The 60,948-nt window shown below is 56.5% G+C and overlaps 2 protein-coding genes across 7 annotated transcripts; one reads left to right on the forward strand and one right to left on the reverse strand.

The window, feature by feature from the left end:
* Positions 1 to 20,637: 20,637 nt before the first annotated feature.
* YTHDF1 (YTH N6-methyladenosine RNA binding protein F1) lies at positions 20,638 to 35,922 on the reverse strand. The gene is made up of 5 exons (XM_079128008.1): positions 35,671 to 35,922; positions 35,065 to 35,089; positions 33,983 to 34,062; positions 25,851 to 27,371; positions 20,638 to 21,649 (listed from the first exon to the last, which is right to left on the reverse strand). Exons 1-5 carry the CDS (start codon positions 35,695 to 35,697, stop codon positions 21,623 to 21,625), a joined length of 1,680 nt encoding a protein of 559 aa, XP_078984134.1. The 5' UTR covers positions 35,698 to 35,922; the 3' UTR covers positions 20,638 to 21,622.
* A 180-nt stretch (positions 35,923 to 36,102) lies between these two features.
* On the forward strand, positions 36,103 to 51,202 carry BIRC7 (baculoviral IAP repeat containing 7). 6 transcript variants are annotated; one of them, XM_079128028.1, is made up of 10 exons: positions 36,103 to 36,214; positions 36,644 to 36,823; positions 38,603 to 38,715; positions 47,885 to 47,984; positions 48,389 to 48,470; positions 48,548 to 48,593; positions 49,163 to 49,291; positions 49,606 to 49,677; positions 49,856 to 50,060; positions 50,584 to 51,194. In XM_079128028.1, the coding sequence occupies exons 3-10, from the start codon at positions 38,625 to 38,627 to the stop codon at positions 50,762 to 50,764; spliced, it is 906 nt and encodes a 301-aa protein (XP_078984154.1). In that variant the 5' UTR covers positions 36,103 to 36,214; positions 36,644 to 36,823; positions 38,603 to 38,624; the 3' UTR covers positions 50,765 to 51,194. The 6 variants fall into 6 exon arrangements, with proteins under 6 accessions (XP_078984154.1, XP_078984149.1, XP_078984150.1 ...); XM_079128025.1 differs by lacking the exons at positions 36,103 to 36,214; positions 36,644 to 36,823; positions 38,603 to 38,715 and adding exons at positions 46,362 to 46,562; positions 46,865 to 46,994 and having other exon boundaries at positions 50,584 to 51,202; XM_079128023.1 differs by lacking the exons at positions 36,103 to 36,214; positions 36,644 to 36,823; positions 38,603 to 38,715 and adding an exon at positions 45,820 to 46,562 and having other exon boundaries at positions 50,584 to 51,190.
* Positions 51,203 to 60,948: the final 9,746 nt, after the last annotated feature.

Consider the following 60,948-nt stretch of genomic DNA (forward strand, 5'->3'; position numbering starts at 1 on the left):
AGTGGAGGTCGGACGGAGCAGGCAGGAGGCCCCGCACACCACCTTGAACACTGTTGCCATCAGGAGTCTGCAGTCTGGTGGTTAATCAGAAAGTTACACTGGGTGTAGACCCACGAGAACTGAGTGCCCGTGCCCAAAAGCCCAGGCAGCACCACTCACGGGGACAGAGCAGAAGCAGCCAAGTGTGGACAGACCATGGGTCGCACCCAGGCTATGGAGGAGCACAAGGAGGGGACTCAGCACCTACTCCAACATGGGCCCCTAGGACACGGTGCTGAGGATGGTGAGCCAGGCACAAAGGCAGATCCTGCAGAGTCCCTCACCTGGTCCCCAGCTGTCCAGGTCCATGAGACAGGATGTGGGTGCCAGGGCTGGGGAGGGGTTACTTAGTGGGCACAGGGCGCTGTTCTGGGTTATGAAGAGGTTGTGGAGCGAGGTAGTGGTGACGATGGTCACATGGCATGTGAACGCACCACATGTTACTGAATCATGCAACTCGAAAGGTCAACTATTGTGACGTGACCTCATGTCAATCAAAAGGTTGACTATTGTGACGTGATTTCATGTCAATAAAAGGGAGGGAGGGAGGCTGCGCCTCCACTGGCATTCCACACTCTTTCACCGGCCGTCAGAAACCAGCCTTGCCCAGACGGGCTCCTGGGGCATGGCCCAGTGGGTGCTGGGTAAGACCCGCTCTGCCCAAGAGCCAGTGGCAGGCTCTGGGGTCAACTTGGCCCAGGCCCTGAGCTGCAGGTCCTTTTCTAGTGTGAGGCACAGGAAGCAGCAGGCCACTTGCACCAGCAGAACCTCGCCTCTGCCACCAGGACGGAGACAGCACCCTAACCCTCCCAGGAGGCGGGAGGAGAGCCGTGTGGGGACCCGTCCCAGACTGGGTGGTGCTGGAAGGCAAGGCGAGGAACAGGGCCCAGCAGGCACCTCCTCCTTGGCTGGGTCATGGCTCGACCCAGCACCCTCCGAAGGGACCCGGGCAGGGTAGAAGGCACAGGGACAGGAAGGAGAAGGGGGCTCTCCCTGCTCCTCCCCCAGAGGGGCAGGAAGGCAGCTGCTTCAGCCCAACACTGGGCACACAGTGAGGCGGCACTGGCCACAGGCAGGCCCTCAGGGCTCTGCTAATGGACAAGACATGGTCCACACTGGCGGCTTCTGTAGCCTCAGTTTCTCCATCTGTAAACAGGGCTCCATCCTTGACGGAGGGCACCTCGTTGCTTTCCTTTCCACTGAGAAGTGGCATCCACGCTCCAGACTGGCATCACCAACCAGGCCGCCTGAGGCCCGGGCACACGTGTGCTGGCACCCCGGCTACTCTCACTCACGTGAAGATTCTCCCCAGCTTTCTGAACTCAGCCCCCTAGCCAGCAGCATGGCCCAGACCCCCGGGAGAGCAGCACACTGTCCCACAAGGCCTGCCCCTCCCCAGCACCCGGGGTGGCCACGTTGGAAAAGGACAGCTCGAGGGCAAAGAAGGGCCATGAGGCAGCACACAGGGCAGGCGGAGGGAAGACCAGGGCTTTGCCGCACCTGGCCTCCCTGGGGAGAGGATGCCCTGGTCACTCTGAGCTCTGGCCAGACACAGGCCAGGAATAGTCACAGACACCTCTGGGTCAGTTTCCCAAGCAAGGACTATACTAGAATCTTCCCACAGTCTGCCCAGCACAGGTAAGAGAGAACCAAGTGTGACCTTCACAATGCCTTAGTCATACCTGAGCCCACCTCAGCCCCACCTCAGCCCCACCTCAGCCTCTACCTCAGCCCCACCTCAGCCCCACCTCAGCCTCTACCTCAGCCCCACCTCAGCCCATACCTGAGCCCCAACTGAGCCCCACCTGAACCCCTACCTGAGCCCATACATGAACCCCACCTAAACCTCACCTGATCCCTACCCAAGCCCTTACCTAAGCCCCGCCTGAGCCCCACCTAAGCCCTTACCTGAGCCCCTAAGTGAGCCCCACTTGAGTGCTGGATGAGCAACCTGTCCATCTCCCATCCACTGTTCTGCTCTAGCCATGGAGGCTGACCCTGCAGGCCACTTCTCTGGCTCTGTAGCTCTCAGACCTCCAGCCAAATCTGGGTAGAGAAGAGAGGCAGGGCTGTGGTCTCCCACATGGCTCCTGCTTTCCTGCTGCCTCCCCTGGCCCCCACAGCTCTAGAGGCCTGGACACACCCCCAGGTGCTGCTGCAAACACCTTGGCCCTAGGTCAGGGCTTGGCCTCCACGTCCCCCAGGAAATCAGCCCTTCATGTCTGGCTACACATGGGCATTGGTGAAGCTGCTAAGGGTGGCACCTGGGACCTGCAGGGCCAAGAGGCCAGCAGGGGCTCTGGAACTCGTCCCAAGTCTGTGGAGAGCTGCTGGGGTCTGGTGGGTGGTATGGCAAGCCCAGAGTCTGTATGGAGCAAGGCTGTGGCAGGTCGGGCCTCCATGTCCAGACAGCAGTAAGGCCTCCAGAGAGCTGCTCTGTGCAGAGGCTCAGGGTGGGCAGGCGAGAGTACAGGCAGGAGGTGGCCTGAGGGGAGCCAGGCCTTGGGGCAGGATGTGGGCTCCTATGGACAGAGTCTGGGCCAGCCCACCTCTTACTCTGCTGTGGACACCCTGCTGCCCAGGGCCGCGGGGGACCTGCCCAGGTAGGGATCCAGGGCTCTGCGGGCACACGTACAGAAAGGAAGAGGTCCACAGTCCTGGGGGCTCCTTCCTGTCTGGGAGGGACCGTGCCTGAGGGACCACCACCAGAGTGTAGGGCTGGGGTCACTTGTGACTGACTGTGGGTGTGTCCCTTCAGAGAAGGGTGACCAATGACCTCCCCGCCTGGGAGTCCTGGACATCCTGTGCAGGGAGAGGAGCTCTGGAGCCTGGGCAGCACCTTGGATAGCTCCCGGCCAGCCAAGCTTCTGTCCTGGCCAATGGCGCAGCCTCCTGGGGGTCCCCGCTCACTCCCGTCCCAGGACCATCAGTGTCTCTGCCTCAGGAGGAGCCGAGGCAGCCAGGGTCCCAGGGCCACCTGCACCCCAGCAGCTGCTCCCACTGGCCCAGCCTGTGCCTCCTCCTCACCCACAGGTCCACTGGCAGAGGCCCTTTAGGTAGTCCAGGCCAGCAGCACAGGAGTAGGGGTCTGGGCAGGCCCAGTCTTCCCGGACTACCGGCTCAGAGTGTGTGCTTACATTAGGGTGACAGCTGCCTCGCCGCCTCGTCCTTCCGGGGGTGGGTTCTGGCCACATCCCCCCTAAATCCCCTGACAAACACCCAGGAGGCAGGAGCTGACATTGTCCCCATTTCTCAGATGTGGACATCTGAGGCTTAGGGCCAACGGCAAGGGGGTAACAGACATGCCCAGAGCTGTCTGATTCTGAGAGTTCAGGACTGCCTAGGGGAACCTTGGCAGCATGCTGACCCACTCAAGGGGACATACTCTTCCCAGGGACTAATGTCCAGTGGGGATGAGGGACATCCTGGGGGACGAAGGCCTCTTGCTGGCAGGGTTTATGCAGGTCTCCTGAAATGGGAGGAGTGTACTCCTCACTGGCCATTCACACGTGGGAGGCCATCCTCTGTCCCTTTTAAGGCTAAACTGCTGGAGGAAGACCACCTCCCTGCAGACCCTTTGCTGGTAGGGAAGACCGAGACTGAGTCCTGCAGCACACAAGAGCCATAGTCTCCCACCTGCCAAACCTGGATATGCCAGAGTGGTGGACATCTGCCCTGCGGGGGCCTGGAGTCCAGCAGGGAGGGCAGGAAGCAGTCGGGGGGACAGTGACTACTTCCCCTACTGTAGCACAGAGGCTTCAGCACCCTGCCCCCACCTCAAGTGCAGCCCAACACACGGCTCTCACCTGCTGCCCAGGCCGTGAGTCCCTGTCCCTCACACAGTGCCTTGGAACCGCGTTGAGGTCTCCTTCACGGCGAACCCTTTGTGAGGCCCCACAGCAAGGCTCTGGGCCTACAGGGCAGCCAGCAAGACCCCTGTCCTCCCTCTGACCACTGCAACCTGAGGAGGCGCTGCCATTGCCAGAGGGGGCAGAAGGAGCACAGGCAGGGGCTAGGTCTATCTGGAATCCAGCCATGCTAAACAGGAGGTCCCAGGGAGGCGGCCCACGTCGAGGCTGCCAGTCAGAGCCTAGGGACGGGCCTCGGCAGCCCGGCCGGCGACCCAGAGACGTCAGGCGCCAGCACTGGGGCAGTGGCTTGGCACAGACTTCAGCTACTCCCACTCACCCAGAGCTCTGTACCCTGCAGGTGGGGTTTCCTGTCCCTCTGCAGAGCTGACACAAAGACATTCCTGGGTGGGGGGCTAGGCCACTAGCTGCCTGTCTTCTGCCACCTGCAAGGTAAGGTCCGGGCACACCCAGACCTCCAGGCAGCCCTGGCTGTGGAGCCCAGCTCCAGGGCCAGCCAGGCAGACGGGATGTCTCCAAGGGGGGAGGGGGAGGGAGGCAATGAGGGAGGGAGGGGGCCCTCTCCGGGGCTGGGCAGTGCTACAGCCAGGGGCTGACTGTCCACTCCCACGTGGTCACACCTGTCCCTGCAGCAGAGCCAGTGGACCCCAGGAAGAGAATGGGCAGGAGCTGGGCTCCCTTCCAGGGCTCTGGGAGCTGAGGCAGAACCAGGGTGGGCTGTTGGGACTGTTCCATCCCCTCTGGCTGCAGGGGGCCCTTGGGAGTTGGGAACCTGGGCAGCCCTCATCCATTCTCTTGCTGCTGCTTCTGAAGGCCTCAGGGGATAGGCCATTCCCCACTCTTCGGGGCTCACCTCTGAGAACACTCTCCCCCACCTCCCTGAGCTAAGGTGCACCCCAGATTCTGTCCCTCAGCCCCTTGGGGTCCGTCCATCTCCCCTACCCTCCCTCAGGTGAGCCACATGAAACCTGTGCACACCAGGATCCAGCTCTTCCCAGAGTCGCACAGCTCCTCTCCACCGCCCCCTGCAGGGACAAAGACTGCCTCTCATGCTCTGAGTCACTCTGGGGTCCATCATCTGGGCAGCATCCCACCTGTCCCGCTCTCCATCCAGACCAGGAGAACTTCCCTGGCCCAGGGCCTCCCACCCTGGTCTGGGGTGGGAGAGCCTGCCACTGCCTCTTGCTCCCAGGCAAGGCCAGCTGGCCAGGACAGATGGAGGCTTTGGGTTGAGTAGCCTAGGAAGGGTAAAGAAGGCGCACTTCAGGAAGGCGTGGCAGGAGGAGGGGAACCCAGGAATAGAACAGCATCTTGGGGCTGCAGACAGGGAGGCCATCAGCACCTCAGGCTGGAGGAAAGGTGAGTGGGTGTAAATAAACATTTACTCCCTCTCCCTCTCCTCCGCCCCGGAGCTGCTGGTGCTTCCCACAGCCAAAGCCCCAGAAACCAGAGGCTGGGAGACCAGAGCAGAGTGGAGAGGAGATAGCCACACTAGAGGGGGCCTGGCAAGTCTCAGCAGTCCTTTACACTTTAGTGAGAATACCTGCCTACAATACTCTCCAAAGGAAGGTAGAGAAAGGCTTAGAGAGACGGTAGAAGACAGAACTGCACAAAGGGTCCCAGTGGTGGCCAAGGGATGGTGACCATGCTGTCACCCAAATAGCCATGTCTATTCTTGACCTGTCCTCCTGCCTAACAGATACATGCAGGTGTGGCCCCCTCTGTAGGCCCCTGGGGCTCTCAATGAGAAAGGTGAGCACACCTCTCCCACGCAGCCTGAAAAACTCTGCCCACAGGGATGGTGCCCAGGGAACCCAGCATCAGTCCACACCCATCACTGCCTGGAGCACCACCATCCCTTGGTGGGGCCAACCTCAGACCCTTCCCCACAACATACCCTCTGGGGCCCCGGACTGGGCCTGCAATCATTGGGAAGCCGCTCCCAAAGACAGGGCTGGAGAAGGGACTGCCAGTGGGGGCTGGCCCGGGTTCTGCCGCCCCAGCTACTCCCTGCTCTGGAGCTGGGGAGTCACCTGGAAATGCAGGGAGGCCTTGCAGGTCGCCCAGGCCTAACTGGAGACGTTCCTCTGGCTGAAAAATTAGCCCCTGAGGAACAAAAGGCCTGTTCCCGCCTCGGGCCAGGCGTCCAGCCAGCTGGGAGCCCTGCACTCTTTGCCCCGCCCTGGCTGCCCCTGAGAGAGTGCCGGACCCCAGTGCTCCCTGCCCACCCCGGCCCACGCGAGTGGCTCACCTGCCTCCCTCCATGGCACTTTGTGTCCTCACCCGGCAGCTGGGGCCACCCTGGTGCCCTAGGACCCAGCATCCAAGACTAGCTCTGCCTCTAGGACGACAGGAGGTCTGTCTGTCTTGCTCGCTCAATGGGGCTAGAGAGGAGGGAGTGAGGCCTGGAAGAGGGGCTGTGGGCTCATTTCCATGCAAAGGGCCCCAGGCCCCCGCGAGGCCCCTGCCCCATTGTGCACCAGGCCAGGCTCACAATCGCTCTTTGTGGTGACCGCTTTGGCCCTCAGCACTCAGGCATGGCAGGGGTCCCGCCCCCCACTGCCACAAAGGGCTAGGAGGAGCAAGGCGAGGAGGGAAAATCTCTGCCTCCCCACCAGTTGCTGTCCCCCCCCACACAGCAGGCCCAAGAGACCCAGCACAAGCTGCAGGTGGGCCGAGGGCATCTCCAGCTGGAGACTCCAGGCTTGACCATGTGGGTGCAGGAGCTTACGCTGATTCTCCTACCCCTAATCACAGGGAGGAAGTAGTCTGTAAAGTGTCCTGAGGGGACAGCGTTGCTGAATGGCCTATGGGAGCCCCTCCTCTGTGGATCAGGTATCTGCCCTGCCTGTTTCAGTTCTGGCCCCCTCCCCACAGGAGGAATGCAGAGGCCCCACTGCAGGGCCAATTGCCCAGGGAGAGAGATTTGGGATCGCTGGTGCTGGGTGGGAACGGAGGGTCTGAGGTCTGTACCCTCCCTGCCTGAGGCCAGCCGGGGCCTCCAAGCTCCTAGAATGCCCAAGCTGCAACTGAGAAGCTATGGCTCACTTAGAGGCTGCAGGGGTTGGGCTGGAGCCCCCCTGCACCCAGTCCAGCAAAAATGTCCCCTCTTCCCTCAAGCTAGAGCCCTCTGCCGGCCTGTGCGCCACATCTGCACTATACGCCGCTGCATCTGGCCTTCAAACTCTCTACCCGCTTGCATGCTGGAGGGGTCAGCAGCAGCTCAAGACCTTCCCCCTCCACTCCTGCCCTCCGAAGGGCGGGGTCAAGGGCCAAGGGGTTGTGAGCCAGTTGTTCCCAGATGTGGGCCACGCCCCTCCCCTTTCTAGAGGAATGACAGGCCTGGCGCGGAGGCGGGGGCGCGGCGAAGTGACGAGGGAGAAGGGAGGAGAGGGAGGGAGGGAAGGGGCTCTCCACGGGTCTCGGTTGATCTGTTTAATCCCACGCTATTCGCAGGCTCTCGCTGATGGCGGCGGCGGGAAGCGGGGCCTCCTCGCATCCGTCCCTCACTCCTCTCGCCTCCGCCCCCGCCGGAGCCACCTGACCCGACTGGAAGTTGCCGGGCCGGCGCGCAGGGCCTTTGTGCGCACTGAGGCGGGCTCCTGGAACCCAGAGCCGAGCCCGCCTGCCGCCCCGCCTCGCGTCGCTGCCCTCCCCCACCCGCCCCGGGCGCTGGCAAATAAATAAACCCACAGACACACGCTCGCGCTGTGCTCCGGAGAGGCGGCGGCGCGGCGGCGGCGCAGGGGCGCGTGGAGAGGCGAGGCTGGGAGCGCACGGGCGGCACACACCCCGCCGAGGCCCAGCATCAGTAAGTTGACTTTTTTTGAACCTTCCGAGGTTCCAAGGCCACCAAGAAGGTCTTCGCCGGGAGGGCGGCGGACTGCCAAAGGTGGGCTGCCTTCCCCCGCCGCCCGCACCCGCGGCTCCACCCCCGTGCCCAGGACCGCCCTTCCCCCGCTGGCGGGATGGAAGGGTCGAGCCAGGGACCCCGACCAGCCCTCAGGACTCCGAGAGGTCGAGAGGTCGGAGTAGCAGGAGGAAACCGCTGGCGTGTTGTGCTGGGGAGGCAAAAAGCTGGTCTGACTCATGGGAAGGGATCCACCCCCAGCGCCCTCCCCACCCCGTCCTGGCCTGTCGGAGAGACCGCCCGCCAACAGGAAGGGGCGGCAGAGGGGGGTTCTCGCCAGGGAAAGGGACGGGTCTGTTAGGGGCCCGGATGGAACTGCCCGGTACAATCTGAAGACCTGAAGTCGGTAAGCCCAACGCTCCCGACGGAGGAGGATGCTGAGGAGACCGCCCCACTTAGAATGGAGACAAGCTCCGGGAGCTGGAAAGACATCCCAGACCGGTCCAGGAAGCCAAGGTGGGAGAGGAGTGTGGGGTGGGGCTGCTACCGTCGTGGCCTCGCCTGCGCCGCAACCCTTGGTGGGAAGAGGATGAAAAGTCCGGGAGGAGACTGGGGGTTCAGGCTTCGGTTTCAACACCATGGACAGCGGAACCCGCGTCTGCGGAGCCAGGATAGCACTGGAGACCAGCCCCAGCGCTCTAGGGTGAAGGTGGGCAGCGCCACCGGCCCCGACAGAGGGAAATCATCTCCAACAAAACTGAAGCGGCAGCTCCTCGGCGTTCCCTGTCCTCCACCCCCCGAGGGTCGGGCCTGGCCCAGGTGGTTGCCTGCGCCTGCGGGGTGGGGGCGGCTTCCGAGCTTTGGGTTGGAGGAAGAACGGGCTGCTCTGCTGGCTGCAGAGGAGTGGGGCCTTGCGCCTCCGACGTGAGTGGAGGGCTGTCCCTGACACCTGCAAAGAGCGAGGAATTGCTTCTGGGAAGGGGAGGGGCATCCTGAAGGAACGAGGACCCGTTTTGGAGTCGGACAGAACCTCACAAAGTAGGGGCCGCCTTCCCAGCAGGCTCTCCACGGATCCCGTAGGGCTGGAGAGGGTCAGAAGGGAAGGAAGCAGAACCTATGCCCAGGGTGGGAGGGTCAGGCAGGCTTTGCTACTGGGCAGATGGTGCAAGGGCTGGGTTGGCCCTGGGAGGAAGGAGAGGGGGACAGAGGCCTGCCGGCCTCCCTGGGCCTACTGCTTCTGTTTCTGTATCTGCTTTGCTGGGAACAAAGGCTGCGGGGGAGGCCCCAGTCGTGGGGAAGCCGTTGATCTCAGCCCTAGAAGGTCATATAAGGGTCGCACTCCCCCCCCGCCCCCCCCCAAAGGACCTCAGGGTGCAGGCCTGACTGCAGTCGACTGTGAAGTTCCGCCTGCTTCGCTGTCCCTGCGGCAACAGCTCCCTCCCAGTCAGGAACAGCGAGAACGGAGCAGTCTTTAATGGGAATGTGCGGGGCTGCGATTCTATCTCCCTCCATATAAAGAGAACAGCAGGGTGGTCAGCGGGAAGCCCGGGGGGACCCTTTGCTTCTGGGATAGAGGGGTGCTGGAGCCTGCGTGTGAGTGGCCAAGTGCGTGATGGGGGAGAACCGGAGAGCAAACCCGTGGTGCGGCGTAGGTCCCAGTGCAGAGCGTGTCTGCGGGTGCCGCGAGTGTGTGCAGGCATGGCGTGCGCGGCGCAGCGATGTCGTGGCGGGGTGTGGCTGGTGGGTGTCAACGTGCGGCCAGGGGTCTACAACCGGTGGGCTGCCGTCGGTGGGGGGGCGGCTTTCACGAGGGTGCGGAAGAGCGGCAGTGTGTGCGGTTCGACTGTGAGTGCCGAAAGAGGCGTTTCCTGGGCAAACGTGCAGCGGCGGGGCTCCGGGCACGGTCGAGGTTGCTCCTGGGCCGCGTCCGAAGGAGCTGGAGGAGCGCGCGGGGCGGGACGCGTCGCGTGTGCGCGGGAGGCACCGGGGGCGCGGTGCGTGTGTGCGCGGCGCGCGTGCCCCATAGTTCTCAAGGACACCTCCGGGAGGCGGCTGCGGAGCCGGTGTCCGGGTGACGTCATCGCGCGCCCCAGTGATAATCGCCCGGTGCCGGAGCCGAGCGCGGATACGCGCGGAGGCGGCGGCGGCGAGCGCGGGGACGGTCGCACCCCGGCGGGGCCAGGCGAGCAGGAGCCGGGAGCCCGCAGCGCGGACTTTGCGGACACTGGGCTGCCGGCCGGTCCACGGCTCTCGGGGACTTTCCTGGCTCCCCTGGCGGCGTCCCTGGACCCTCCTCCCGGGGTAGCGGCGTGCGGGGCCTGCGGGCGCCGAGGAGGCGGCGGGAGCGGGCGGCCTGGGAGTCGAGGCGGCGGTAGCCGAGGAACAGCTGGCGGCGGCGGCTCCCGCCTGGACGGGTAACTGTGCTCGGGGCCCGACCGGGGCGAGCGGGCAAGCGGCCTCTCCGGGTCACCCGTCTTTCTCTGCAGGAGCAGCTGAAGCGCCTCCTCGCCCGCCCCCGGCGCACTGGGAGGGCGACCTCCCGGGGTTGTAAAAAGAGACGACTGGTTTTCATCTGCGGACAGCGAGGCTCTTTATTTTAACAGCATTCAGTGCGCGCTCCGGGTCGGGCCGGGGAGAGGCCAGCCAGGGGAAAGGCAGCATCAGACGGACCGCGTTGCCGGGTCGGAGCCGGCTTTGCACCCCTTGGAGGACGGCGGGAGGCTCCGGGGCGCGCGCGCGCTCGCTCACCCCCTCGCCTCTGCGTCTCCCTCGCCGCGGTTCGGCGGGGCCGGGCTCCAGGAACGCCCGCAAGGGACTTGCTCCGGGCACTTCTTTACCGCGGGGTGGGGGGAGAGTGGGCTCCTCTGAGTCGGGGGCGGAAAGGGGCTGCACTGCCTGCTTAGCGCCCCGCCCCACCCGCCCCGCAGCGAAGACGCCGGAGCGTTCACGCCCCTCGGGCTAGGACCCCACGCAGGCTGGAGCCGCGGCCCCGACCTGGCCGGGCAGCTCGCGCCCGCCGCAGCCTTGAGGGCCCCTCTGCGTGTTCACAGCGGACCTTGATTTAATGTCTATACAATTAAGGCACGCGGTGAATGCCAAGAGAGGCGCCTCCGCCGCTCCTTTCTCATGGAAATGGCCCGCGAGCCCGGCCGGCGCGGCGCCCCTCCCGCGGGAAGAAGGGGAGACCGGCCCCCGGTGGCCCCTCGCGCCGCGGACAAATCCGGCGAACAATGCGCCCGCCCAGAGGGCGGCCCAGCTGCCGGGCCGGGGATCTGGCCGCGGGACACAAAGGGGCCCGCCTGCCTCAGGCGTCTTGGGGCAGGCGGGGCGACCGCGGGGGGAGAATGCGGCCACCCGGACCCGGGCCACGTGTGTTCGCAGCCCTGAGCGCCCAAGAGCCGCAGAGGGTGGCGGGGGCCGGGAGACAAAGGGAGGGTCCGAGGGGAGCGGCGAGCTGGGGGACTGCGCTGGAGAATGGGCGGTATAGCGGGCTGGGTTGGGGCTGCCCGCCACCCCAAGTCGGCCCGGGCGCTGTCCACGGTGCTGGCGGTGGGGCGGCCCCCGCGGGACGAGGCGCCGCGGCGCGCGGAGCCAAGTGTGTCCGGAGTGCCACTCACCCCCCACACCCAAGGGCGCCCTGGACAGTTGCCACGACAACGAGGGAGGGGGTGGGGTAGGGTCTGAGGTCGCTGCAAAGTCTGTCCTCCGGCCGTTCGCGGGAGACGCGGGGTGGGGGCGGCGCGGTGAGAGCTCCTGGACCAGCCCCCGCACCTCTGGGACGCGGCTCACACTGGGGGAGGGGGTCCACATCCGCACCCAGGGTCCAAACCGGCGGGCGGATGCGCTGGACGCATCCCGCCCCCAAACCCGGCTCTGGGCTATGCGGGACGCGAGGCACGTGAGGTTCCGCAGCCCAGGGAGAAAATGACAAATCCCTCCCCCACCACCATCTGCAGCCGCAGTGACACCCACTCAGGTCTGCTGCAAGCATTCTTTTCTTCCTGTCCTCGGAAGCAGCGCCACCTGCTGGCGCCCTGGCACGCATCTCGCGCTGGCACCCGGCCTCCTCCCACCGGCTGTTCCTGTCCCCAAGGCTGCAGGGCTGAGATGCCCGGGGTGATGGTCAGTGGAGGAGGACCCCCCCCTCTGCGCCCCCATCTCTTCGGTAAAGTCCGAGCTTTGGCTTTGCAATTTCCCAGTGTTTCCACTGGAGGAGGATGAGCCCCACTTGCTGGCTCCCAGCATAAGCGGGGTCCTTGATCTCCCGGAGTTCTCCCAGCTACAGGGCCTAGGCAGGTGGCAGAAACCAGGCCAAAAGGACATACTTGGTTTCTGGTGATGGCATCTCAATGCAGCAGGGAGCCTGCCCTAGCCCTCCACCCTGAGATGCATCTGCAGGCAGAGGCTTACAGTGCCTCCATCTTCCCACCCCCACACCAAATGAAGTCACTGCAGGGCCGTGAACACAGTTCTCCAGTCTTCTGTCCTCTGCAGAATGGGGAAGTGGCCAAGGCAGCTCCAGCAAATTGTCCACACCACAGCACTGACTTGGGGCTTGGTCTCCCTTTTCCTGTCCTCACCGACTAGCAGACAGGGACAGCAGCCCCCAGGATCATCTCTGGTCCTGGGGGAGGGGTGGGGCCCCAAGGTCACCTCAAGACAGTACTGAAGGGATTGGTGGGGCAGCAGTCCCTGGGTCTGGGGGTCACTGGGGCACAGGAGGATGGTCCTCATGCAGCCTGAGCTTCATCCTGGAGAGGCCCAGAACTCCTCTGGCTGTGTAGCCCAGACCTGCCTTCACAGGGAAAGCAGCCCTGCCCCTCACCCAGGATGGGGGCTCCATTCCTGCACCCTCCCTCTTCCTGGGGATTCAACTCCCGAACAGAATGACCTTCCGGGCTGTGCGCCGGGAGGCAGGAGAGATGAGGCCCCAGGCACGCTGCCCTTGGCGCTGCCCTGGGCCAGGGTGGTTTCTGGTGGGACCTCCTGGGAAAAGGCCCCAGCCTCTGTCAAGATGAGCTGCCCCAGCTTCCTAGCATGTCCCCAGGCTGGTGTGAGCTATGCTGCACCCGGGCCAGATCCCCACCCAACCAAGTCTGGGGTACCTGGAGCTCCAGTCCAGGGGAAGAGCTGGATCCTGAACTGCCCAGTGAATGTGGGGAACTCAGGCACCATGATTCTCTAGGGTGCTGCCTCCACAGAGTAGGACTTGCCGTGGCTGGGCTGCAGCGCCATCTGCCAGTGTGGGGAGGCCCAGCATGCCACAGGATCCAGCTCAGACCTGTGGGGGCTGAACCACTAGCCTCTTTGAGAAACCCTGGTCTCACTGGGACCACCACTGTGCCCTGCATCTGACAGGGATGGCCTGCCTGTCCAAGCTCAGATGCCTAGCTGCTCACACTTGCACTCCCCTACACCCACACTCAGAGACCACCTGCTCACTCAGAAAGCCAGGACCTGACACAGGGCATGCTGCTGGGTGAGGTGCTGGGCAGCAAGCACAGGCAGAGGGCTCCAAACATCTCCCCTGAAGGGGCAGGGTCCCTCCCCAGTGTGGGGCCAAGTGAGGCGGCATCTGGCCTAAAGATCCAGCCCTCTCTGAGGACTTCCCTGCCCTGAACCATTGAGCTAATGCCACCCCCCACACAGCCACCTCTACCAGTCCCCAGGGGTGCCTGCTCTGACCCACCGAGTAACAGGCAGCAGGGGAGGGAGGCCTGTAGGGTCCGGGTTGCTCCCCCACAACACTCCAGCCCCTGGGTCTTGCCCTGCTCTGCTCTGGTCTCCCAGGCAGGCTCCTTGTAGGGCTAGTATCTGATGCCCTGTCCTCCTCCCCTTAAGTCCAGATCCCTGGGCAGGTCTCTGGCTGGTGGGGAAAGTGGGAGCCAAGATCTCTGGCCTCTCTGCCCTGGCTATGCCTATAAGCCTCACCCCAGAGAGCTCAGACCCTCGGCAGCCTGGCCTTTGCCCCTGGTGCCCAGGCTGTGCTGCTGTTTGAGTGCCATGTGTCAGGAGCACTCCATAAGCTGGGTGGAGTGCAGAAGATAAGGATGCTTGGAAGGAAAATGAAAACGGTCAAGTGTGCCCCCAACTTGTTAGAGGGACAACAGAAAAGATAGAAAGGACCCGTATCCAACAGTGAGGAGGGAGGTGGATCTGCCTCAGCTTGATGACCGCACCCCACAGGGAGCAAACGGTGGTGGGGTCTTCTCATACATGTACATGAACACACTGGAACCCCTCTCCTGCTGGCCCCAGGATGCCACAAGGGGCCACAGGAACCGGAATGCAGAAGCCTTACCTGTGGCCCACCCCAGACTCTGGCCTGGCTCAACAGAGGCTCCTGAATGCTTGCATCAGATTGAGGCCCAGACTCCCCTCTGTCCAGCCACCACCTGCTCAGCATCAAGTTCCTGGGGGACAGTGTTTCTTCTTCAGCACGATGGGAGGAATAAAACCAGTGTGTCCTCAGGGTTGCCTGGGGGTTACTGGTGGGCAATGGAGTGGATGAGACACTGGGCCAAATGAGGGAGGCAAGGGAGCAGGCAGAGGCTGTCCTGGAAGCAGAGGTCAGGGAAGGCTGCCCAGGGCTGGGACTTGCTTTAGAGGGAACGTGAAAGGGCCCCATTTACCCAGCCAGGCATCTCCCCCGCCATCGACATCTCAGCTGCCCTCACCATGCAGCACTGAAGTGCAGACTGCCCTGGCTCCTTTCTGGAGACTCAGAACAGCCAAAACAGTAATAGCCCCAGGTGGTCATGCTCCTGCCCTTCCTGGCTCTACCCCTGCCTCCACTGGCACTGCCTGATCCCAAAAGGCAGCCCTCGGCTGAACAGGAAGATGGGCAGAAAGAGTCCCCTGTGCTGGGGTGGGGAGTCAGGCACAGACCATTTCCATATAGGCACCAACAGAGGTGGGTGCCTCGAGGAGCTGCGGGCAGCAGAGTCCTTCCCCCGGGCATGGCAGGGAAGTCGAGCAGATGGGAATGCACAGCTCTGACAGGTGTCAAGGTCTCCTCAGAGAAGCTTGGCCCTTCTTGGATCCTTGGTCACTTTCAGCAGGTCTTTTCAGGCCCCTGCAATCTGTCCCTTCCCTATCTCACCAAGTCATCACTGGCCACAGGCAAGGGCCAGATGCAGTCCGAGTCCAACAGACCGTGCATTCCAGCCTGGTCCCAGGGCCTCACCTTCACACGAGTTTATGGATGCACAACAGGCCGAGTTCCCATAGTCTCCAAGTACAGCCAGGCAGTGCCTGGCTCACTTGTGCAGGAGCCCAGTAGAATGTCCCACACCTATGGCTACCTGGGTGTGTGACAAGGCCCTCCAGGTGTCCGTGTATGCCACACAAGGGTGCCTCCAAGATACTGCAGAATTCTGTGCTTGGACAGGGATAGAGAAGGACCCTGTGGAAGAATCTGCCCTCGGGGATTTTGAGCCTTGCCTGGAAGCAGAGGTCAGCCCTTGCCACCACTACAGGAACAATAGGTGGAGACTGCCCCCCGCCCCGACACATCTCAGACCAGGAGAGGAGGAACACAGGCGAGTGAAGCCCTGTATGCGCTTGTGTTCATTCATTCACTCCAAAGTATTTCTGAGTCCCTAAGGCCAGGGGAGCCTGCAGGGAACAAGACCATGGGCACAGGACATGGGCTCCTCCACCTAAGACCAGCTAGAACCAAGTCTGGAGCAGCAGGGTCCCTCTCAGCGACAGTCACGGGATGTGAGGATGGGGTCTCGGACTCCCAGAGTCAGGACTCACCCATTCCTGTGCCCTGTTGGGGCTGAAGGGTGAGCTTGGACACATCCGCTCAGCAAATGTGAGCATCGTCTTCTACCTAGGAAGGTGGACCCTGCACTTTCTAGCTGGTCCTATTTCCATTTCTTCAATCTGTGGGGATGGAGTTGCAGAATGAAGATGTGGACCCACAGGAACAGTGGCCCCATCACGGCCATTCAGGAGACTCCAAGAAAGGTGCTACAGTTTGGATGAGTGTTCCCCAAGGTCCAAGTGCTAAAGCCTCAGCCCCCACGGGGTGCCTCTGGGAGGTGGCGGGCCTTTAGGAGGTAGAATCTACGAAGGTACTCAAGTCACTGGGATCCTGCCGTCTTCCTCTGCTGCTTCTTGGCCATGAGTGAGCCGTGTGGCTTCACCATGGACTCCCCACAGGAACTTCCAAAACTCTGAGTCAAAATAAATTTTTTCTCTTTATAAATTAATTATCTTGGGTGTTTTTTTGTAGTGACAGAAAGCTCACACCAGGTGAGCACATACTGAGAACACAGAAAAGGTAAGTGACCAGTTGGAGCTGAGAACAGCTAAGTGGTGAAGGGGTTCAGTGACAGATCAGCTGGGTGTTGCTCATTTCAGGACAGTTCTCCTATGTCATGGAGACCCCTGGCCATCACTGCCCAAGCTGCTCCTGCCCCAGCTGACCTTGGACAATCTTCCAAATGTCCAGTGAGGATCTCCAAAAGTCATTTCCCAACCACTCCATGGTCAGAGAAGATAGAGCCTCCTGGAACAGTCAGTTCCTGAATAGCATGGTGGCTATACAGAACAGGGTGACAATCCCCTTAGAGCCCACTGCGCAGGCTGGACACAGCCAGGAGCCCGTTTCCCACAATCCCACCCCTCGTGCAGATCCCCAGCGATTTCAGACCTGGAGAGGTGCTGACTGGTCCAGCTATAGGAGAGGGCAGCCCCTCCCTGAGGGCTCCTGTTTGGGTTTGACTCTCATCTTTACAATGGACCCACCCACTTAATGAAAACCCACGTCCATGTGCCCGTGTGCATCAGTGCATGTGTGTGTGCGCATGCACGGGCATGCCTGCTTGTTGCCTTGTGCAAGGCTGGCACCTGTTTATCATGTGACTGCATGTTTATGGCCACGTGTACACACAAACGTGCTCACATGTATACCTGTGTATTTGTATGTGTGTAAATATGGACATCCCTGGACAGGGTGATGACCCCGAGGGCCCACCTGTCCAAAGATTAGAAACACCCTAAGATTCCAACAAAAGGCGTGTCTCCAAGTCTGTCTAAGCTCTCTTCCAGTGTGTGGTACACAGATAGCTCCAGGGCAGGAGAAGACCTCTCCCCTAGTCCTCTGGACTCTCAGGACACCTGGTGCCCCTCCTGCCTAAAAGCCTTTGTCCACACTGATATTCTCACCAGAAGGTTCTTCTCAGTCTTCACTGCCCCTTTCCCAGCCTGCCTCCCTTCTCTGGGAGGCTTCCCTGATCACACCAAGGGCAGGCATACAAACTAGCATTACTGGGTTATGATCTCTCACTAGCCCTACTCCCCAAGGCTGCCCACCCAGCCTCCAAGGGTGGTGCTAGCCAGAAGAGGTCATGCCAGGATTGGCCCTAGACTGGTGCTGATGGTGATATACCTCACTCTCCACTCTACCCGTCCAGGCTGAGCAAAGTCTCCTCCACTCCACAGCAGCACCCATACCCAGTGGGAAAACAGCTGCTCCAATAGCCTGCTGTAAATGGAGCAGACTGGAGTGGCCCACTCCCGACTTCAGCTGCTCCCCACACTGTCCTGGAGTCAAAGCATCCCTAAGAGGACCAGCCAGGAAGGGCACTTGATCTGCAGGGCTGCCTTCAGGTTTATTGCCTGCCCCCCACTTCGAGTGTCCCCAGCACTGTGCAGCACAGGCCCCAAGCATCAGGAACCCCACCCAAAGGTTTGGGTGGCCCACCCTTGGCTCTGAGATGGGGGACAGATATAGGGTCTGTCTGGAAAAGAGCTGAGGCAGGACTCATCAGTCCAGGGTCAAACTGAGCTCTCTAGGGATGGTCTGCAGGACCCCCACCTCCGCCCTGCCTTAGGCCTCCTGACATGCTGCAGTCTTGCCTGGACCCCAATTCTGGCCCACTCGTGACTCTGGCCACAGATGCACATTGCATTCCTGGTCGTTTGCACCCCAAAGCCCTCTTCACATCCTGCCGCATCACTGAGCCCAAATGGCTTACCTCCCCAACCTCAGGGCTGGAGAGGATGTGAATAAAACACGTCTGTTAGAGTGTGCAGGACACTGCCCATGCACCTGGGCTCCATCAGTTTGGCTGCCATTGGATAGTCTTTGACTTAGGGTGGCCTGGACACTTGGGAGGGTGCTGACCACAAACACCCCTCAGGCTCACATAAACTCCCCAAAGGTAAAGGGGCATGATGCACGCTTGCTCTGAGGTGACCTTCATCCCAAGCCACCCGGAAAGTCAGCAGGTCCAGCAGGTACCTGCTCATTCCAGAGCTGTTTTCAGAACAGACACTAGGCAGAGGTGAACTTCGACCTGGCGTGTGTACCACAGCCACGTGGAGCCTGACTACTCTGGTGGATCTGACTCCCTATCTGAACCTGCAGGAGACAAAGTCTGCTGTCAGCTCAGAACTCAGGCACCAGCAGGCACCTGGGTGGAAAACCACTCTTCTCTTCCACACTTCTCAGGGTCCTGCTCTTGGTGCTCCTCTCCAGTAGGTGAAGGTGAACCTAAGGAGAGATCCCCAGGGTGAAGGGATGCCAGTGGCTTCAAGGAGACTTTGAACTAGGTAGTCTTTTAGCTCAAAAAGATTTGCACCATGTGACTGTCATCCACGGAATCATGGTGGTAAAAACAGGGAGGATCACTGCTCCAAAACCTTTTCCAACAATTAGTTCCCCACCAAAACTGAATATGTTAATCATACAAGCAACAACAGGCTGGAGAAAAACATGAGTGCCAATCATGTGGGGATGCACAGGAAGGCCATCGCTTACTTGCACACTGCTGTGGAGGTCTAAGGAGCACCCCTGTGTTCAATCAGTGAGATGTCAGGATGCCCGACTTCCAGGGAGCCAGGAGGCAAGGGCAGGTGACCTGTGAAGTCACTGGTAAATCGACAGCTCTTCCTTCCTCATGGGCCTTGGCTCATAGCTGGCCTCTGGCCAGAGGTCATTTCTGTCCTGTCCAAGCAAAGGAAGAGGTCATCAATCCTGGACATCAGAAGCCTGTAAGGGACAGGATCCACCAATTCAGGGACAGCACATGGTTCCAACAAGCACAGCCATGTTTCCTCCACCACACATCCCTCACTCAACACCTCAGCAGCCTGCACGCCCAGCCGCCACCCAGCTGTCAGACAGGGCAGATGCCAACCCCAGACCCTCCAAGGACACTTCTAGAGCCAGAGTGACAGCAAACCACACATCTGGTGAAAGGTATTTCCATAACTAAGACTCCATTATGAAATTAATAATCTAAGTGTGGTGAGCTTTGGGGTAAGAAGGGAAGAGGAAATAAGGGCTCACTTGGCTGGCTCATGGGAGCAGCACCATATGAAGCACACTGTGACCACATTTACATGATGGACGTTCCCTCTTGCACAGCACATGCCCCTCAGGTGAATACTTCCTTGACTCCAGGAACGGACAGGAACCAGGACACCAGCTCTCCAGGGGCAGGGGTGTGGGGTAAGGTCACTGGACTGCCCTGTTTGCTCATGAGGCAAGAGCCTGTGTCTACCACCTCTAACCAGACTCCCTAACCCCACCTCCAGTTCCTCAGTGTCCAGTGATGCAGCCCTCCTGGTGCTGACTCTAAGAGAACAGTGGGTGCCTGTTCAGCACACACCACCCCGGCCCGTCTCTCAGGTGACACCTTCACACAGAATGGTGGGCGCCTGTTCAGCACACACCACCCCGGCCCATCTCTCAGGTGACACCTTCAATGCCAGGATCACTTTATTTCTAGAGAAGCCCAATGATGCGCGCGCACACACACACACACACACACACACACACAGCAGAAAAATGAGGAAATTATCCATTGATGGTTCAAAACTATTCCTAAAGTAAAATTTCAAAGCCAAGTTGGAGCTGCAGTGAAGGATAACATCCTGACTCTGACCCTGTGCCAGAGGATGGAACTAATTTTCCTATGCTTGTTTTGTGTGTTTCCTAATCAACTATTAAGTTCTAGCAGAGAGGACATGACGGGAGAGTGTAAGGATCCTGGGGTGATACTCAGTTATGTGTCAAAAGTAGGTAGATGTACACTTGGGTGTGTCAATTACCTCACAAAGAAAGCATGCTATGCGTAAACCTCAGATCTACTAGCATGCCCGTGGAATTATCAGAGTACCCTGAGGCCTGCAACCTGAATGCACATATAGGAGGGACCAAGGGTGACAGAAGAATGGAACAAGCAGACAGGGAACTGCAGCCAGGGACTTCTCATACAATGCTTCCACCTGTGCTGTGCATCTGCCAGTCCTTACAAGGTGCTGGGTCACTGAAGTTCTACCTAGCTGGAGCTTTACAAGGTCTTCTCGCCTTTCAACAGAAAACAAGGACAAGTGCAGTTTCTTCTCAGGAGACCCTTGGTTCCCTCCACCAGCCCCAAAGGAGTTGCAGGCCTTGGGAAACACTCGCGCTGCATGGAAAGCAAGGCCTCTGCTAGCTCCACAGCTGCCGCCCCAAGGCAGGGGTGAAGGACCAGCACGCAGACTTGCTAAACAGGTGTTTATTAAGGCTTGTATTCTCCTAGAGGACAGCAATCCGACGCCGTCCATGACTCCATACAGGCAGTAACAACTCAGAGCAAGTGACACGTTCTAGATACAAGTCTAAATAATACAGCTTACACTTTAACTCAGAGGGTCTTTTGGAGTAAATAGCTTCAGAAGGTATCTGCTCTCTAAGACAGGAAGGATCCTCTACAGCGGGCGCGTGCAGATTTGGTGACGAGGGCGGCGGGCATGAGCACCACTTCCATGCTGAACTCCCAACTCCAGGCAGCGAACTCCAACAGGCCCTCACTCCACAAAACATGACAGCAAATCCGTTTTCTAAAAGGGTTTTTTTGTGTGCGGTGTGTTTTGGGATTTTTTTTTTTTTGTTTTTTTATTTTTTATTTTTTTATTTTTTGCTTTTTTTCACCCATTCAACAGAAAAAAAAAAATTAGACAGTGAGATTCACAGTCAGTGGCATCACCCATCACACTGTCTGTACCGTCAAATCCTACTTTTAAAGCTCAGTATTACTGGTACAAAAACTTAAAATGACATTGGGATTCTCAAATGAAAAAAAGGGGAAAATTAAAAATGACCTGCCAACAACTAAGAGCACCTGAACACTGACCCAGACCTAATGCCTTTCTAATCCTCAGCAGCAGAGTAGCCAGCAGCAGTAGGGGGAAGTGGCTTGCTCTGTGTGGGCAAGGCATCAGGAAGGACGGCTCTTCCCAGGACACAAACATGGTCACTATGTTAGAAAAACCGAGATTTATCTCTCCGTCCAGCAGAAAATCCAAGTGGACAGATCAGCATTTTAGACAGATAACACAGAGAGCAAAAATGGCAACTCAACCGCAAGAGGGTGATCACTAACCTTTAATGTTGTGCTAGGAGAAGATTCTAACAGCAACCCCCACATGACAAAACCACCCCTGTGTTCTTACGTTTGTGATGAAGCAGTAGAGGGGCAAAATAAATTCTCCTATGGAAAAGGTAAAAGACTGGATAAAATAATAATAACATAATTTCAGCCAAAATTAAAAAAAAAATCTTTGGGATGTATTAGGTTTTTTGTTGTTTTTAAAGATGTTATTTTGCATTAGGTCAGTCTGACTGATAAGCTGACAAAAAAATACTTCTTTATTAGTGAGTTCTACAATATTATAATACATAGAAAAAATACAAATGAATGCAGACCCATCTGGCAAAAATGAACTACAAAGAAGGTAAAGATGCCACAACTCAACCCACACAGGACGACACACTGGAGCTGACGCCGAAGACAGCACCAAGCATACAGTTTTAACTCTGCTTTCAAAGTAAATGCTAACCACATAAGAAACGGGCTTGTCCTTATTGTTTGTTTCGATTCTGCCGTTCCTGTAAAAAGAAAGGAGAGAGGATTTTAGCACACTAAGCACCGTGGTGTGCAGGTGAATCCCCACAGAGGTGAGGCCAAGGCTGCCCTGGGTCACAGATCTGGACCTGTGCTCCCTGATCGGCAGATGGGCCACAATCAGCACACGTGCCCCGAGCTGCAGAGGGACCAGGTGCAGAGACCAGAGCAGGAACCATCCACACAGAGGGAGGCACTGAACTCCATCCCACCCTCACGAGAAGGCCTCTGAAGAGTCCCACGGGTCCAGCACCACTGTCAGCTCTTCCTCACATCACTGCCATGCTACATGGGAACACATATTAGAAACAGAACATGCACACGGAGGAAGGAACGCACACAGGAGGCGAGCGTGCAGTCATGGGGGAACTTCTCTTCTGGATTTTCTCTCATTTAAACCTCCCAGAGACTCAGAGGACACCAAAGTCTGTCCAACTAGTTAGAAAGTGAGCTCCGCATCACTTGGTGATGAAGAACAGGAGGATAAGCAGGAGTCCATCCAGTTCTGGTCCTTTCCACCAGCCCAAGTCCCCTGTGATACCAAACAGAACACTGGGGCCTCCAGCAGCACTGACTGATGTGGGGAAAGGTTCTGCCAGCCAGGCTTACTTCTGCTTCCAGAAAAACAGCAATCTTCCAGAGAATGCCTGACACACATTTGAGACCTCCATCCAACTCTTTCCCACAGTTGTCTGCATGGCTTCTAATCGGCGGGTCTAGAAGCCATCTCCATCTTTTCTAATCTCAGCTCTTGACATGAAAACTGCACCCTCCTAGTCTGCTACAGATGGACTAAAGCACATCCAGGTTCCCCTTCCACATCTCTGTGCAGCTCCTATTCTGAGAGTGCAGAGTACCTGGGTGTCAGAGTAGGGTGGACAGCCACTCTAAGAGTTAAAACCTCCTCCCTACCCTCAAGTGCACAACTGGAGGAAACAGACTCAGTATTTCCCATTAGCCAAGTCCTATGCTACTAGCACAGTATCCAGAGAAGCAGGACACCACCTGCTCTTTAAAAAAAGCAGCATTACTCATAAAACCTCTCAAAGAACTGAGAGTAAGCAACAATAGGTGTTGGAGAGGATGTGGGGAAAAAGGCACACTCGTACATCGCTGGTGGGGCTGCACATTAGTGCAGCCACTCTGGAAAGCAGTGTGGAGAAAAGTTTTCCTTAGAAAACTTGGAATGGAACTACCATTTGACCCAGCTATCCCACCCCTTGGCCTATCCCCAAAGGACTTAAAATCAGCATACTACAGAGATACAGCCACAACAATGTTCACAGCTGCTCAATTCACAATAGCCAGATTGTGGAACCAATCTATATGCCCTTCAATGGATGAATGGATAAAGACACTGTGGTATATATATACAATGGAATATTACTCAGCCATAAAAAATAATAAAATCATGGCATTTGCAGGCAAATGGATGAAACTGGAGAATATCATGCTAAGTGAGATAAGCCAATCTCAAAAAACTAAAGGAGGAATGATCTCACTGATAAGCAGATGATGACACATAATGGAGGTGGGAGGGGGCAAGAAAGGAGGAAGGAGGGACTGTATAGAGGGATAAGAGGGGTGGGAGGGAAGAAAAATAAAAAGAGAATGAATCAAAAACTATTACTCTAGGTAAATGTATGATTACAAAAACGGTATGCCTCTACTTCATGTACAGAGAAACAAGATGTATCCCATTTGTTTACAATAAAAATTAAAAAAAAAAAAAAAAGAACTGACAGCAAGCACAGCTCAGACTTAGAGGAGTGCACTAACATGCATGCATGCTTATTCTTAAGCTCTCTCCTCTGACCCTCCCTGCTGAGATGGTTTGGTGTGTGTGGAGATGACAGGGAGGCCAGGGTGCATCAAGGCATCCCCAAGTCTTCAGTGCAACACAAGCTGTGTGGAGCACAGAGACTGCACTGTTGTAAGCACCTAAAGGGGGAATGTTTGTAGATTTGAGGACTTGGTCTCATACAGCTGTATGAAAATTAGTGCTTTCCTAAGAAGTCAGTGAGCTTCCAAGTTGGACAGGGAGCTCTGTAAAAACATTAACTTTACTGTACTTTCTAAACACTAGGTACCTTTTAAGTTATGATGACTGGAAATCAGTGAGGCTTGTCATGATAAACAAAAGGTGGAGATGTTCTCAAACACCTTGAGAGCACCAGGCCAGCAACAGACACTCCCCAGAGGGAGGAGGGGCTCCCGACTCAGACTCGACCCCAAAACACCTAGGGCTGTGACTCCTGAATGAACTGATAACCCAGCCATTAGAAGGAAGGCCAGAGCACCTGGCAAGCACAGCTGGGCATACATCAGTTAGAGATCCACCACAGAGCACTCCATTTCTCTACACAGCATGAGCCTGGAAGGTACCTGAAATTCCTCCAGAACCAGAAACGAATCAGGGCTCTCACATGCCACTCTCAGTGACACAAGCTGATGTCAACAGGGAACCAGGAGTGCACAGCTTTTTGTTCTAGCTGACGTGGCTTGTGGGAGGGTCACAGTTCTTTCCTGTGGTGCCCATAAGGCAACCACCTCAGCTGGGCTGGCCTCTGGAGCACCCAAATGGTGGGGGCCACACGAATCCTGACCACAGGCAGATATCCACAGGCCCTGTGGTCGCTCACAAGGCTCAACCTGAGGCCTGACACAAAAACACAGTGTCCTAAGGATCAAGTTGTCATAATGCACGTTTTAGGACACTAGAATTTTAAAAACATCAACCCGTTCAGGGGCGGAATTTTAATCTTAACCAACCTTTGGGACTCAATGCACTTCGGAAAAACCCAAGTAACTAGTATTTAAGAGGACAAACCAAGCAAGCGCACACACACAGACACACATAGAACAGACAACTCCAAGTTTAAAGCCAGGCCTGTTCTAACCCTGCAAGTTCAGCAATTCAACACAACTGTGCCTTGTATCAGCAACATTCTGCATGGATGACAGTGGTGCCCCAGGACTAAACCCACCCGTAACGCTGAAGCCCCCGTAGTCTGTGCAGGTGCGTTCTACGATGCCCACAGAATTTCAAAAGTGCTCAAACAACACCTTTCTCAGACTGTGACCCATTGTCAGGCCTGGCTATATTTTATACCCAAAAAAGCTAAAATACAGAATTAACTGAAACAAATAACCTCCCCTTCATGCGTTCCACTATTCTACCATGAAGGTGACCTAATGGTGCCAGCACAGAGGACCCTGTGTGCACACTGTTCTGCTCCAGACATTTAGATACTTGCATTCATGTGAGCAATTCTTCCTCCAACACTGGACAGAAATGGCCAGAAAGCCAGCTGACCAACTGAAATTCCACCAAAGAAAGAAGGGAGCCTCAGATGAGCACTCTCATGAAGAGAGCTCTGCAAACCACATCAGGTCCTTTCTTCTGGGGCCAGCTTCTGGGCACCTGGGCCCTCCCCAAGAGCAGCCACACTGGCTCCAGGGAGCTATAAGGTTCACACGCCAGGAGCTTCTGTGGGCCCAACAGGCAATCAGGAGCAACTCAGATACCTAGCTACATGGATCTGAACATACCTTCTGAATACTGCATCTCCACGTCTTTCCCTGCCTACCACCCTCTTTAACGATTTTGATGGAGTAAGCTGAAGCTCCCAAAACTGTAGGATACTGAGTTTCTAAAAAAAAGATAAATGACTAGACTGGACCAGAGCTTTCAACTGCTAAAGGCAAGAGTTCCAGAAACATGAGCCCTCAGACAGGTGGGAAACCAAAGTGCTAGCCAGTGTCTACAGCAGCCTTGCTGGCTTCTCCAGTGCCAGGTGAACACTGCCTTCCACACGTTCTCCACGGAGATCACCATTCAGAAAGAAAACAAAACAAAAAGAGTAACTTCCCTCAAATTCTTTGTTACCAAATGTGTACAAATGTTCCCTATCACCATGCTTCTTAAAAACTAAAGCAATCAAAAGTTACTTGGTGACATCCAAACATCATCACTGGATCCTCCCGGTGGTCACTGTAGGGAAAGCCTGACCATGCTGCTCTGGGACTGCCTGCCCTGCCCAAGGCCAGCTGGGCACTGTCTGTCACTGACCCATTTTGGTAGACTGCCCATCTGCCCTCAGTCTCACTTGCTGCTCAGGTCACCTACCACAAGCACAGATACGAGACACCAACGGGCACAGCAGGTGCCTGAGACGTACTCACCTTGCGTACCACCTCCTCCTCCTCCTGCCGCTTCTCATAGTGAGAAAAGTCATCGAAGATGGAGGTGGTGTGCTTGTAGGAAGCGATAATTCTCAGCACTTGTTTGGCTTTTTCTAGGGGCACCTCCTGTGTGTCTCTGGAGTTTGTGACTGGTTTGTTGTCGTTGTTCTCTAGTCTGATGTGCCGGAGTTGGTTATTGGGCACGTCCTTGACAAAAATCCACTTCACATCAAATTTGCCCTTCCATTTGTCCTGAGACCAGACCCCAGCACTGGTGCCATAGTCCACAGGGGACTTCATCTCAGCCACCCCACAGAAATGCCCACTCCCATTGACACTGAAGAGCAGGTACACAGGCCCCTGGCTGCTCACGGCACGGAAGGCGCTGTCCAGGCGCTTGTTGCCGTGTTCCGTGCTGCACCAGATTGAGTACTTGATGGAGCGGTGGATGTCGTCTTCAGAATAGCTCTTTATGATGAACACCCGCCCACTTTTAAGGTTCCAATCAAACTCTTTAGGGTTGTAGCTGTGGGCAGCTTTCAGTTTCTCAAGGACAGGGTGAGAGTCTACACTGGGGGTAGAATTCGACTGGGTATTTCCAGGAGAGTTACTATCACTGCCAGCCCCTCCACTCTGCCCAAACGCAGCATTTCTGTTACGAGGGGCGACCCAGCGGGTTTGGGGTGGCTGCTGAGGACTTTGATATTGTGGTGGGGCCAATGGGGGAGGCTGAGCTGGGAGAGGCTGGGCCACCTGTAGTGGCTGTGGGGCAGACTGGGGGACTGGTGCCTGCTGGGGGGCTGGGGCCTTTGGCACAGGCCCTTTGTTATCCCAGGTGCCAATGTCCATGTTATGCTTTATAGGTGGAGGAGGCAGCGCACCCCCGACTACAGGCCCACTCTTGGCTTTCATTTTAGGCTGTGGTTTTGCAGGCTTGCTGGCAATGGCAGCCCACGAGGTTGGTTTTGAAACTGGCATATTAACATTTGTCCCACCATTGCCAGAAAGGACACCTGTCAGTGCCACACTGCTGACAACAGAGCCTACCGTCTTGACTGCAGAGGTGGTGACATCCCCAATCTTCAGGCCAACCATGCCCTGCTCCAGGCTGTTCATCCCAGGCGCCTTACTAAGAGTCTCGCTGTGAAAACCTGTCTGCCCGTCAACAACCGTGCCGCCCAGGGAGCTCGGAGGGTAGCTGTAGCTGCTTCCGTATGCAGAGCTCTGGGTCTGCTGCCCCTGAGAACCACTTGCCCCCCATGCTGAGAACGCAGGGTTTTCAGGGAAGAAACTAAACCTGTGCTGATACATGCTATTCCCCAGGCCTCCTGGCTGCCCAAAAACAGCATCGTGCATGAAATGATGGTCTCCGTTGCTGAGCTGCCCATAGGTGGTGAGGTATGGAATTGGAGGGTCCCCTGCAGTGGACCACGGCGCCTCGTTGAGGGAGTAAGGAAATCCGATGGACGGTGGGTAGTAGCTGGACAGGTAGGGATCACTCATCGAGGGGTAACTGTTACTCTGTGAAAACAAACAGGTGACGAGTTAGACTGCTGCCACACGTGAGGAGACTGAACCTGCTGACCACCTCTCACACACAGGTGAGCAAATGCAGCCTGACACTGCGCAAGTGACTCATTCCTATTGGAGCAACAAGGTCGTCAACTTGAGAACAAAGTCAGGATCCAGAGAAATTAGTGACAAACATAACCCAAGTCACCATCTCAAACACCAAGCCTCACTCATTTATCTGAGCTCAAGTTCAGGGACTGAGCTGAGCCCCCTAGAGCTGGGTGGACAGCTTCCTCCTCCTACTTCTACCTTCAAGCCTAATTTAGAGGAACCCAGAGTGGGGAATTAACCCATCATGCAGCAATGATTCTGGCAACTACCAATGGTGCTACAGAAAGAGAACAGTTTGACAGAACACTGGAACATTTCTGGAGGCTCCAGCTCACTGAGCACTCGACACACCCCCACTGTCCCTTCCTCTGGGCCTTCACACCTACTTCCCACACCTGACCTCAGGACTCCTCCCTATGCTCAAGGGCTGCTTCAGAGCAGTACCAGAAGACACTTCCCTGTGCAGTGGTGCACCTGTGTAGAGGTGATGAGAGGGAAGTGCCCGGCGTGAGGCCAGAAAGCACCACTGGTCATCAGTATTTTAGAATCATCTCTTACAATGAAATAACAGTTGTTTTCCTATAATAAAAATCTTTTCAGATTCTACAAATGGGACACTATCAATGTTCTAAAAATGAGAAAAACTCAAGCTTATTTTCCCTTGAGAGGATTTCAATGGTTCTGGCTCCTGTACTGCAAACTCCCCTCCCATATTGCCACCCAGCCAGCCTCAGAACAGCCTGTACAGCAGGGCCAGGCAGGTGGAAAGCCTGGGTGGGGAACTGCTTCATGAGGGATGCCCATGTTGCCTGCATGGACACAGGACAAAAGGGGCAGTTCTTCCAAACGGAGGTCAGTGCTCCTCTCCACCTTGAGCAGTTACAACCACTTCCACAGGCAGAAGGGCAGAGACAGAAGTCCCAGTGGACATGGAGCAGACCTACAGGACACAGACCACGAGAGCCACGCAGGGAATCCAGACATACCCAGGGTGCCTCAACTGAGATGACACGTGTAAGGATCTGAGGTAACATTCATCATACTATGCACAAGACACCCCTGCAAGTCCACCTGAAGTACTACTGTCAAACAGACAAGCACATGTGCAAGTCAGAGCCACTCCAACAGTCCACCACCCTGCCCACCATAGAGCAGGAAGCCCTCAGCTGCTCCCTGCTGGCACTGTCCAACTCACCTCACCACTGAGCCCCCAAATCCTGGAATTCTTGCTCCTTTAGGATTCGAACACAAAGGTCCCAGCTATTGTTCCCCTACAAAAACCATCACACCCCAGGAGAAGGGAAGGCCCACAGTTCAAGGAAGAATCACAAACATGCACAAAAAGCAAGAGTGAGGCAGTGAAGCAGCCAGGAGGGCCTTGCCTCTCCTCTCTCCCAAGCTGTCAGCTGCAGATCAGGGAATAAGCAAGACCAAATTTGAAGCTCTCCTAAAAACTGTGAAACTCTTCAGACGACAGCCCTTTCTTCTGCTTCGCTTCTTAAGAGGTGCTAGGGGTTGAACCCAGGGGCATTCTACCACTGAGTCACATCCCCAACCTTTCCATTTTTTAACTTGAAACAGGATTTAAGCTGCCCAGACTAGCCTCAAACTTGTGATCTTGCTTCAGCTCCCAAGTTGCTGGGATTACAGGTACGCACTACCACGCCAAGTTCTATAGCTCTTTCTTAACATTTAATGCATACAACAAAGGAAAAAGAGATTCCTAATTTCTAGTTCCTAGGTAAGAAGCTGAAGTTTACTAAAGCTCCCTGAACAGTGCTGTAGGCCTACTGGTGGCTGTCACAACCCTGAACCATGCCTTCCCTCCACCTCTAGATCAGCTCTGCCAATGGGCCATCTTCCAACACTTCCCACTGGCACAGGGACTTGAGGTGCTATGGGCCCAATTTCATTTTTATCTCAATCCTATTGACAGCCCATTTTCCATTACCTCTGCCATGTCTCCTTCCAATCTCTGAAAATAAAGCAGCTGGTTATTCTGCAAAGCTATCTGAAACAGGCCAAGTACAAGAAAAAAAAAAAAAAAAAAACACCTGCAGGTGATGCTCCGCATTCTGCATGCTAAATGCTGCAGTCCATGCCGCAGACCGCCCCTGGGAAGGGAGTGTTCCCAGTCACTGTCTGAGGGGCACAGGTTGACTGTTTTGGTCTCAACCTCAGCCACAAATGTGCCCTCGGGCTGTGCCTGGGCTGTTGGTAAAGCACCCAGAGCCTGTCTGAGCCCTCGGCCTCCCTCTATCCTGTACACAGCCAGGCACAGATCAGTATTCAAGTTGGCAAGTGCTGGAGGTAAGACTGGTTGTGACCCAGACCCTCCTCAGCCTGGTAGCTTCACAGGGCAGGCTAAGCTAGGAATACGCAAGTTTCTTCTGCAGGGACTCAGCTGAATAAACTGATGTTGTGAAAGGAAACTCAAAGCTTGCTCTTCACACATGAGCACCTCTGAGCAAGCATACTTGGGCCTCCAGAGCCCTCCTCAGGAGACAGAGGGTGCTGCCAAATCCAAGACTTCTAACCACAGCCCTGGGTGTGACAGGACTGCACAAAGGGACTAGCACACCTTCCAGGCAAATCAGAGCCACTGACAGGAAAACCTAGCTCTTCACTCTTAAGGGTCCTCCTCCTGATGAACTAAAAAATGATAAACACTTCAAAGTAACAAATTTTAAATAATCAGTGACCATTATCCCTAGATCATTAGAAACACCAAAGACTAAAACAGAGAAACCATAAACCTATTTTAGAATGAAGAACAATTTTTCCTGCTTCAAGTTTAATTAAACAACAAAACAAAATGAAAAAATGCCCATTCCAAGTGCCCAAGGCCACTTAATGATTTTTCCCACTATTAATTTTCCTGAGAAGTAAATTCTAAGACAGTTGAACACTTTAATTTCACAAACAGAAAGTGAATTGGCATCACAGGAACTAAGAGACTGGAGAGAGAATCAAAAAGGTCCCTCCTAAGGCCAAGATGAGCATGCTGAGAAGCAGGTACTTCATGTACTTAATCAAATCATATTGATTATTTGAGGGCAATGCTGAAAACCAACCCAGTGACAGGGTTCTAGAACTGCTGACCAGGGCCAGCAGAGGCCGCCAGGGTGGCCTCGCTGCTTCAACAGTCTTGGACAAGTCTTGAGGATGGAGGAGATGTTACAGGAAAAACCCCAACCCTGAGCACTTTACTCTTGTCACTCTTCCTATCTGTTTTGAGGCTGGTGCTGCTGAGGCTCAATTTCAGCCCCTCAGATGGTTGGTTGACATGCAGAGACAGCAGCTTCCAACATAGAATTTCTACATCGGTTTCAGCAACTTGTCAATAAGCAGTACATGAAGACCCACCCCTCTTTTCAGCTGCACTGCTAGGAAGCAGTCAGATGGCAAATCCCTACCTACCACCATCACTGTGGGCACCACCACTGGACCTTACTAAGGAAGGCCATATTGTTCAGATGCAGTCACAGAAACCTATGCCAGACACAGGCCTGGGTGACCAAGCACATTTCTGCTGACCCATCAGGTCATCCCAGTCCCACCAAGATCACCTGGACTTAGCAGTCAGACAAAAGTCAGATTTCTGCTAGCTTTGTGCACACCATGGACACCACAAAAAGCCCAGCATCATTCGACTTGGCTTTGTACAACCAGGTGAAAAAACTAAACGAACCGTGGGTGAGCATGATTCTCAAGAAAACACCAAGCCAAAAGTTTCTCCAAGGTCAAATACAAAACTTCGAACTTTAACATAACCATGCAGGACAACACCTGAGTGACAGCATATTCAGGGACTCTGAGTGACACCACGTTGAAAATGCCATGATTTAAAGAGTGCTCACAACAAAATTCAACCTTTACAAAAAAAGACTCGATTAAAAGCACAGGCTTCCTAAAGGAGTTCAGGAAAGACAAACTACCAATTATCAGTCTTGGAACTCCACAGGAAAATTCATGAAACTTTTTTATAAAATGAGTGTGCAATGAAAAAACAAAAACATCTCAGTGTCCTTACTCTCTGTTCCTATCAGGTGTGGCTAGGTAACTGATTGTGTTGACAACCAAGCACTTGAAATGCAGGTGCAGGTGCCACCTTTTCCGTGCCCAGGTGCCCTTGCTCATTTGTCAGTGCCAGTCACAGGTCATAGCACACATGCTCCATCAGTTCACTGGCTGGTACAGAAGGCCTGGAGGATAGCAGTATCTACACAAGTGGAACATCACTCAGGCAGTGTCTTACACTTGAAGAGATCTGCTCTGGATCCTCTTAGTCCTTTCTTGTCTTTCAAAAACAACAGGAAGAGCAAACTAGGAAGCCTGAGCATGTCTGCTTCAACAAGAAAACCAGGACAACCTGAAGCCCTTCACTGAGCACTTCTGCTCCCCTCATTTCCAAAAAGGTCATGGACACACACCATAGACCAGAAGAGGGGCATGGAGCTGCCAAGGTGGAGCCACAGGGCAACACAGCAAGGAGAGCAAGGCCTCCCGAGGCAACAGCCCCACTGCAGCCCACAGAGCCACACTGACTATTCAACCACATGTTCTGCAAACTTTCCAAATCACTCCAGCACCACAGTTCCACAAAATAAAGCAGCACCATGGCCTCATCACACAAACCACATGATGGCTGCAAAGCAAGGTTGAGGGCAGGTCCACGACCTTCAGTGTTGTCATGGCTCTGCCAACAGGCCTGTGCAAGTCAAGCCAGACCCATGCACTCCAAACACACATCGGGAACTCCTTAGACAAAGCTGCCATACACACAATGCATGCACAAGTCCGGGAGGCACCGAACACACCAACAGGGATTCCGAGCTCACTGATTCAGCCACAAAAAAGACCTCTCTTCTGGCTAGATGGTCACCACATCGCAGCTCTCATGTGAGGAAGCAAGAGAGAACTCTTCTATCTTCGCAACCTGCACCAAAAGAGTTCAAGTCTAGAGGCAGAAACAATTCCCAAATGACTCATGATCGAAACAATAAAATAAAATCCAAGGGGAGGAGGCAGAATGTCACAGTCCCAAGTGAAGAAACAAGCAACAAAAGGGATGGGGTCGCGGCTCAGTGGCAAAGCGCTTGCCTAGTACCTGTGAGGCACTGGGTTCAATCCTTAGCACCACATAAAATAAAATAATAAAATCATGCTGTCCATCTACAACTACAAAAACAAAACAAAACAAAAAACAAAAACAAAAAAGCTCAGTGGTAGAGCACTTGCCTGGCACACACAGTCTCTGGGTCTCACACTCAGTCCTGCAAACACACATAAAAGTATGTATGTATGCATACAGACACATGCCTTAAGTATAATAAAGCAACTGCTCTCCCTTTGTTTTGGTTAAAATTTAGTACATAATATTACTGTAACATAAGAATAGTATAAGATATTTTTAAAAATAGATCTTCTGCCCCAAAGTCCATGAATGATGCCAGGTCAGTTCTGCAACACCCTGTCCTGCCAGATGAGGGACAGAGTATCAGGGGCTATGAAGAGACTTGGTGGCTCAAGGCTCCCTCTGTACAATTTCTCAGGCTCCTAAGCTGCAGACTTACTAAGTGCAAAGGGAAGGAGGAAGATGGAGAAAAGTTCTAGGGCACTTTAGAAAAGGGAACATAAGAACAACAATGGCAGGCTAGTTTCATTCTGCCACAGGTAGAGGCAAAGCCAATTTCATTCTGAAGTAAACATGCACTGTACATCTTAAAAGTAGCAGGTATTATGGCTAACCCTGAATTTCAAGTTGCCCAGTGGTTTTTAACCAGGACAATTCTGTCCCCAGGAGACATCCGAGTTGTCACAACTCGGGTGGGAGTGCTAATGGAATCCAGTGGGTGAAAGCCAGGGAGGCTGCTGAATATCCTACAATGTACCCAAGTCTTCAAAGCAATGTTCTGGCTCAAAATATCCAGTGCCATGGCTGAGAAATCCTGAACTACAAGGCAAATGTGACTTGCTGGGCCTGCATCAGGTACTCTCTTGGCACTTTACAGGCAACCTCAACTGTCACCCTCCGAACAAGTCTGTGAGGAGTTCTATCACCTGTTTCACAGAAAAGGAAATTAAGGCACAGGGAAGGCAAGTCAAGTGACACAGGCAGTTGAGATTCAAGCCCAAGGGCAGGAGTCCAGCTCCACCATCCAGTGCTTAGCTACTCTCCTAGACCACAATTCAATCCTCCAGAACAAAAAACAACGTGCCAAGAAACTTCAGGAAACTATGCACAACTGCACTCCACAAAAGGCACTACACCTCACCTGCCCACAAGGATTCTACAAGCACCTATGCCCAAGCTACTTCCTCCAGAGGATAGCTACCTGTATCACACGTGCCCGGGTGGAACTGGAGAAAGATTTCAAAGGAAGTCTTCAAGACTACTACTAATACTGATCACTTCTAATACTTTCTAGTTTAGAATAATACAGTCAGAAATATAAGAAAGGTATGCTACAAATAATTAAAAGTACATGGTAACAAAATAAACTCACCGGATTGGACTGTCCAGAAAGGTAGGGCTCAAAGTCATTGTCATGAACTGTATCCTTCTGATGCAAGGAACCATTTTGTACTAGAACAAGAAGTTGCAAACATTATCAAGTTTTAAGATTACTTTTGAGCATGGAAATCAAAATATGGTCTATTTTCATCCATTTCTATGAGAAATTGATTTTATTTAAAATAAGCACACTCAATATAAATCTGTTTCCATCTAAATAAAATGGTGATGCAGAGTTTCAACAATTTAGGCTACATTTCTGAAAATGATATAATTTGGTAGATGATGACAAGATGTAGGTGAAAACAAAACGCAAGTTCACAATCAGGTTTTGTTGAAACTGACCAAGTCTAAGAAGATCTAAGAGGCGCAAACAGAGGATATAACCTCCAAACGTCCAGCTTGTGGACGTTCAGCTGGGAAGGGCTGTAACAGAAGCTCACCATTACCTGGCTCTCCCCTTACTTTCCACTGTTACAATGCTCAGCCAGAAAAGGAAAGGTGAACGAAGCACTGGGCCTTTTCCAATCTTAAAACACGATGAGCCCTATTTGGTTGCACCGGAGTAACATAGGCTGGTTAAAGCAGTCTTGCAAGTAAGCGTCAAGGGTCACCTATAGGTTCTCACAGGAGTGTGCACTGGGGCTTTATTCCAGGCAAGGAGATGAGAGCAGACTTAGGACACAAGGGAGCAGATGGTCTACAGGCGATGGTCCTAGCTGCCTCTCCCGGAGAGTCAGCTAAGGGCGGCAGAGGACTGGTTACTCAGTCCCTGGCCCCTGTGCTTGCCCTTTGAGCAGTGCCTTATCTCCTTCCCTTTCCCCCATCAAATCAACGGTCTTCCAATGAGAGGGAAGGGCTGCCCTACTGTGAGCACCCATTTATTTACTTCTCCTTGACAAGCCTGTCTTTGACCAGTCAAATCTCCAGGAAACGGAAAGTTTCATCTCCCATAAGCTGCCAGGAGGAAAGTAAGTTTCCGGTTCCAGACGTGGCTCGTGGACCTTCACTTGCCCAGGCAGGGCAGCCCGTCCTCCTCCAATGCCCGCATGGCCATCCTGGAATTCTCCTCACCTTTATTATCTTGTCCTTTTGTTCTCTGCATCGCCGCAGGCCGGGAGGTGCGAACAGACACAGCCCAGCCCGGAAAAGGAAAGACAAAGTTACTCTCCAGGGCACGCTCCCGGGCAGGGGCCAGGCGGCGTGACCCGGCCCGGCCTTCCGTGGCCCCGCTACCCGGACCTCCGACCCCGGGAGCCCATGTCGGGCCCTACGATCCCTGCTTCGCAAGCCGTGTCAGGCCTCTAGGTCCTCCGCCCGGCCCGCATCCCCAGCGCCGCCCTCGGGTCCTCGGCTTGGACCCTGCATCCGGACCCTGGCCTGTCCAAGACCTCAGCCCGGACCACGCATCCCCGACGCCGGCTGGCCTCCGGGTGCTCCGCCCAGACACGCACTCCTAACCCCGGCCTGGCCTCCGGGTGCTTCGCCCCACCCCCGCGCCCCGACCCCGGCCTCCAGGTTCTCGGCCCATCCCCGATCCCGGCCCGGCCTCCAGACCCCCAGCCCCGACACCCAGCCTGGCCTCCGCGACCCCAGACCCTGGCCCGGCCCGCGGCTCGCGACCCCAGTCCTGAGACCCAGGCCCGCCTCCGGGTCCCCGCCCCGCGCCCGCCCGGCTACCTGGGGGTCCACGCTGGTGGCCGACATGCTTCATGAACAGCGCGGCGCGGGGCGGGCGCCGCGGGCTTGGGCCTCCCGCGAGGCCGGGCCTGTCGGCCCGCGCGCGCGGCCCCGGGCCCCGCCGCCAACTCCGCGGGCGCGGCCGAGCGCGGCGGCGGCACTAGGCGCGCGGGCCGGGAGCGGCGGGCGGGCGGCAGGCCGGAGCGGACGAGCTGAGGGGACGCCGACTCCAATGGCGGCGGCGGCGGGGACGAGGCTGCGCGACGTCAGCGCGCGGGGCAAGCCGGGAGAGCCGTCGGGCCGCCGCCATGGCGCATGCGCACGGCCTTGCCAGCACCCGATTTCGCGCTGGGGTCTCAGTTTCGCGCGGCGGGGCGGAGCCTCCCGGGAGGGGGGAGGGGTGGAAATCACGTGGGGCCCCAGTGGCTGAGCCGGCGGAGCAGGAAGCGAGCTGCTGCTGCTGTGGCGTCCGGGTTTGCACCTGCCGCGGTTCCTGGCTCTCCGTGGCAGCTTCTGAGCCTCAGTCGGCCTCCCTGGCTGCTCTGTGAGTGCGCTCTGGGGCCTGTGAAGGGCTTGCCCGTTTATAACCAAGGCCTTGTGTTAGATTTCGGACGCCTATTTCAGCCATGCTCTCTGCCCCAGCCCAGGTGGGGTAAGAGGCCTTTGGATTTGTTGAAGGATGGACAGTACCTACCTGGCTCCAAGTTCATGGAGAAAACCGGATTCTCTTTCCCTGACCTACCAAGGTCCCAAACATGGGCGACCTCCTAGTCAGGCTTACATCCCAGCTCCTGCTCTACCCATCCTGCCACTCTGGGTCCACGGCCCACCCAGTGGGTTCCTTTTCTCAGGCTGTGTATCGGGCTGTCAGGGATCCTGGGAGTGCTCACAAAGCAAACCAAGGCAGAATGAAGAGCTCCGAGGAGGGCATCCGGATGAGCCTGGCACCAGACAGCATCTCTTATCACTGCAGGAAGAGGTGGAGACCAACCCCCCCACACACACATACACACTGTTCTGCCTTTGGGAAGGACCGCTGCTCCCAGTTTTGCCATTACTGAGTCTCCCTGGGCCCCTGCCTGGGCTCAAGCTGGAAAACACAGGCCTAGCACAAAGTTAGGAGGGTCACCTGATGCCTGGAAGAGGAATCCAGGTACTGAAGGACATTGATATGGTCAAAAGGTGGGAAGTTCCTGCCAATATGGAATCCATGCTTCAGTAGGTCTGAAAATGTGCAGCACATTCCCAAAGTGGCAGCAGACATGGGGAAGACACAGGAATCTGGAGTGACACAGATGTGGGGACACAGTGGAGTCATCAAGGACCAGAAGCCCTGCTCCCACCTCTGTGTAGTGAAGCTGGGACCCTTGGAGAGGGGCCACATACCTGCTTCCAGGAGGCCTGAACACTCAGCCTCCTAGAAACCCCTGCCCTCCTTCCCACAACTCACATGCCTCAGGCAGAACCATGCAGTATTCCCAGGGATTGAGGGCCACACAGCCAGTTATGGGTCCTCCAACCTGAGGACTCTTTCCCTCACCCACCAATGCCCAAGCCGCCTCAGAAAGCCATGCTGGCCCCATGGGAACATCACTCAGAGTTCAGGTGACTTCTCTGATGGGCAGGCTTTTGGGGTGCAAGACACTGGGGCTGGGTTAGTCTGTGAGGGCAATTGTAACAAAGTGCCAGAGGCTGGGTGACTTAAAAGAATAGAGATTTATTCTCTCTCAGTTCCAGTGGCTAGAGTCTGAGATCAGTATAACTGAGCTGAAATCAAGGTGTGGACAGGGTGTTCTTCCTCCGGGAGCTCTAAGGAGGATCATCCTTCCTGCCTCTTCCAGCCTCTGGTGGTGTCCAGTACCCTGCCTGCCCTGCCTTCCATCTCTGCCTGTCATGGAATGAGTGGCCTTTCTCTTGTGTCCCTTCTCATAAGGACACTGGTATTGGTTCTGACTGAGGTTGCTGTCATCTAGGATAGCTTCATCTTAATGTATTTATATTTGCAGAGGGCCTGTTTCTGAATAAGTCCACATTCATAGGTACCAGGTGGACCTAAGTGGGTGAGGTACTCTGCAACCCACTCCCGGGATCACAGGGAGATTCTGTGGAGGAAAGTCCAGGGGCTGAGTGAGCTTCACCCATGCATGTGGACAGGAGAATCAGCCCCCTCAACTTGAAGCCCCAGGAGGTGCCATCAAGCCAGCCCAGCTCCCACCATCCAGAGAAGGGGCCAGTGAGATAGCCACTCCCTGACCCACTGCAGGCTGTGCCCACCAGTACTACAAGTTGGAAGGGCTCCTGCTGCTTGAAGCAGGGAGAGAGCAAGGGCTGCCAGAGCAAGGCAGCGAAGGCCTCAGCTACCCAGAAACAGACCCCAGCAACTTGAGTGCAGGGGTGGTGTACAGGTTCAGGGTGCACAGTGTGGCGTCTCCTGAGATCCCTTGCCAAGCTCCAGGGGAATGCTTTTGCCTTGGCCAGGCCTGTGGCCCCTGGACAATATCTCTGACCACAGAGGGCTGCAGTCCAGGCTCACCCTCTCAGGACAAGCAGGCCGACACAAGCTCAGTGCTCTGAACCAGCCCGAATCTGTGCTGAGACCCTCCCGCTCCCAGGACACTTGACTCCTGCCTCCAGCCTGACCCCTCCTTATGCTCAGTCTCAGGCCTGGTAGATGTGGCAGTGGGCTCCCCAGACCTCAGAGCCTCTGGCTTTCTGAATGACTGTGTCACTTGGGCATGTCACTAACTCATGACTGGACCCTCAGTCACCTGGAACTGAATGCTCCTGATGGTGGGCAGGACCCTTGGTCTCTGAGACACCAAGGGACTTGCCCTACACTCAGCATCCTTGGAGCCTCACCTGGGCTGGCACTCCTGGCTGGAGACAGGGAGGAGACCCACCAAGCCTTGGACCAATTGCTTCTCTCTTGCAGGAAACAGGCAGCCCATCACGTCATGGATGGAAACAGGGCTGAAAGCATTTCATCAGCTTCTTCCATGGCAGTGGTCTTGAGACTGGCAGACCAGAGCCCACACCCACCTTCAGGTAGGCTTCTGACTGAGGGCACCTGTTGCCCACACAGGTGTCCCCCTGCTGCCCCCAGGTTATTTCACGTTCACACAGACACCTCCATACCTGGAGTTTGACAGAAGTGTCCAGACAACCCCACCGCACAATGACTGGCTGTACCTGGGCCAGGTGCCCTGGGAGGGCTGGCTGGTGGGGCAGGAACGAGTGAATAGGGCTAGACCCCAGAGAGGAGCCTGGTGGGGGGCGGGGGGAGCAGGAAGGCACCTGCAGCTGGAGGGGCATGGGTACTATTGGGCACCCGCCTGGACCATATAGAGCAGCCTCTCCCCAGGGAATGCTCTGGGCCTAGAGCAGGCTGTCCCAGGAGGAGAAGGCAGTCTGGGCTTCTCCCTTTCTGTGTGATCCTCCCTGGCTTCCTGGTCGTCCTGCCAGCATCTTGTCCCCTCTGCACAGCATCCTGGTATTCTTTCAGTTATTCCTCCTCAGTCCTGGCAAGTGGGGTGAATACCTGGCCTGGGCTTGATCTGAGCCTGCAAGCACCAGCCCAGGACAATGACTGGGTGTTTGGGGACTGAAGTGTACTCTCCCTGGTGCTGCTAAGCTGTAAGCCAAGGGGCCGTTGGTGCCCACGCTTGCCTGGGAGAGGCAGGTGAATGACACTGTCATTTGAACATCAGGGTCCAGCTGTGCCTGCAGCTGTCCACCTCTGTGCTGTGGCCACATGAGCCACACAGGTCATTTTTGCTGAAGCTTCAAGTTTCTCCTGCGACAGTCTAGGCACATACATGCTCCTCAGCCCTGGCCCCTTGTCCTCTCCTGTGCTGTGTCCTTTGCCTGGCAGTCTTGTCTCCTCAGTCCCATCCTCTCTAGAGCTACCTTAGGCTCCTGGTCACCTCATGCCGGCTTGGGGACACATGGAACCCACTTGATTGTATGGACCTGGTCCTCCTGTTAGTGTCCCAGGCCCCTGGGTGCCACCTCTTTGTTGTCACCTCAGCTGTGCCCAGCAGAGGGAGCTCTGAACCAGGGGCTCGCAACAGCTATCTCACCTCCAGACTGCCACCAACCTGCCCAGGCCCAGGGGGTGTGTAGGGGACAGACTCTGGAAGGGGGTTGCAGGAGGGACTCATCCCACTAGGGTGTGGATAGACTCATCTTCCGGGTGGCTCACAGCTCCTGAGCTTCACCGTCCAGCATGGTAGCCACTAGCCACATGCAGCTGCTGGGCACTTGAAATTGAGGAACTGTGTTCTCCATTTCATTTCATTTAAAAGAAATTCAAGTGGCCACAACCCAGCCCAACCCCCAGGCCCTGTCCCTCCAGGCCGGTTCAGGAAACAGGCAATCTCAACCCCAGACCAGAGGAACTTAAATTCCCTGGGGGTGGGGGGGAGTTTTGTGTTTCAAAGGCCTCTGTGTGCTGGGCACTGAGGCCACGTCATTAATCCCAGCAACTGAGGCTGAGGCAGGAGGATCGAAAGTTCAAGGCCAGCCTCAGCAGCGTTAGTGAGGCCCCAAAAAACTTAGCAAGACACGGTTTCAAAATAAATATTAAAAGTATGCCTTGACTCCATGTACAAATAGAGAAACGACATGTATCCCATTTGTTTATAATAAAAATAAATAAATAGAAAAGGGGGGCTGGGGACGTGGCTCAGTGGTTAAGCACCCCCAGAATCCCCCAATCAAGGCCTCCGTATGCGCCTGACCCTCAGTGAGACCCGAGAGCCCCTTGCCACCTGCGTGCCCTCAAACTCTGCCTCCCTGGCGTTGCCGCTGCCACACTGCCGCTCTCAGCTTTTTGCTTCCTCCTCCTTCCCCAGAGCCTCTGCTGGGGTCCGAGAGCTCCCTGATAGCGGCCTTCCTGAATCTGAACCTAACAACCACCTGAAGTCCTTCCCAGCCTGGTGTGTGGGGCCGCGAGCTCACAGCAGGGCTGGTCAGGCTATGGAAACACAAAGCTCCTGCTTTGGTCTTCCTGCCACCTTAGAGGTCAGGCTTGCCCAGGACATGCATCTGATTCCATAGGCCTGTGTCAGGCAGTGGCCACTACAGATGGCCCAGATGTGGACCAAACTGCTGCATTTTAAAAACAGCAGCTGACCTCAAACACATCCCTCAGCTGGGTCCAAGTCTGACCCAGCCAAGTCCAGTCCGGCCAGTGGGGAGAAGCCCTGCCCTGGCCTTTCCCAGCTCTGCCCGCTGCGCTCCAGGCCCCAGGCCCAGGGCAGCCTCAGTGGAGAAATGCTCAGATGCTCTGCCTTTGGCAGGACACCTCAGGGCTCCCGGGCCCTGGGAGACTGACAGAGGTGCCCAGGGAAGTGACCCTCAGGAACACCAGCCCACTCCCTCCAGTGCTGCCAGGGGTCCTGCTCATCAAGTACTCACCCCCCGGGCTGCTGGGGGTCTGCGCTGGTGAGCTCGGGGTGGGAAGGGCTAACAGGTGCCACCTAAGCTCTGCAGGGCCCGCGAGGCGCACTCCCCCGCCCTTTCCTCCTCCCAGGTCCCACTCCACCCTCTGGTGCAGCAGCCCCTGGGCCTGAGCGCACTAGTGAACTTGCACCTCAGGGTGAGGTGCCCACCACTAGGGCCAGTGGCAGCTGGCACCACCTCGGTCACTGTCGGGTTGGCATCACGAGGAGCCCCTCCTGTGGCGCTGGGTGCCAGTGCTACAGGATGGAGAACAGAGGGCCAGGCAGATGCCGCAGAGGCTGGCGCTGCACACCCAGGGCTCTGGCCTCCCCAGCCTTCTGCCCCCTCGGTGCTCCCGGAGCGGTGTGGGGAGGGCCCTCTTGTCACAGAACTCCAGGGCCAGGCAGCAGGACTCCTGGTCTGAGGGGCTTGACTGGCCCCTCCCTGCACCTCCCCCTCCTCCTTCCTGCTCCCAGGCCCTGAGGGTTATGGGGGGCAGTCCAGGGAGGTCTGTGAACCACTGTGGGCTTTTGCTCACAGGTGGAGACAAAGGCGGGCTGTGGGGCCCAGCTTGGGCAGGCTTTCTCCTCAGAGGAGAGGCCCACTCAGGACATGGGCATGGGCAGGGGGAGCGAGAAGGGAGCCTGGGACCCCATGGTACCATGTGGGGTGCACCTGCTGAGCTGGTAGCGATGAGGAACCCAGGGACCTGGCCCCCGTGCAGCTTGACCGGTGTGGAGCACCAGCAGGCAGACAATGGCCTCTGCCTCCCTGACTGGCCTCCACATCTCAGCTCCCAGCAGACCCATCAGCCGGCTCTGGGTCTCAGTTTCCTCACCTCTGCTGTGGTGCTGAGCTCTGTTCATTCCGGAGGACGACTGCGGCTCTCTGAGGAAACGTGCCATGCCCAGGATGGAGGCCCTCCAGGGCCTCCCGAAGCAGAGTAACTGGCTGAAGGACAGCATGTTCCTCCCGACAGAGCTGGGCCTCCCCAGCTCTGACTCAGCTCCGTCTCAGCCCAGATGAGTGCCAGCCCTGTCTAGGAAACCCAGCACCCGCCCTCTAGGAAAAGTTCAGACTGGTTTATACTGAAATGTTAAAGACTCACCAAGCATTCCCAGAGGACAGCCGCAGGAAGAGGCTGCGGGTGAAAGGTCGGGTATCGGCCTTGGGGAGATGCTTTTCCTCGGGAGCACCTGCCACACCTCAGCACAGCACTCCTGGAAGCAGAGCTCCAGGCTGGGAGGCCGCCGTGCCAGCCTTGGTGCAGGGCTTCTCAGGTGGGAGCATGGCTCTCGGAGGTGGAGGCTGCAGGTGGAGGATGCTGCTGGAGGGAGTGAGGTTTGGCCTCCCCTACCACCCCCAGGCTCCATGCCTAGGGCGAGCTGACCGAAGACTCACAGGATAGTCGACAAGGTGAGCCTAAAGTGACACTCAGTGGGAAGTGAGAGACTGAGCAAACAGCAAGAAAGGCCTAGGGTCACCTGGAGGAAGCAGGAAGGGAAGTGTCAGCTCTTGAGCCAGGAGGCCATGCTGTTTGCTGTAGATTAAGACTTGCAAAGAATGGAGGATTCCAGACCCCTGGGTCTGCCTCCTTATAGAGCCACAGGGTAGCACCCATGGCTGGTTCCCATGGTGGTTTTTATTTTCTTCATGTCTTCAGTATTCCTGAGCTTTCTGGAACAAGCAGGCGACCGGTACTTTTGGCACCCTGCCTTTTAAAATTTAGTTGTGTAGGCAACACTTGGGCAGTTCCAATTTCAGGAGCTGCACACAGGCCACACTCCACAGAGGCTGCAGTGTCCCCCTGTGTGCAGGACACTGTGGTCTTTCAGAAGTCCCTCTGTGTTTGGAGGCCACTGGTGAGCACTGGGGCTCAGCTCAGGACCCAGCCCCACCGCTGGGTCCACCGCTGATTCCACTTTGCAATCAGAAAACCAATCTGAGTTGGAGCTGACCGAAGTGATGGGAACTCTGCCCCTCTCCCAGCCCCAGGGAGAGGCAGGGCCGACCTCCTGCAAGTGGGGCACAACTGGGCAGAGGGTGTGCTTGTGGGGAAACCTCCAGCTGAAGGCTTTTGCTGAAGAGGCCAAAGGTCAGCAGTTCTGAATGAACCAAGGGAGCCAAGCACTTCCCTGAGAGGAAGTGGAGGTCAGAGGGGTGAAGACCCAAGTATCCAAGCCCAATTCAGACGAGCAAGTTGGGAAGTTCTACCTGGTATGTGGTCTGTCGCCTTCCCTACCCTCAGGACTTCCCTAGGAGATGATGCCCAGTCCTCTTATGACTCTGGAGCCTCCTGGGCCTCTGCTACACACCTACCCCATACCTTCCCCTGAGTTCAACTGCCCTAGCCAGGCCTGGAGCCCAGCAGGAACAGGGCGTGGGAAATGTCAATACCGCCTGGTCTCCAGCCACACCTTTGTCTTGACTCCCTGCAGGGAACAGATGTCTTGGGCATCTGACAGCAGAGGGTCTCAGGGCCTCACAGAGACCCTGACAACATCAAGGTTGAGTGGGTGGTACAAGCAGATGGTGATCAGAGGCCCCAAGAGGGCAAATCCATGCCTTCTGTATGGGCTCCACTGTGGTAGGTGCGCAGGGCTGGGCCAGGTCAGAGAGGTTCAGACTCACCAAGGCAAGTTTTTCCTCCTCCTCCTTCCTTTTTTTTTTTTTTTTTTTTTTTTTAAACTTGTTGATGGACACAATATCTTTATTTTATTTATTTTTACATGGTGCTAAGGATTGAACCAGTGCCTCACAATCTAGTGCCTCCCACGTGCTAGGCAGGCACTCACCACTGAGCCTAAACCCCTGCTCCCAAGCCTTTCTTTACAACCCGCTGGGTGCACACTGTCCTACCTGGCACTCTGAGCTGAACCACAGGATGGTCTTCCCTGCCACACTGAATCAATCTCCTACCCTGCTGGCCTCTTTCTTTACCTTTTGCAAACTTTTGTAAAAGCCTGTGGTCAGGCACACCAGAACCATGACATGTGGCAGGAAGAGGGTGCTCAGGGTATGGGAAGGCTTTCAGGGTGACTTGGGCTTGGTGGAGCCTGGGTGCGGTACAGGTGCTATACCCTCCAGGCTTCCTCCCTGCCCCTTCCAGGTATTCTTGATCTGCCCACCTAGGTACTCTGGCTTTCCTGGAGTACAACCTCCTCACAGACTGTGGAGAGCAGGCTGTGCCTACCCTGATTTCAGGGTGTGTAGAACAGCAGCTCTCAGGCTGCACCTGCCCTAGTGACTCCAAGGTGTGTAGGACAGCAACTCTCAGGCTGTGCCTGCCCTGAGTGACTCCATGGTGTGTAGGACAGCAGCTCTCAGGCTGTGCCTACCCTAGTGACCCCAGGGTATTGGACAGTGGTTTCAGGCTGTGTCTAACCCTTTGTTACTATCTTGTAAGGCAGTAGTTTGACATGAACTTCGCCGTTTTGATTTGAGCGCCAAGGTGGAATAACTCCACACCTTGTTTGTACCACCCTCTGCCTGGCACAACCACAAGGCACAAAGTGATAAATTATTTGTGCTAATAGGAATGAACTTACCAGATTAATCAAAATCAACGGATGCATGGGCACACCAAATTCATGTCAGAAAACCCAGGCCCACAAGTCTGTCTGACACACCAGACCACGGATGGAAGCAGTACCCTCACTCAGGGCCCATGAAGGAGGAGCACCCTGCGACTGAACACAGTGGCACCCTAACTGTCACCTGGTCACTCAGCACTAGTCTTGCCCAGAAGAATTGCCACGGTGATGAACCTCTGAATATCTGTCCTTGAGCTTCAGTAGAATGTGGTTTCTCCTGCCTGTGCCAACCATGCAGGCCCACTCCAAGCTGGCATCTCAGACTGACACTCCGAAACTGCTGACTGGCAGTCTGAACCTTGGCCTAGCATCAGTTCCCAGGCTTTGCTAGCTCTTGTGCTGGTAATTTATCTGCCTTTGCTCTTATTCAGCCTGCTGAACCCATGGCTGCCTTAAAACCCTTTCTTTGTCTTTTTGAGAGAGAGAGAAAGAGTGTAGTTGTTATATGTTATAGGTATTAAAAATAAAGCCAGATATGGTGGCCACGCCTGTAATTGGGTGCCTTGGGAGGCTGAGGCAGGAGGATCACAAGCTCAAGGCCAGCTTCAGCAACTTAGTGAGACCCTAAGCAACTTAGGAAAATCCCCTCTTAAAAAACAAAATAAAAATAAATAAATAAAAAATAATAATAATAAAAAGGGCTGGGGATGTGGCTCAGTGGTTAAGCACCCCTTGGTTCAAGCCCTGGTACCAACAAGAAAAAAAAAACAAAAAAATTAAGAGTGTTACAGATATTTGGAAGTAAAGATTGAAATACAAGAACTTGTGTTTGCCCAGATTGATGACCAGGTGACCTGTGAGTATTCAGAGAACTGCCACCCATGAAGGTGGTGTAGCCTATGGATTTGTTGTTGATTAATCCTGACATTGTGGAAAGACACAGAGGTGTGTGGTCTGTGTCAACGGCAGAGTTCATGCCCAGCTCCCTAGCTGCTGGGAACAGAGCAGCTAGGATGGAAACCCTGTCCCCAGCACCAGGTGTGAAGCAATGTTCCTCTGTCCTCACCTGGGCCCAGGATCTGCTTCCAGAGGCTGCACTTGGCACCCGGTCCCGGCCCCAGACCTGACAGCCACAGTGCCCACTGCCCGGCCCCGGCCCCAGTCCCAGACCTGACACTGCCCCATGCCCCTGCACATGTGGCCAGTGCCAGCCCTCTGGAGGGTCCTGGGAAGGGAATCCTGTGCTGTCCCCTCCCCCTCATTACAAAGAGGTCACTACCCCTGTGAGTGGAGTGGGATCTGCAGCACTCTGCTGCCCTGTCTTGTCCCCTAGCAGGGCCCCGTGACACACCCAGCGGCAGAGAGCATGTGACCAGACTGCCACCCTGGCCCCTAGAAAGCAGCAGCCCCTGAACGCTCCACTACGGGGACTGGTGGCAGGGCCGCACTTGTCCATCTGCAGCAGTGTGGGCTAGAAGCCACCACTGTGTCCAGGGCGGGCCCAGGGTCAAGAGGGGAGGTGGTTACTGGACTCATCCAGGACTGGCTGCAGTGCTGCAGACCTGGGCAAAGCTGGAGTTCTCTCCATGGGGCCCAAGGGCAGGGCCAAGTGCCCTTGCTGTGACCCAGAGCAGGGACCCTGGGCAGCCAGCCACGACCCCAGGTGGGAGCATCACAGACTCCGCTGTCTCTGCGGCCGTGTCCTGGGCCAGGACCATGTGGATGGGCAGATCCTAGGCCAGCTGCGCCCCCTGACAGAGGAGGAAGAGGCAGAGGAGGCTGGGGCTACCTTGCCCATGGGGCCTGTCTTCCCTGGGATGGGCTCTGAGGAGCTGCGGCTGGCCTCCTTCTATGACTGGCCACCAACTGCTGGGGTTCAGCCTGAGGCACTGGCCGCTGCTGGCTTCTTCCACACAGGTGAGCGCTGGGGGTCTTCCTGCTGTGAGTCTCTGCCCACCCCTCACACAGGGAGTGTCTGGCCCCCAGGGTGTGATTGCACCCTTCCACAGTCCCTCCTGTAGCACCTGCCCCTTCCGGGTAAGAGCCCTGGGTATGGGAGGAGGGCTTGCTCTGCCCTGGGCATCACAGAGTGTGAGGCCTGCTGTCTGGCACACCTGGTCCAGGTAGGCCTGCAGTCATCTACTCTCCTCCGAGGTCCCCACTGCTCCAGAGCCCCAAGCTCCCTTGGCAATGAGAGTGATCGGTCCCCTTTCTCCCAGGGCAATAGAGGCTTAAAGGACAAAATCGGGAAGTGGCCCATGCAGGTAGTGGTCAGCTTAAGCATCCTGCCTGCCACTCAGCTTGTGGGAAGTCTCTGCAGACTGGAGCCTGAGCCCAGCTCCACACATGGTCCCTGAAGTGCCAGTTTTCCTCTAGGCATGGGCCACCTCTATGTCTCCAGCTGTTCCTTGCCTGACACTGTGGCTTAGACCAGAGTTCAGTTTCAGGTCTGTCCCTCCCCAGATGAGGCCAAGCCAACAGGGTCCCCGAGGCTTGGTTAATGAGGGCCCAGCCAGGGTCCTTGTCACAAGTGGGATTGTGGGGGCTGGGTCCTTGCTTTCCTGGCTGCTATCCACTAAGAAGCCAAACTGACTTAACACAGCTGGACCCTGGGTGGGAAGGATCAGTGTGGGGACAGTCTCCTGGGAAGGGGCCTCCTGGGGTCAGCAGGGGAATCGGGGGAGGTGCTGGGGCAACACTTGTTGGATATGCCTGCAGAAGCCCCTGTTGTGGGTCTGCAGTGGATGCCAAGGGCACATCTGCTCCTGCGGGAGTGGGCCAGCAGGGGTAGGTGGGACACACATGGATCCCTAAAACTGAGACTGGTTCCAAACTGTCACTTAAGGGGCTGTCCCCCTTCCTCCTGCCACTGGGAATTTTTCCTGGAGGCAGGGACCTGGGGGGCCCTGGCTCTCCCGGGCCTTTCCCAGCCACTCGCCGTGAGAACAATGTGAATGCCAGCTCAGCTGTTTCCTGAATGCTCTGGCCTTCTGACACGTGCCCCAGGCACGTGCCCAGGCATTGTCCCTGTTTCCCATTGAGACATCAGAGGTGCCCATGAAATAATGATAGAGCCCTGGGGCACCCTGCCCCTTCTTGTTGATTTCCTGATAGGAAAGACCACTGGGGCCCAAGTCCCACCTGAGTTTCACAGCCCTGAGGGGTCCCCACAGGGTTGCCAGGTGGGAGGGATCCTGGCCATGTGCGAGGGCTGGGGCCAGCATCTCTACAACACCCAGGTCAGCAGGACAAAGTGAGGTGCTTCTTCTGCTACGGGGGTCTGCAGAGCTGGGAGTGCGGGGACGACCCCTGGACTGAGCATGCCAAGTGGTTCCCCAGGTAATGTCCTATGGGGGCTCCAGTCTGATGACGGGGTGGGAAGGGCTCCAGAGAACTCTGTCCAGCAGAGACAAGGACTGGCCCCGGCCTCCTTGCCCCCATAGTCCCAGGGCATGGGTGCCCCGTGAGGGACAGCAGATGTCCGGTTATTCAGTGGAGCCCTCTCTGGAAGGGCTACTGGGGCAGAAATTCTGCTGCTTCTGCTCCTCCTGGATGCTAAGAGCCGTTTCCCAGGCAGACTGTCCAGTAAGTGCCCAACTGGCAGAAGCCCCGACTGCCTGCTGTGGGGCACGACAGGATTTTCAGGAGCAGAAGGCACAACTCTGGCCCCAAGAGGGTCCAGGTTGAGCTTGAGAGAGGGGCTCTGTCAGTCCAGCCCTGACCTGGGCTCAAACTTACTCAAGGTGCCAATTCCTGCTCCAGTCAAAAGGAAGGGGCTTTGTCCGCAGCGTCCAGGAGGCCTACTCCCCACTGTTTGGCTCCTGGGTGAGTTTGGTCTCTCCCTAGGGCTGGGTGGGTAGGGATCCCCTACCTGGCTCACTCGAGGTATGGATGTTCTACAGGACCAGTGGGAAGAACCAGAAGATGCAGCTCCCACTGCCCCCTCAGGTGAGATCTGACCTGTGGCCCATGCTGCTTCCCAGCACCTGCAGTCTGCAATGTGGCAAGGCTACAGGTGTCCCCATCCTGCTGGACAGGTGTGTCCAGGGCTCTAGGTGAGGCCACAGCTTCCCCTTGCCACCATGGAGCAGAAGGCATTGGCCAAACCCAGGTGCCTGTGGGGCAGGGTCTGAGGGTCTCCAGACCCTGTTCCTTCTACTTGCCAACTCTGGCCACAGGCAAGTAGCTTTTTCTGAGCCTCAGTGCTCTGAGCTGTGACATGAGAACACCCTTGGTCCTCTTTGGATTCATGGGATGCTCTGGTGCCCTGCTTGGTGCACCAAAGGGCTCTGTCCATGGCGATCATGGTGATCAAGTTCACGGTCCTCCCCTCTGTTGGCAGCACCTCCTGGGAGACTCCCCAGGAACACCCCAGCCTAAGAGTGTCAGACCCTTCACTGTGCCTCATCCAAACACAGACCCTACCTAGGCGTTGACCAAGTATACTAGCAGTAGCAGACCATTGGTCTCTCTCCATGACCCTGAGGCTCTGGCCTGACCTGCTTTCTGCCTTGCAGATGCCAGGGGTGGACAAGAGTGGTCAGAGAGGAGCCAGTACCCAGATGTTTCTGCCAGTATGTCCTCATCACAGCTAGTGGCTGACCTGCTCCAGGAAGAATATGGGGACCAGGCGGCCAGGGCCAGAGGTACCTTCCATCCCTCTGGACACTATCTTTCCCTCCTTGTCCCTCTCCTTGCTTTTCCCTCTGGACACTACCCACCTCCCTCCTCTTCCCTTTGGACATTGCCTACCTCCACCTCCCTAAGGGGCTGGACAGGCAACCTGTGCAGCTCCTTGGTGGCCCCTTCAGAAAGACTCTGGCCTCAGGCTCATCATGCGTGAGGGGCAGCAAGCGTACTCCAAAGTCATGCTGTTCTGCTCTCCTGGTCAGAACTGGACCTTTCTGGCTACTGGACCCCTTGGGGGCTAGGCCTTGAGCCCATTCCTAACTGCCCACAGCTCCTGTCCATGGGGCCCCTGAGCTGCTCACATACAGAGGAGAGGTCCAGCCTGAAGGTACCAGGGAGCCAGGTGAACCCAGGTCCTCTGGGGTGGGGGCGGGGCAGGTGGGGACAGAGGGTTCCTGTGGGGCTGGTCCATCCCAGGCAACCTTGTCTCAGGTCCCAGAGGCCATAGAGGGTGGGGCCCATGCCACAGGCCTGTCCCCCTGAGGAGCTGGCACTGAGGGTGCTGCTGGGTGGGTTCTGAGCTCCCAGGAGCCGAGGACCTGCAGGAGCAGTTGCGGCGGCTGCAGGAGGAGAGGAGGTGCAAGGTGTGCTTGGACAGGGCCACGTCCATCGTCTTCGTGCCCTGCGGTCACCTGGTCTGTGCGGAGTGCGCCCCCAGCCTGCAGCTGTGCCCCATCTGCAGGGCAGCTATCCACAGCCGTGTGCGCACCTTCCTGTCCTGAGCAGGTGAGTGCAAGCATCCAGGCGCTCTCCCGCCCAGCTGAGGCCGGGCAGCAGCAGCCCAGGGCCACATGTAGCCTTTCTCACCTCTCCCTCCCTTGACACCAAGACCTTATTTTGATTCCTCAACCTCTTGTTCTTCTCAACAAAGGCCAGGACACCCAGGCCTCCCACCCAGCTGGGCACGAAGGGCTCCACCAGATAGATCAGGGGAGGGCAGCTTTGGAGGTGTGTGGGGAAGCAGGGAGGCTGGGGTTGGGTCTGCCCAAGCACAGGGCCCTGGGACTGGACCAGGCTGGTGGAAATGCATGGGTGAGTGCACAAGAGCCTCACTTAGATGGGGGCCCGTGGGGACCTGTGAGCCTCACTGCACATGCCGAGGGACCCTCAGGCCCCAAAATGTGTCTGAGAACTTTCTGGTGGAACAAAGTGGCAGGTCGGGGCACTCCCTGCGGTCTGAGGCCCCTGGCTGTATGGACAAGCCCAACAGGACCTGTGGACTCATCCAAGCCTCCATTTCTCCCTCCAGATGCTGTGGTCAGCCAGATGGGCCACCCAGCAAGCACCCTCCCAGCCTCGCCTGTCTCGGACCATGCAGCAGGTCTGCGGAGGACACTGCGCTGTGCCTGCCACTGACAGGCCAGGATGGAGGAGCCCTGCTTGGCCTGGGGCAGCTCTTTGTCACTCTGGGCACTTCTGAGGATAAATAAAGCAGGGATTTCCGCTGGATGGTGCTCAGCCCAGCCTTGCTGGGGACCCTGGCCACTGCCCCCCGCAGCCCCGCTCCCCCAGGCCTCTGCCTTTTCTTGCCCGCAGGGCGGCACCTGCCCAGGGTTCGACCTACCTAAGCCACTTTCCAGCTCTTCCCCACCTGGGGTTGCATCCTTTCTGACTCCCTCACCTCCCCTGCCTGGTCCTGTCTCTCCATGGACTTTCAGAATGGACTGGCCTCCAGGACCTCGCTGCCCTGCTTCAGTTATTGGCCAGGCTAGTGTCTCAGGGAGGGCCAGGCCAGATGGCATGTCCTTCCATTTTTCCTACTGCGCACACCTGGGACCTTCTCCAGGACTACTTGCCCAAGATTCCTCTTTCGGAGTGGTGCTACCCACTTGTCACAAGGAAGAGTGTCATTCTGTGCAGTGGCCCCAGGCTGCGGGCCCCCCAATAGCCGCAGTGCATGGGGCAGGGCAAGGGGCTTTGCCCTGGATGAGAGCATGTGGCCAGGGCAGTGCACAGCCTGTGCTCAGGGCCCTGGCAGCTTGAGGGGTCCAGTGGCTTACAGGAACTTCCTGGTGAGGCTGCCCTCTCTGCGAGCCCCTGCCCTGAGCAGGAACGCAGCTTGTGGTACAGCTGCACAGGCAGGGCACCTGCAGAGGGGCTCCTGGGAAACAGTGCAGGCGGGCTGCCCGAGGAGCCAGGGATGCAACTGCTGCACTCCCTTCATTTTCTTTTGAGTCTTTTCTTCCTGATATATTTTTTAGAAGAGGTCAGCACCCCCACACCCCGCTGCACTGGCTGGTGTCCCAGGTGAACCTGAGCAGGTCAGCAGCACCTGCTGACCACCGGCAGAGTACCCAGGGGCGAGGCAGGCTGGTACCAAAGCCTGAGGGATCTCTCGCTGAGTTGGCAGTCACATGAAGGAGACCAGCTGCTGCTCCTCCTTACACAGGCCTGTGGAGAGGGAGGAGCCCCAGGGAGGGGAGGAGAGCTTGAAAAGCCAGGAAAGGGAGACTTCGCAGCCCTCAGCACAAGGGGTCGGGAGTGAGGGGCTGTGCTTGTCCCCGCCCAGGCAGGCCTGGGCCTTGTCCCCTGCATACTCTGGCCCTTATGTCTACAGGATTTGGGGCTCAGCCTAAATCCTTCAGCACACCCAGGCTCCCAGCTGCAGGAAAACCCCCAGAGGTCTGGGCCGGCAGGTGAGGTCCGCGAAGCCCAGGGCAGCCCAGGGTCCACACATGTGCCTGGCTATAGGAGTGGTCAAGTCTGACAACTGTGCTGGCTGGGGGCCAGCCAAGGTCTTGACCTCCTCATCTTTTCATCCTGGGAGCTGAGCTCTGCTGCCTCTGAGCAGCCTTGGCCATGACAGTCCTTCCTTACAGAAGGATAGGGACTGCCCAGGGCAACGGAGAGATGCCTCAGAGGACTGGGGGTGGAGGAAGCCGCTCCACTGAGAGAGGACCCGCCAGACTCCTCTTCTGACCCCAAACTCTAGGACTGCTCTGAGCAAAGTCGCTGGCAAAGGCTACTTCAGGCAGGGTGAGATAGGGGCCCAGGCACCCCATCCCACAGCCTGGGGTCAGCCGAGTGGGGATGCTGCCTTCTAAGACAGCATTCTGACCCTCCAAAGACAGGAAGACACTGGCTTGTATTTCCTGCCACAGCAAGACCCTTAGAGAACCACCTGAAAGGGGCCTGCCAGTGCCCCTCCCACCCTGACCCGCTCCCACAGAATCTGTCGGGGAGGCTGAGTCCTAGAACCACTGCACCCCGGTATCTAACTTGGAGCTGGCACAGAGTGAATCTTAGAAAGGGGAGTGTGTGCTTGGTGAACAGACGGACAGACGGCCCCTGAGGAGGGGAGCCACAGTTGTGAGGGCCCCCAGAGGCCAGGCCAGCCACAGAGCAGGCTCACATGGCCACACTTACAAGTACACCTGCTTGGACCAGGGGCTGGATGGCTTTTAATTGACATGGCAGAGGGAACATGGGTCAGATCCACTAATGAAATCAACTGAAAGAAACCAAGACCCAAATCACAGAAAACCCAGATGGTGGAAGAGAAGAATAGAAAGCAGATCCATGACGGACGCCCCACCTGTGCCTCGGCGCCTGTGGGGCCCGGAAGGCTGCCCGCCCATACTGGCTACAGTCAGATGGTAGGCCCAGAGAGGGGTCCCTCTGATGGTCTGAATGGCCCCAGCATCCCCACAGGGAACAGGTAGGGAGGACAGCCCCAGGGCCTCCCCCTGTCCTGCCAACCTCACCCCATCACCCACTACACTCACCACATGGATCACACAGCATGGCAGGGTCTTCTGGTGAATGTACTTCTGAACCCTATTTCTGGCTCCTGCATGTTTTAATGCAATCAGCATGTGGAGTTCAGATGTGCTCTAGGGGAACCAGGCAGCACCAGGGCGAGGGCTGGGGGCTCCAGAACCAGCTGGTGTCCAGAAGCAAGCCTGGTCTCAGTGCAGGAGGCCACCAGGCCTGTGGACCGCTGACCCCCTGCCCTACTCCCAGATGGCTCTGAATGTCCTTCCCTACCTTGGGGAAGCTTCCGTCTCCAGGAGCTGCGTCCTCAGTGGCCAGACCTTGACTGGTCTTCTGCTCCAGCCAAAGGCACTCACAGCAGAGGAAATGAAAATGTGGGCAGATGGGTCCCACATGGTACCGGGCCTGACAGCAACACCCGTGGCAGCAGGTTGAGTGATCCAGGCTCCTGAGGGCCTGGACCTTCCTCCAGGGCTTGAAGGCAGGCCTGACCCCACGGCCTGGAGCTCTTGCACCTGGGGCGCAGCTGGACCCTGGGGCCCACAGTCCAGGGCCTGTCCTCATCTCTTCTCAAGTCTCTGGATTGTCCCCCTCTGTTCAGGCCTGAGGCAGGGAGTGCGGGTGCCCACTGGGTACCGGGATGCCACTGAGGGCAGGTCTCAGGCCTGCCCCAGACAGGGCAGAACTTGGAGCTGCCCCTCTGCTGGCTGCTCCTGCCCCCACGCCGGGGCCTAGACATGCCACACGTGGCTGTGGTGGGAAGCCATGGCGGCACATGCACAGCTGCCTCCTCCCAGAGCAGCCGAGATGAAGCTGAGATGGAGACAGAGGCTGGGGCGAGGCCTGCCAGACGGGCTGCCTGGAGTACCCTCTTGGGGCCTGCGCGTTAGCACCTCCACACGTCCCTGCCCACAGTGCCCAGGCTCTCTCGGTCCACGGTTTCCTCCTCTGCAAGATGGAACTGCGGAGCTGGTCTGGACAGCCTCTCTAAGCTACCAAGCTCCAGGCGTGTCTGCTCTCCCCTGCCCTGCTTAGGGGAGACACGTCAGTGAAGCTGGTGGGGTGTGCTCCAGAGGACACCCTCGACAGCCTGAGCGGCCTGAGGGGACCGGGGCGCAGGAGGCGTCAAGGACTTGGCCACAGCCCGGACGGGCCCAGGCTCGTCAGAGACCCAGGGCCCTAGCAGCTCGGGGCAGGCCCAGCTGCATTTCCCTTGATGAGAGGGACTTGCGGGCAGAAGGGGCCAGATGGGGAACTGTGCAACCTGAGTTCATAACAGTACGGCAGGCCACACCACGACACGGGGGGCAGCTGCCCAGGCTACCTGAGGGCCCACCCCAGGCCCGCTCATCCTGAGGTTCCCACAGGGAGGCAACGGGGGCCTTTTCCACAGAGACTGGAAACTGGCCCAGAGATGATGAGGTCCTGCGGAGCCCAGAGGGGAGGCCTGCTCCCTCAGGGCATCATGGGTGTCCTGTGAGCCTTTCCCACTGCCCTGAGCCTGGTGGGCTGAAGGTGCAGCCCTCTCTCCACCTTCTGCCCCTGCTTCTGGTCCTGCAGGGCCAGTGGTGTGGATGGGATGCAATTTCTTACTGGACTGTCTAGCAGAGAGCCCAAGAGGAGACTGGAGGGAGGGAGAAGCACACCCTGTGTCCTGGATCATTTCCCTGCAGGGCTGCCTCCCTGTCCAGCTTGGCTCCTGCCTTGGTATTGGCAAATCATCCTTCCCAATCCTTTTAGGCCCAGGATGCTGCTTCAAGACCCAGAGGAGCTCAAGGTTCCCCAACGACCCTAACACAGCACATACCCTTCATACTGCCCAGGAACAGCTTGCTCCAAGGATACTGCCTCTGGCTGGCTGAGACCTGACTGGCTGGGGACACACACGAGAGGTTCCAGGGCACTACAGCTGGGTTTCACAGGGAGCAGAGGTGTCATCTGTGGGCACCAGGCTCAGGAGGGGCCTGACAGGCAAGAGCACGCCAGGGAGGGGACAGGAAGACAGCCAGTGGCAGGGGCTGCTTGGTTGGAGGCCATGGAAAGAGTCAGGACTCCCAAGTATACTCACACAACCAGTACAACCAGGGCAACTGCTCAGTCTGAGTCTTGGTTTCTTCCTCCACTGTCCTGGCTGGTTTGTTTCATATCAGCCCTGAGGGGTGCTATGAGGGGCAGAGAGAGTTTATAGACACGTTGTAGCTGCCTGGCCCAGCAAGAGTCTCAAGATTAGAGCCATCTTCCTGGTGGCGGCCCCAGGTCCTGGGGGGTGGGCAGGGGCTGCACATGGAATCTCTCTACTCATTTTGGGCAAGGAAACAAGCCTCTGGGGACAGGGGACAGGCCTTCCCTGCCTGAGCCTGGGCAGCAGCCCGAGGCAAGAAGGACTGAACCCTGGTGCTCTTGGCCAGCCTCATAGTGACAGCCCACATAGAAGGCCTGCTGCAGTCTTGCTCTGAGGATCAGAGCCTGGGCGATCCATGGGCACATCTCCAGCAGGCTCTGGGGACACAGGAATGCTAGGGGAGGGATGGCAGGTGGAACTGGAGGAGCGGGGGGAGGGGAGGAACTCTGCCAGGTTCCCTCCAGGACAGGTGTTAGGAAATAAGGAGATGCAGGCACAGGCACACACACACGCAGAGCTGGCCAGTGCATCCAATCTAGACGTGGGAACAAAGTTAAACTCATCCTAGTCCAGGGTGCCCTTTCCTGCTTAGAGGACATTAGCCACTGGGGTGAGTGAGGATAGGCCCCATGTCTCCCAGGGGCACTGTCCTATGAGGCCAGGGTTGGGGGCTGGGACCAGCTGTGCATCTCTGCCAAGTGTCTCCATCCAAGGAGCAGCCCCAGGGGCTGCCTTGGGAATAGAGACTGCAGTCTGGGCACGTGGGTTTGTGCTGGGCCCTTCGCATAAGACATGACACTCAGAGACTCAGTGGTCCATGACACTGTAGCCACTCCATGAGGCTGAGTCTCTCATGCCTGGAAAGGGACAGTTTAGTGCCAGTGGCCCTGCCAGGTCCCAGCCCCCAACCCCTTCGCAGGCTCTGCCCCAGGATAACCTCCTGCCTGGCACTTGGGCCAACCCCAGGACCCTCATTCATCAAATTCCCTCCTTGTGCGGTTCTAGGTAGATCCCCATCAGCTAGGCACCTTCCCTGTGAGGGTCGGAGAAATTCCCAGCATGGAGAGGTCCTGGGTTTGGGTCAAGATCTCAGGGGCCACACTCCCTGGAGTGAGGATTCTGGAGCAGGCGTGGGGCAGGCTCTTCCTCAAGGACCTCACTCACCTGCTGGGAAAGGTGGGGCACCTGAAGGTCTGATCTGCTCTGGAACTGGACCAGGGCACTCCAAGGGAGCTATGCACAGAGCTAGGGAGACAGGAGTAAGCTAGATGTAGGCAGAGAACTAGGGGAACAGGGAGCCAGAGGAGATGTAGGGCCTCAGGGCCAGGCTGGGAAGGAGGCTCAGGGCTCAGGATTCCTTGAGCTGTGATAAAGCCAGTTCTCTGAGGGCTCTTGTGCTGGAAGAGGGAGATGGTCCCAGTTAGGCCCCAGAAAAGCCGAGCTCAACTCAGTCATCCAACCTATTCAGAGGGCATGTGGGATCTGGAGAAGAAAACAAATCAGGTGACCCATTGGGAGGTTTTGATAACGGTCTTGGAAATCAGGAATGGGTCCTTGTTTCCAGGGTGTTGAATATTAAACACTCAAGAAACACCAAGGCAAGCATAGAGAAAGATTTATTTAAAAAAGAGACAGACCAGAGGTAGAAGACTTCGGAGAAGGAAGGAACCAAAGCTGGGTGCCAGCAAAAGTTGGTGTGTCTTGCTTTTTTATAGATCCCCAGAATCCCCCATCTTCTCAGCATTAGCAACCCATAGGGAGGGGAAGTACAATCCCAGGTTAGTTGTTAGCAACCCATTTCCTTTTCTTTTTATAATCAGCCCTCATCTTTCCAACCCTGATCATTGACTACCCTTTGTCCTCTGTGTCTATGCCTTGGGCCTGGTTCTTGACCTGAGCAGTCCAGGGTTAGAGAGCTGAGGCCCAGTTCAGCGATAATGCTCAGAGCATCACGGGCACCTGTGGACATCGCTGCTCTATGTGCCAAACACATGTGCCCCCTCGGCAGAGTCGTCATCTGGGATGATTTCCTGCGGCAACCTTACTTCCTAACTACGTAGGCCGTTTTATGAATAACTGAATTTCCTCTACTGAGCAGTCAGGGTTAAGTGCCATCAGCCTGTTCAACAAAAGAGCAGGTCAAGGTCTTCAGCTCCAGAGAGGATGCCTAATCCAGACTCATGGGGGACCGCAGACCCCAACAAACCAGAAAGGTCAGAGGAGAGGTGTGGCCAGGTTGGGGGACTTCAGGCTGGTTTTTAACAGGAGGGAGAGAGGGACATGGGGGGGAGGGGGAAAGCATACAAGCATGGATGGGGTGGGGAGGGGATCCCAGCCTGGGCATCACTCAGAGAAGCCCAGCAAGGTTGGGCTGGGAGGTCAGAAAGGGACCTCTGAAAGTCCCCAGGAAGTCCAGTTCTTGAAGGGATGACTCCCTGAAGGAGTAGCCCAGGCCTGGGGCAGATACAGGGCCACCTATGTTGTCTACAAATCCTAACCCTCAGGGCAGGCTGTGTGGTGACAGGGCTTCCCAGGAGGATACTGGTGGGCAGTAGCTAGTGAAACAGCAGGTGGTGAATATTATGAGCAAAAAGACTGTCAGCAACCACACTGTCAACACATGGGACATTCTGGCACCATGAGATGTTGAGCAGGCCCCTGGACTCCACCAGTCATGATGGCCATAAGTGTCTTCCAACATGGACTGTGTCCCTAGGGACAGCCCTTCACTGTTGTACAGTGTGGGTTCAATGTCACCAAGGGAATCACCATGTGCACTGCTGGGTAGCACAGACCAGGACAGGATGGAGCACCCTCTGGCCACCCAATGGCGGTGTGCTGGCCCTCAGTACATTCTCACATCTGGCCACCATGCACAGATGGATATCACTACCCTGCTTGAAGAGGTGGGAGCACCATACACCTGGACTATGCCTCTGGACTGCAGGGGAGGAGCTTGTGTCAGAGGTGCCAAACAAGTGTAGCACCGAGTGTGGCAGGGCCCCATGTAACATACAGTAGGCCAAGCCTGTGTCCTCCACGCTCTGGCCAGGAGCTGCCCCGCCTGTGTCCTTCCCAGCTCTCTTGATGGACAGCAAATATCCTCGGTCTCTGTGCTTTGCAATTGCCCAGCTCCTGGCTTCAACCTTTCCCTGGCTCTCCAGGCTCACCCTCTGGGGCAAGAGGGGCTCTGGCTGACAGGAAAGCAAATGTGAACAGAGGGCTCTTGCCGAGACACACAGTGGGCCTGGGCTTCCTCCTTCAGCCATTTGGATCACCTGTGGGAACTTAGCCTCAGTAGTCAAAGCAGGGACCCGGTATGGAAGGGTTCTGAGCCATGCCGACTTCCTAACCTGGAGCTCAGATTGCTGGATGATGGAAAGCAGAGTTTAGACAACAGGAGTCTATGCAACATCTCATCAACCTCAGCGCAGCCAAGTCAACCCAGGCGGCCCCAGTCCATTCCCCATGTGAAGGCCACCTTTCCTGGCCAGGCATGCCCTGCATCAGGAATGCTGGGATGATGTGCACTGAACATACAGGGATCAACAAACAGTCTGCCTGTCCACTGTGCTTCGTCAGCCCTTGGTGCTGTGTGGTCCTGGTTTTCAGGTAGGGAAGCGCCTCGGGCAGGTTGCAGGAGGCAGAAAGGTCTAAGCCTCACTTTAGGCTGTACCTTCAAGCAGGCGTTTGCAGTCAACAGAATTCCACAGACTGCAGGGTGCTAAGCAGCTGGCATGGGTCTCCTTGGGGTTCCAAAGCAGGCACAGACTCTTCCAGAACAAGTACTGGGACCACAGGCACCTAGGAGCTTCATGATGTGCAAAGTGGAGCCCACACCAGTGGGCCAAGCCATGAATGCAGACACCATACAGTGATAGGCACTTCCCACGCCTCGCTAGCGTGGGATATAGCGAGGCCTGAAATCCCAGAGCTCCACCTGTGGCCCTTGAGTAACCTGGACTCCCTGTAGAAAGCCAAGGCAGAGGGGCAGACAGCCTGAGGGAGGAGACCTCCTGAGGTCCAGGCTGGTCTACCAGAGCCTGGGGGCCAGAGCCATCCAGGAAGTTTTAGCAGCTCCTATTTAGGACTGCATCTTTTTTTTTTTAATATATTTTTTTAGTTGTTGATGGACCTTTATTTTATTCATTCATTTATATGTGGATTGAACCCAGTGCCTCATACGTGCTAGGCAAGCTCTTTACCACTGAGCCACAACCCCTCGGGCCACATCTTTAATCTCAGCAACTCAGCAAAAAGAAAATCAAGGCAGAGGCAGGTGAGGCTGAAGTTTCTTAAGCATTCAGTTCATCAAACAAATCAGAAAAAACCAGGGTTTGAAAGCCAGGCTGGAGGCCGCTGACCTGCCTTCTCTGGGAGCAGCAGTTGCTCCTCTCAGGCTGTCCTCTGTCTGTTCCCTCTCTCTTCTGATGGAGGCTCCAACATGATTCCCACATCACAGGAAGCTAGTGTGTGGGAGTGTCTTAGTCCATTTGTATTGCTGTGACATAATGTCTGAAACTGGGTAATTTTCAAAGAACAGAAAGCCACTTCTCACATTTGTGGCGGTGGGGGAGCTGCCCCTCTTCCTCTCCCTGTGGGCACCAGTCTCAGGATCCCTTCCAGAGTCTCGCCCTGTGGGACACAATCTCACTCAGCCCTCTCCCTCCTCTGCAAGCCAGCCCCAGCCATCAGTGGCTTGTTGTCCTCTCAGGTGTCCCTGGGTGCCTCAATCTGGGCATGTTCACAGCTGAACTCTGCCCGCTGCTTCCCCTCGGCTTCTCCTGTGCCTGCTCCCATTCCTCCCTCCTTCCAGGTTGCAGTCCCAGGGGCGGGCAATGGAACCCTAGGCACCTGGAGGATCTAGGTGGCTTCCCTGGGCTCTCAGAATAACACTGCTCTGTGCATACAGGACAGTGCATACGGGACATGCGGCCTTGTCACCACCAGATGGATACCCTGAGGCCATGCCTCTCCTCATCCCTCCCCCACACCCTCACTCTGCTCTCCGAAGTGGAGAAGCAACCCAGTTTCAGAAGCCTGCGGACCACAGCAGAGATGGACAAAGCACTACCCATCAGCATCGGCATTTGCCCATGCAGGATGCTGGCCCTGCTAGTCCTGGGGACATAAGAGCCAAGAACACCCCTGCACCCAGGGAAAACTGCCCAATCCCCAGGGAGCAGAGGCAGCCACCCAGGCATGTCTGTGACTGCCTGATCCCCCATGTCTCGCCCTGTGGTTCCCCACACCTCAGACTTCTTTGGGATCCTTCTGGTGTGAGGAATCCCACTCCAACCAGGCTCCAGGCCTGGAACTGGTAGAGCCGAGATTCACCTTCCATTTCAGGGCTCTGATTGTTCAGAAATGAACATGTTGTCCTAGCTGGTCCACACAGTGTGACTCCTGGGCTTTAGCTGGGATGCTCGTACACAGCCACTTTCTGCTGAAAGTGAATGACGGTGCTTGCAGCCTTAGGAGCTGCTGCAAGTATTTTAGGACCTTAAGGTGAATATGTGACTGCATGCCACAGACACGGAGAGAAACTCTGTTCTCAGAAATATTGTTGAGCTACTAGATCAAGTCTCACCTGAAATCCAACTTTCCTCTGGACTTTTCATCACCTGAATCATAAATTCCCTTTGTTGTTTAAGCAGTATGGGTTGGGTTTCTGTCCTAACAACTGTACTCAAGAAAAATTCTCATCTAAGATAGGCATGGAGAAGCTAAGGAAGGGGAGTTGTGGGTCCTCGCTGACAAGGCCCTGGGATCTGAGCC

This window comes from Sciurus vulgaris (assembly GCF_902686455.1).
Source record: "Sciurus vulgaris genome assembly, chromosome: 2".
Lineage (NCBI taxonomy): Eukaryota > Metazoa > Chordata > Mammalia > Rodentia > Sciuridae > Sciurus > Sciurus vulgaris.

Bases quoted from the DNA above. Each gene is read 5' to 3' on its own strand.
- YTHDF1 (XM_079128008.1), bottom strand. From the start codon at position 35,697: ATGTCGGCCACCAGCGTGGACCCCCAG. The intron at 27,372-33,982 runs GTGAGTTTATTT...TTGTTTTCACAG, and splicing joins TTTCTGGACAGTCCAATCCG to AGTAACAGTTACCCCTCGAT. The intron at 21,650-25,850 runs GTGAGTACGTCT...TTCTTTTTACAG, and splicing joins AGGAGGAGGTGGTACGCAAG to GAACGGCAGAATCGAAACAA.
- BIRC7 (XM_079128023.1), top strand. From the start codon at position 46,232: ATGGGGCCCAAGGGCAGGGCCAAGTGCCCTTGCTGTGACCCAGAGCAG. The intron at 46,563-47,884 runs GTGAGCGCTGGG...TACAACACCCAG, and splicing joins TGCTGGCTTCTTCCACACAG to GTCAGCAGGACAAAGTGAGG. The intron at 49,292-49,605 runs GTACCTTCCATC...AACTGCCCACAG, and splicing joins CCAGGCGGCCAGGGCCAGAG to CTCCTGTCCATGGGGCCCCT.